At 44.5% G+C, this 71,656-nt stretch overlaps 1 protein-coding gene across 1 annotated transcript; it reads left to right on the forward strand.

The window, feature by feature from the left end:
- Positions 1-3,206: 3,206 nt before the first annotated feature.
- arhgef37 (Rho guanine nucleotide exchange factor (GEF) 37) lies at positions 3,207-52,074 on the forward strand. The gene is made up of 15 exons (XM_072440022.1): positions 3,207-3,224; positions 23,919-24,128; positions 24,957-25,145; positions 26,532-26,661; positions 28,159-28,306; positions 31,503-31,711; positions 32,555-32,685; positions 35,874-35,978; positions 38,002-38,115; positions 39,320-39,489; positions 43,840-43,987; positions 44,060-44,188; positions 45,192-45,387; positions 46,606-46,841; positions 50,273-52,074. The coding sequence occupies exons 2-15, from the start codon at positions 23,928-23,930 to the stop codon at positions 50,477-50,479; spliced, it is 2,313 nt and encodes a 770-aa protein (XP_072296123.1). The 5' UTR covers positions 3,207-3,224; positions 23,919-23,927; the 3' UTR covers positions 50,480-52,074.
- The last annotated feature ends 19,582 nt before the right edge of the window (positions 52,075-71,656 follow it).

A 71,656-nucleotide genomic window follows, 5' to 3' on the forward strand; every position in this document is an offset into this window, starting at 1 on the left:
TCCCTGTGAGGAGTCGTCCCTTTGAGGAGTCGTCCCTGTGAGGAGTCGTCCCTGTGAGGAGTCGTCCCTGTGAGGAGTCGTCCCTTTGAGGAGTCGTCCCTGTGAGGAGTCGTCCCTTTGAGGAGCCGTCTTACTTTTGACATTTGAAAAACTTGTACTTTTTGCAGAATTTTCAAAAGTATTAGTACTTTTTCCCCATTTAAATGAATTTAGGCATTATGAGAGTCTGAGGAATTCTTTAGACTTTATTCTTTAGACTTTATTCTTTAGGGTTTTGTGATGGAGCCAGTCGAGCGAGAGAGAGAGAGAGAGAGAGAGAGAGAGAGAGAGAGAGAGGGGGGGGGGGGGGGAGAGGGGGAGAGGGAGGGAGAGAGGGAGGAATGGAAAATATAATAATAATAATAAAAAAATTGTGACATCACTCACAATACAAGAACATAGTGTCTGCGTGACGTCATCACGCGCAGACACTATGTTCTTGTATTGTGGAGAGGGCGGGAGAGGGAGAGAGAGAGGGAGAGAGGTAGACTTTATGCTTTAGGCTTTATTCTTTAGAATTTTGGGACGGAGCCAGTCGAGCGAGAGAGAGGGGGGGAGAGGGAGGGAGGGAGAGAGGGAGAGGGAGAGACGCAGACACTCAAGCAATGGCTTCAGCCATTGCAGATTTTCTAGTTTTTAATTTTTGTGTTTTATTATAATTATTTTATTATTATTATTATTATTATTATTATTATAGTTTTATTTACATAGGTCAGTTTGTTTGATGTATGTTGTGTTGCTGTATGTTTTTTTAAAAGAGAAAAAAAGAAAAAAACGGGTTCAAATCAACATATTTTTATTTTATTTTATATTATTTTTTTCTCATGTTTTTATTATAATGTTTTTATTATTATCATATATTCTTTACACTGTCAGTTTGTTTTATATACGTTTTTGTTACTGTATGTACAAAAAAAGAAGAAAAAAAAAGAGCTCAAATCAAGTCTGCGTTGAGTCCAGTGTCCACAACAACAACAACAACAACAACAACAACAACAACAACAACAACAACAACAACAACAACAACAGAAGGACTCCCTCTGCTTCACAGGTCAGTGCGGTGAATCATGGACGTTTAGCGCAGGTAAACCACGCCTTTATTTGGACTTGGAACCTTGTTGTGGAGTCTGTGCTAAACCAACAGTTGTGACTGATCCTCGGATCGTTTAAAGTATTTGACCTGCGGTCACTTTGCCACGCCCGTTTCACTCTTGCCCGTCCACAAGACGGACTGGATTTGATTGTTCTTTTGATTGTGTCATTATGGGCCGCGTCGTGTGCTTGGAATTACACTATTAACACTAGTTAACATGATTTATCTGTCATTATCTAAAGAACAATAATAACACAAACCACTTGAAGGGCACTTTATAAGACTCTTTTATTTATTTTATTTTATTAATTTTATTTTATTTATTTTATTTATTTTATTTATTTTATTTATTTTATTTATTTTATTTATTTTATTTATTTTATTTATTTTGTTCTATTTACTTTAATTATTTATTTTATTTATTTTGTTTATTTTATTTATTTTTTTATTTTATTTTACGTTTTAATTGTTTCATTCTTTGCCTTTGGTCTGCATGATATTCACGTCACATTCACTTAACCTTAAAGTGCACATGGCAGGTGTTTATTATTTTCAAATTTTGACTTTATTTGGTGTATTTATATCTGTTGTACATATAAATGATAGTTTTACACCGATCGATCAGGTATTTGTGGAGAAAATGTTGAAAAATCTGTAGAAAATGACAGAAAGTGACATCACACCAGGGACACTCATTCCAGTCAAAGTTTATGCAGAATTTACACAAAAGAAACAACTTTTTCGACTCTAAACATTAATTCAACAAAATAAAGTCGCTCTCATATATTTTCTTTCATCAATTAAAACATATTTGACATTAGATGAATGCAGTGAATCATGGAAGTTTGGCGGTTATATTGTTTGTTGTAACTGTTTGTTGTTAATAAAGTTCTTGTAATTGTTCTTTTGACTGTTATATTGTATGTTATGACTGTTTGTTGTTAATAAAGTTCTTGTAAATGTTCCTTTGGCGGTTATATTGTTTGTTGTTAATAAAGTTCTTGTAAATGTTCCTTTGGCGGTTATATTGCTTGTTGTAACTGTTTGTTGTTAATAAAGTTCTTGTAAATGTTCCTTTGGCGGTTATATTGTTTGTTGTAACTGTTTGTTGTTAATAAAGTTCTTGTAAATGTTCCTTTGGCGGTTATATTGTTTGTTGTAACTGTTTGTTGTTAATAAAGTTCTTGTAAATGTTCCTTTGGCGGTTATATTGTTTGTTGTAACTGTTTGTTGTTAATAAAGTTCTTGTAAATGTTCCTTTGGCGGTTATATTGTTTTTTGTAACTGTTTGTTGTTAATAAAGTTCTTGTAAATGTTCCTTTGGCGGTTATATTATTTGTTTAACAGATTGTTGTTAATAAAGTTCTTGTAATTGTTCTTTTGACTGTTATATTGTTTGTTATGACTGTTTGTTGTTAATAAAGTTCTTGTAAATGTTCCTTTGGCGGTTATATTGCTTGTTGTAACTGTTTGTTGTTAATAAAGTTCTTGTAAATGTTCCTTTGGCCGTTATATTGTTTGTTATAACTGCTTGTTGTTAATAAAGTTCTTGATTTGAACGTTTCTATGGCGACAACATGTCGTAAAAAAATCCTCACGAGCCTCACGCGGGACTGTCCCTTTAACTGCCTCGTGATTGGCCCGCATTCCTCCCATACATCCGTGATTCCTCCGCACAACTCTCTTGTCCAATCAGCGCTGCGTCTTCCCGTTTCCTGTCGCGCGGCTGTTCCGGTCACTCCGCGGTCCAGCCTCGGCGCCCCCTCCTCCTCCTCCGCACCTCTTTTATCCCCCCCCCCTCTCAAAGACCCCTCCAAAAAAGCTCCTTCCCCTCCTCCCCCACCTCCGCCCCCTCTGGCCCTTCCCCCCAGTCTCCTCCCCCTTCTCCTCCTCCGCGGCGCACGCGTCTGGACCGCGACGAACCCCCGCTATGCGCGAGCACGGACAAACTTTTAACCGGGACGTGTGCGTGTGCGTGCGGGGCCGGTTCTGACGCAGGCCCACGCGCTCCCGCCACCCCGCCCCCTGCGACACACGTTCCTCTGCGGATGAAACCGGGAGACGCGCCGCACCGTTCCTCCGCCGCCGCGAGGTAAGCACGAGCCCCGGGGGGGAGGGAGCGCGCGCGCGGTGTCGGGGCTGATGTCGTGCGCACGTGTTAGTGGTCGAGTCGTTGTGTTGTTGTTGTTGTTGTTGTTTTGTGGTGAAACGGGACGTGCGTAAGTGCGTCGCGCGCCATCGTCAAAGATCGTGTTTGGTTTTTTCAAGGTAAAATGGTAAAATTGTAACTTTTCCCGACGGTTAAATGTTAGTTTTCTGTTAAATTCTGCACAAACAATGGAAATAACTCAATAAAAGTCCAAATAAATGCGAGAAATGTGTTTATTTGAAGCATTTTCAAAGTTAAAGTACGTGTAGAGCAGAAGAAGAGCGCGTTTTAAGTGTTTTTTAGCCTTTAAAAATGTTAAGTTGTACTTTGTTTGGTTTGTACGAGCTAAATAATGTGAAATACTTTGTACAAAACAGTTGTAGTTTGTAGTTTGGTACAAAAAGATAAATACGGTTATTTGTAGCGGAAGAAATGCTAGAAATGAGTTTTCTTCAACAAATATCAAACAAAACGAGATAAATATTCTGTACCGAGATGTGAATTGTGGTTTTGTTTTATTAAAATACAAGCAAACATTGGAAATTATGGGATAAATGTCCAAGTAAAGCAACTAATTCATTTATTTCAACAATCTTCAAGCTGAATAACATAATATTGAGTATTTGTGCATTATTTTTACACAATCTTGCCGGTTGTAGTTGTAATTCTAACGTCAAATATTGTAAACAACATAATATCGGCTGAACTACAGTCAAAGAAACATAAGATAAAGCAAGATATATGACTATTTAAGCTATTTTGCTGATATTTTTCATCACATTCTAAACTTTTCGTAGTATTTTCAGCTCGTAAATGACCTATGTATTTATGGTGCCGTTCTTTCATCTTTCAGTTTCACTTTTGTGTCGTGGACGTTTATCGTAGTTGGCGTACGACCGACGCCGTAAAAAATCTAAACGTACCAGAGCGAGAACGGTTCAAACTCGACTTAAATCCGTTTTAATTTGACTATTTTATCATTCGGAAAGTTTGATTTGGTGATTTTCTACGCAAAAAGTGAGTAAAACAACTGAACAACGTTTAAAACAACAGATTTAACCATTCATTTTGGCTCTTATGTGTCAATATTTTGAGTTAAAACTACAAAAATCCCTGTTTTTTAACGTATTTATTTATTTTAATGTATTTTCGAGCAATGCAAATGTGAATAAATGTGATAAAAACCGTAGCGTGGAACATTCTAAGCAAAGCAGTAGCGTCTTGATGGAGATGAGTATTAATTGTAATACGTTAATCAATAATCGTGTCTATAAATCAACACAATGCTTGAACTAAGAATGAAAGACTACCGTATTTTCTGGAGTATAAGTCGCGCCAGCCAAAAAGTGCATAAAAGAGAAGAAAAAAACATATATAAGTCGCACTGGAGGATGAAATGCTGTTGCAAGTGTGAAAATAACACATAATATCACATATAAGTCGCTCCGGAGTATAAGTATACAAGTATAAATATAAGTATAAGTCGCACCCCGGCCAAAACTATGAAAAAAGGTGCGACTTATAGTCCAAAAAATACAGTATTTTCTAGCAATGCAAACGTGAAATAAATGTGATAAAAACAGTAGCATGGAACGTTCTAAGCAAAGCAGTAGCGTCTTGATGGCGATAAAGCAGGTTACACAGAGCGCTGGAGTATTAATTATAATACGTTAATCAATAATCGTGTCTATAAATTAATACGATGCTGGAACTAAGAATGAAAAACTACCGTATTTTCCGGAGTATAAGTCGCAACAGTCAAAAAGAGAAGAAAAAAACATAAATAAGTCGCACTGGAGTATGAAATGCAGTTGCAAGTGTGAAAATAACACATAATATCACATATATGTCGCTTCAGAGTATAAGTATATAAGTATAAATATAAGTATAAGTCGCACCGCGGCCAAAACTATGAAAAAGATGCAACTTATAGTCCGATTTTACTCCCAAAAACGCCCAGTTGTGCTTTTAACCTGGCTGTTTTCTTTTATAATACAGTATTAATAAAACTATTTTTCTTACATTACTGCTGCTTATCTAAGTACTGATGGTAAATACACAGATATACAAATGATGGAAGTATTTGTACTCGTCGATAAATACTCAAGGGTTTATACCAAACACAGTGAACAGGTGGTTTTTAGGGTTAGTTTCTGTTTAAATCTGAATCACGTAGACTAAGAATGTCGAGATTATCGGATTAATCGATAATCGCGATTGATCGGGTCATTATGCGATCGTGAGGACAAAAAAATCATAATCGTGACAATTTGAGATGCAAAATTAAGCGTTTTTTTGTTCAATCCGTCATCCAAAAACGAGAGTTAAATGTAACATAGTAACATTTAGTTTTATTATATCTGTCAGAAAGTTCAGTTTTGTAAAGTCGCCCACAAACTCCTGGAATAATAATAATAAAGTTTTAGACAATGAAAGGAAATGAAAGATTTCGCTGTTGTTTGGTCACAGTCTCAACACTAATCGTGAATAATCGTTAAATCGTGATGTTTTTTCTCACAATAATCGTTACATTACAGGCGGTATGGACGATTTTTCGGCGATTTGAGAACGCAGGTGGAAGTGCGCATGCCCCTCCCCCGTGTGGACCGATACAACACACACGTGCGTTTGTTTATTAGCGCAACGGAGCGCATCGCATCTCTCGTCTCCCGTAGATTTCAGTCCACTTCTGCGTCAGCTCGAACTGTCTTTCTCCGTCTTCATTTTGCCCCGTACACTGAGGGAACTATATTATGATAGATCCATGCGCTTAGACACGCGAAACGTGGGGATGAGCCTGACGCGGCTGCAGGTGAGCGGTAGGTGCGTTTTATGATTGATACGTGGCAGGACAAATGATTTATCCACGCCACGAGGAAATGTGATAAAAAATTTGCTGAAAAAAATCGTCCATACCACCTTTAATGTAAGAAATCGTGAAATCAAACGCATTCTTTTGAACTCTAGACTTTTCATCTTCAATTTGTTTTATGAAATCATGTGTCAAGTAATTTCTCATTTAAAAACATAAAAAACAAGTGGATTCTGATGCAAAATGTGTGAAAAAAGTGTGGCTTTTGTCTGCGTTACACACTGGTCTTTGGTCCTGGTTTAGACTTGGATTTGCTCTGTTCTGGTTCTGTTTTGTCCCAGTTCTGGTTCTGTTATGGTTTTGGTTCTGTTTTGGCTCTGTTCTGGTTCTGTTTTGTCCCAGTTCTGGTTCTGTTTTGGCTCTGTTCTGGTTCTGTTTTGGCTCTGTTTTGGTTCTGTTTTGGCTCTGTTCTGGTTTCATTTTGGCTCTGTTTTGGTTCTGTTCTGGTTCTGTTTTGGCTCTGTTCTGGTTCCATTTTGGCTCTGTTTTGGCTCTGTTTTGGTTCTGTTTTGGTTCTGTTTTGGTTCTGTTCTGGTTCTGTTTTGGCTCTGTTCTGGTTCTGTTCTGGTTCCATTTTGGCTCTGTTTTGGTTCTGTTTTGGTTCTGTTTTGGTTCTGTTCTGGTTCTGTTTTGGCTCTGTTCTGGTTCCATTTTGGCTCTGTTTTGGTTCTGTTTCGGCTCTGTTTTGGTTCTGTTCTGGTTCTGTTTTGGCTCTGTTCTGGTTCTGTTTTGTCCCAGTTCTGGTTCTGTTTTGTCCCAATTCTGGCTCTGTTCTGGTTCCATTTTGGCTCTGTTTTGGTTCTGTTTTGGTCCTGTTTTGGTTCTGTTTTGGTTCTGTTTTGGCTCTGTTCTGGTTCTGTTCTGGTTCCATTTTGGCTCTGTTTTAGTTCTGTTTTGTCCCAGTTCTGGTTCTGTTTTGGCTCTGTTCTGGTTCTGTTCTGGTTCCATTTTGGCTCTGTTTTGGTTCTGTTTTGGTTCTGTTTTGGTTCTGTTTTGGTTCTGTTCTGGTTCTGTTTTGGCTCTGTTCTGGTTCCATTTTGGCTCTGTTTTGGTTCTGTTTCGGCTCTGTTTTGGTTCTGTTCTGGTTCTGTTTTGGCTCTGTTCTGGTTCTGTTTTGTCCCAGTTCTGGTTCTGTTTTGTCCCAATTCTGGCTCTGTTCTGGTTCCATTTTGGCTCTGTTTTGGTTCTGTTTTGGTCCTGTTTTGGTTCTGTTTTGGTTCTGTTTTGGCTCTGTTCTGGTTCTGTTCTGGTTCCATTTCGGCTCTGTTTTGGTTCTGTTCTGGTTCTGTTTTGGCTCTGTTCTGGTTCTGTTTTGTCCCAGTTCTGGTTCTGTTTTGTCCCAATTCTGGCTCTGTTCTGGTTCCATTTTGGCTCTGTTTTGGTTCTGTTTTGGTCCTGTTTTGGTTCTGTTTTGGTTCTGTTTTGGCTCTGTTCTGGTTCTGTTCTGGTTCCATTTTGGCTCTGTTTTAGTTCTGTTTTGTCCCAGTTCTGGTTCTGTTTTGGCTCTGTTCTGGTTCTGTTCTGGTTCCATTTTGGCTCTGTTTTGGTTCTGTTTTGGTTCTGTTTTGGTTCTGTTTTGGTTCTGTTCTGGTTCTGTTTTGGCTCTGTTCTGGTTCCATTTTGGCTCTGTTTTGGTTCTGTTTCGGCTCTGTTTTGGTTCTGTTCTGGTTCTGTTTTGGCTCTGTTCTGGTTCTGTTTTGTCCCAGTTCTGGTTCTGTTTTGTCCCAATTCTGGCTCTGTTCTGGTTCCATTTTGGCTCTGTTTTGGTTCTGTTTTGGTCCTGTTTTGGTTCTGTTTTGGTTCTGTTTTGGCTCTGTTCTGGTTCTGTTCTGGTTCCATTTCGGCTCTGTTTTGGTTCTGTTCTGGTTCTGTTTTGGCTCTGTTCTGGTTCTGTTTTGTCCCAGTTCTGGTTCTGTTTTGTCCCAATTCTGGCTCTGTTCTGGTTCCATTTTGGCTCTGTTTTGGTTCTGTTTTGGTCCTGTTTTGGTTCTGTTTTGGTTCTGTTTTGGCTCTGTTCTGGTTCTGTTCTGGTTCCATTTTGGCTCTGTTTTAGTTCTGTTTTGTCCCAGTTCTGGTTCTGTTTTGGCTCTGTTCTGGTTCTGTTCTGGTTCCATTTTGGCTCTGTTTTGGTTCTGTTTTGGTTCTGTTTTGGTTCTGTTTTGGTTCTGTTCTGGTTCTGTTTTGGCTCTGTTCTGGTTCCATTTTGGCTCTGTTTTGGTTCTGTTTCGGCTCTGTTTTGGTTCTGTTCTGGTTCTGTTTTGGCTCTGTTCTGGTTCTGTTTTGTCCCAGTTCTGGTTCTGTTTTGTCCCAATTCTGGCTCTGTTCTGGTTCCATTTTGGCTCTGTTTTGGTTCTGTTTTGGTCCTGTTTTGGTTCTGTTTTGGTTCTGTTTTGGCTCTGTTCTGGTTCTGTTCTGGTTCCATTTTGGCTCTGTTTTAGTTCTGTTTTGTCCCAGTTCTGGTTCTGTTTTGGCTCTGTTCTGGTTCTGTTCTGGTTCTGTTTTGGCTCTGTTCTGGCTCTGTTCTGGTTCTGTTTTGGCTCTGTTCTGGTTCTGTTCTGGTTCTGTTTTGTCCCAGTTCTGTTTCTGTTTTGGCTCTGTTCTGGTTCTGTTTTGTTCTGTTCTGGTTCCAGTTTTGATGTGAATGACGTGTGTACGTTTCCAACACTGAACGGGTATTTCCAGTGACTCATTACACGAAACCTTTTATGAATGTGATATTATTATACGATTGATTCATGCGTCTGTCACAAGCAAACCTGGACCTGGACATGGACCTGGACCTGGACCTGGACCTGGACCTGGACATGGACCTGGACCTGGACCTGGACATGGACCTGGACCTGGACCTGGACATGGACCTGGACCTGGACCTGGACATGGACCTGGACCTGGACCTGGACTAGACCTGGACATGGACTAGACCTGGACATGGACATGGACATGGACCTGGACTAGACCTGGACATGGACATGGACCTGGACTAGACCTGGACATGGACATGGACCTGGACTAGACCTGGACATGGACTAGACCTGGACCTGGACTAGACCTGGACATGGACATGGACTAGACCTGGATCTGGACTAGACCTGGACATGGACCTGGACCTGTACTCAAACTATGAAGCATCTGAAAGTACTGTCCAAAGACCTGCCCCTAAGACCTGCCCCTAAGACCTGCCCCTAAGACCTGCCCCTAAGACCTGCCCCTAAGACCTGCCCCTAAGACCTGCCCCAAAGACCCGCCCCTAAGACCTGCCCCTAAGACCTGCCCCTAAGACCTCAATAATTGTTTTTTCCTCATCCGTTAGAGGTGTTTGTTTGGTCGTCAGTTGGAGGTGTTTGTTTGGTCGTCAGTTGGAGGTGTTTGTTTGGTCGTCAGTTGGAGGTGTTTGTTTGGTCGTCAGTTGGAGGTGTTTGTTTGGTCGTCAGTTGAAGGTGTTTGTTTGGTCGTCAGTTGGAGGTGTTTGTTTGGTCGTCAGTTGGAGGTGTTTGTTTGGTCGTCAGTTGGAGGTGTTTGTTTGGTCGTCAGTTGGAGGTGTTTGTTTGGTCGTCAGTTGAAGGTGTTTGTTTGGTCGTCAGTTGGAGGTGTTTGTTTGGTCGTCAGTTGGAGGTGTTTGTTTGGTCGTCAGTTGGAGGTGTTTGTTTGGTCGTCAGTTGGAGGTGTTTGTTTGGTCGTCAGTTGGAGGTGTTTGTTTGGTCGTCAGTTGGAGGTGTTTGTTTGGTCGTCAGTTGGAGGTGTTTGTTTGATCGTCAGTTGGAGGTGTTTGTTTGGTCGTCAGTTGGAGGTGTTTGTTTGGTCGTCAGTTGGAGGTGTTTGTTTGGTCGTCAGTTGGAGGTGTTTGTTTGGTCGTCAGTTGGAGGTGTTTGTTTGGTCGTCAGTTGGAGGTGTTTGTTTGGTCGTCAGTTGGAGGTGTTTGTTTGGTCGTCAGTTGAAGGTGTTTGTTTGGTCGTCAGTTGGAGGTGTTTGTTTGGTCGTCAGTTGGAGGTGTTTGTTTGGTCGTCAGTTGGAGGTGTTTGTTTGGTCGTCAGTTGGAGGTGTTTGTTTGGTCGTCAGTTGGAGGTGTTTGTTTGGTCGTCAGTTGAAGGTGTTTGTTTGGTCGTCAGTTGGAGGTGTTTGTTTGGTCGTCAGTTGGAGGTGTTTGTTTGGTCGTCAGTTGGAGGTGTTTGTTTGGTCGTCAGTTGGAGGTGTTTGTTTGGTCGTCAGTTGGAGGTGTTTGTTTGGTCGTCAGTTGGAGGTGTTTGTTTGGTCGTCAGTTGGAGGTGTTTGTTTGGTCGTCAGTTGGAGGTGTTTGTTTGGTCGTCAGTTGGAGGTGTTTGTTTGGTCGTCAGTTGGAGGTGTTTGTTTGGTCGTCAGTTGGAGGTGTTTGTTTGGTCGTCAGTTGGAGGTGTTTGTTTGGTCGTCAGTTGGAGGTGTTTGTTTGATCGTCAGTTGGAGGTGTTTGTTTGGTCGTCAGTTGGAGGTGTTTGTTTGGTCGTCAGTTGGAGGTGTTTGTTTGGTCGTCAGTTGGAGGTGTTTGTTTGGTCGTCAGTTGGAGGTGTTTGTTTGGTCGTCAGTTGGAGGTGTTTGTTTGATCGTCAGTTGGAGGTGTTTGTTTGGTCGTCAGTTGGAGGTGTTTGTTTGGTCGTCAGTTGGAGGTGTTTGTTTGGTCGTCAGTTGGAGGTGTTTGTTTGGTCGTCAGTTGAAGGTGTTTGTTTGGTCGTCAGTTGGAGGTGTTTGTTTGGTCGTCAGTTGGAGGTGTTTGTTTGGTCGTCAGTTGGAGGTGTTTGTTTGGTCGTCAGTTGGAGGTGTTTGTTTGGTCGTCAGTTGAAGGTGTTTGTTTGGTCGTCAGTTGGAGGTGTTTGTTTGGTCGTCAGTTGGAGGTGTTTGTTTGGTCGTCACAGTTTGGTGTCGCGTTGTCGACTCTGGACGTGAAATACTCCGACTCTTGATTAGACTCTGCTGCACTCGGGAGAAGCGCTGACGTCGGCTCTTCTGGCTTTTCCGGGAAGAAGGTTACTGAGAGTTTAAAGCGCCCCCTACAGGTCGGACGACTCATTGAGCTGAAACGCAGTCAAGATAAATATATTTAGAATTTTGCTAAGAAATGATAAAAATGTCATCACGGAATAGCAAATTTTCCAGGTTTATAATTTCACTTCCTGTTTGTAATTGATGACATCACACTAGGAAATTACCCAGAAAACACTGGGCCAAAACTCATCTAATGTCACTATTTTTTTTATTTGACAAATACAAATATATGAGAGCGACTTTATTTTGTTGAATTAATGTTTAGAGTCAAAAAAGTTGTTTCTTTTGTTTAAATTCTGCATAAACTTTGACTGGAACGAGTGTCCCTGGTGTGATGTCACTTCCTGTTATTTTCTGAGTCAAATATATGATCAGAATAAACAAAATGCAAAGTAAAATGCTCCATAGTCTGTCTAATAGTCCATAAGTAGCTTATACAGACATGCTCCTCCTACTCATGTTGTTATTTTTTATTTTTTTAATAACAGAATAGAACAAAACATGACACTGAGAGCTAGCAGAAATGTAAGTAAAAATAAAGATAAATCCCTGAGTCACTAAGTCACTGATTGACCAAAATAAATGTCCTATTTTATCCGTAGATTGTTAATTTTGTCTATTTTCAAATTGAACCGAAAGTCATTTTTTTGAAATTTTCTCAAATTTAAAAAATGTCAGTTTTTATGTCAGTCCAGTCTTTAATGGTCGCTTCAGTTTGTGTCGTCCATTTTTTGTGATGGCTTGTTTTGCTGCGTTTAGAAGAATGTTCCAGACGTATCCATGCACTGTTTCTATGTCGAGGGTTTTAAGGCCCAAGAAGAAGAATCAAGTCTAAAGTCTAAGGCGTACAACTGCAGTAGGTGGCGGTAATGTAACTCTTAGATACCACCCGCCATAAAACTCCAAAGAAGAGGAAGAAGTCCAGTATTTCCGAGCTCCAGGACGGTCCCAGAAGACGCGGTCACGACGAGCCACACTTTCTCCCGCAGTTGGAATTTCCTTGTGAAGAATGGACACTGTGACATACAGACCGACTAGTCAACAAACCCGTGACTGAATTAATCTCTTCATGCCGACGTACGTCACATATTTAGAATAGAATGAAGCTGCGGCTAGTCAGAGACCTATTGTTTATACGTAGGGTGACCAGACGCCCCCTTGACCCGCGCCAGTCCCAGTTCTGAGCCCTGTGTTCCAGCAGTTTCTTCCGAGTTTTGAGCAAGACATGTCCCAGATGTCTCCGTTTTTGACCTGTCAACAGTAAAGAGTGGAATATTTTGTTTTTCTTTGGTGAAAAATTTCAAATTTTTTTGTTTAGAATAACCAGAACACCAAAAATGCACTGATATAAGTCTTGGATTATATTCTGACACATAAGTGAGACGTAAAAAAGGTGCGACCGAGTCGAGAATGGACAGAGTGCATAAAAATGTACATTTTTACACCAACTTTTTAGAATTTGATTAATAACAGACTTTTAACTGAGCACTAAAAGCTCAAAACGACATAAAAACATCATTCATAGGGACGCGTACCGGTACCCAGGACCGGATCCGGACTTGTAAAAACGTTTCGGTTCAGGTCCAAAAAAACCAAACCCCGGTGTTTCGGTTCTAGACTCATAAAAAATCTAGAGCTCACACACCATATCCTTTTCGTTCTAGAATCTAGACCTTCTGAAACCTCCCATAGATCGCGAAATTTGCGCTGGAAAAGAAGTAAACACTGACATCGCTGTCAATGGCGTTCCCGGAGCATCAGCGACGCACCTTGCGGCAGAAGTTGAAGCCGGCGCAATGAGTTTAAAGACGCGAGAGACCGAACACTGAAGCGGCAGCTGTAAGATCGCTGGCTTTATTTGAACCGTTTTAAGCCGCCGCTTGTGCGTCGCCGCTTGTGCGTCGCCGCTTGTGCGTCGCCGCATGCGAGTTAGTTTAAGACGCTTGTTAAAGGAGCGGGTTGTGCTTTGGTTTGGGTGTAAATATTGTAACTGTAGCTCAGGTTAGTAATGCTTGCATTAATGTGCAATATACATATTTATACAAATACTAAGTCAAAGTAATATTGTTTAATTGCTGGATTCATTAATTGGAGCTTATATTTTGTAATAGTATTTGTATTCTACAGTTGTTAAACATGGGCTGGTGTTTAATGCTGTTAATATGATGTATTGTGTAAAATATTTTCATATTCTATTTTTTGATCTTTGATTCCAATGGATCTGCAAAATTAAAGAGTGGAAATGTATCTAAAGCATTAAACTGCAGGTGTGGGAACAGCCCAGTCAAACCAGTAACACACTTACAAACACAGTATCAGCTGAAACCGCTGCCCCAATACCAATACTCAACATGCTCTTGTTCGGGAGTTGTTCCTCAAGTAAAACACATGAATGTGTGTAACTGTTAAGCTATAGATTAGCAGCTAGCTAGTAGCTTGAGATTTGTAAATTGTAACAGTGAATAAAAATAAAGTTGAGTTTTATTTCAATCTGCAGTTAATCCTTGTGTTTGATAGTTGTCCTTGTTCAAGTGTCTTCAACTTAATTTAGCGAAGTAGCTTGTGTTATGCTGTTATAACATCATTAACATTATGCAAATATGACATGGGTTCAGCTAGGGATGCGTACCGCTACGATGGACCGGATCTGGACTTGTAAAAACGTTTCGGTTCAGGTCCAAAAAAAACGAAACCCCGGTGATTCGGTTCTGGACTCATATAAAATATAGGGCTTGTAGAATCTAGACCATCTTAAACCTTCCATTGATCGCGAAATTCGCGCTGGAAAAGACATAAACACTGCCATGCGCCGCTGTCAATAGCGGACACGGACCCTAATTAGTGACGCACGCGTCTTCCGGGCTTAAGTTGAAGCCGGCGAAATACGTTTAAAGATGCGAGAGACAGGAGCGCCTCGTACGTGTGAGACGGGAGCGCCTCGTACGTGTGAGACAGGAGCGCCTCGTACGTGTGAGACGGGAGCGCCTCGTACGTGTGAGACAGGACGCCTCGTACGTGTGAGACAGGACGCCTCGTACGTGTGAGACGGGAGCGCCTCGTACGTGTGAGACAGGACGCCTCGTACGTGTGAGACAGGAGCGCCTCGTACGTGTGAGACAGGACGCCTCGTACGTGTGAGACGGGAGCGCCTCGTACGTGTGAGACAGGACGCCTCGTACGTGTGAGACGGGAGCGCCTCGTACGTGTGAGACGGGAGCGCCTCGTACGTGTGAGACAGGACGCCTCGTACGTGTGAGACAGGAGCGCCTCGTACGTGTGAGACAGGACGCCTCGTACGTGTGAGACGGGAGCGCCTCGTACGTGTGAGATGGAGCGCCTCGTACGTGTGAGACGGGAGCGCCTCGTACGTGTGAGACAGGAGCGCCTCGTACGTGTGAGATGGAGCGCCTCGTACGTGTGAGACGGGACGCCTCGTACGTGTGAGACGGGAGCGCCTCGTACGTGTGAGACGGGAGCGCCTCGTACGTGTGAGACGGGAGCGCCTCGTACGTGTGAGACGGGAGCGCCTCGTACGTGTGAGACGGGAGCGCCTCGTACGTGTGAGACGGACGCCTCGTACGTGTGAGACGGGACGCCTCGTACGTGTGAGACGGGACGCCTCGTACGTGTGAGACGGGAGCGCCTCGTACGTGTGAGACGGGAGCGCCTCGTACGTGTGAGACGGGAGCGCCTCGTACGTGTGAGACGGGAGCGCCTCGTACGTGTGAGACGGGAGCGCCTCGTACGTGTGAGACGGGAGCGCCTCGTACGTGTGAGACAGGACGCCTCGTACGTGTGAGACGGGAGCGCCTCGTACGTGTGAGACGGGAGCGCCTCGTACGTGTGAGACGGGACGCCTCGTACGTGTGAGACGGACGCCTCGTACGTGTGAGATGGAGCGCCTCGTACGTGTGAGACGGACGCCTCGTACGTGTGAGATGGAGCGCCTCGTACGTGTGAGACAGGACGCCTCGTACGTGTGAGACAGGACGCCTCGTACGTGTGAGACGGACGCCTCGTACGTGTGAGATGGAGCGCCTCGTACGTGTGAGACAGGAGCGCCTCGTACGTGTGAGACAGGAGCGCCTCGTACGTGTGAGACGGGACGCCTCGTACGTGTGAGACGGGAGCGCCTCGTACGTGTGAGACGGGAGCGCCTCGTACGTGTGAGACGGGAGCGCCTCGTACGTGTGAGACGGGAGCGCCTCGTACGTGTGAGACAGGACGCCTCGTACGTGTGAGACGGGAGCGCCTCGTACGTGTGAGACGGGAGCGCCTCGTACGTGTGAGACGGGACGCCTCGTACGTGTGAGACAGGACGCCTCGTACGTATAATGAACATTGAAGCGGCAGCCGGTAAGATCACTGGCTTTATTTGAACTGTTTTAAGCTGTGCGATGTTGTGGATTGCGTGCGTCGCCGTGTGTTAAAGGGGCGGGGTCAGCGTGTTAAAGGGGCTGGGTCAGCGTGTTAAAGGGGCGGGGTCAGCGTGGTCTGGGTGTAAATATGAATAAAATAACTTAGTGTTATGTTGTGGTGTGATGTATTTGGCATTAAGTAAATACAAAGTAAAGTCAAAGTAATATTGCTTAATTGCTGCATTCATTCATTGGAGTTTATATTTTGTATTTGTATTCTACAGTTGTTAAATATGGTCTGGTGTTTAATGCTGCTAATATGATGTATTATTTTGATGTGTTGTGTAAAATATTTTCATATTCTACTTTTGATACTGCTAAGTTGATGCTTTATAGTGATTCAAATTGACTTTTATGCTAGTTTTTGTAACTCTGTTATTTTACACTGACTTAATTATTTACACTGGTGTTTTGTCTGTTTGAAGGTTTTGACCTGACTTTTGATGCCAATGGATCTGAACATTAAAGATGGAAATGTGTCTAAAGATGAAACATTGTATCAGATGAAACAGCTGCTTTGACCCTTGACCCAGACTGACTGTCAACAACACTCAACATGCTCTTGTTGTTGAGTTGAGTCTTAGCTCGTAGCTTGTGATTTGTAAGTTGTAACTTCTGTTAATAAACAGTGAATAAAGCAGACAAGTTGAGTTTATTTCAGTCTGCAGTTAAGTCCTTGTGTTTGTAGTCGTCCTTGTTCATGTGTCTTCAACTTAATTTACCCAAGTAGCTTGTGTTACGCTGTTATAACATTATGTAAATATGACATGAGTTCAGCCGGACTCATTAGGTCCGGACCTGAACCTGAACCTCTGGATTCGAATCCGGACCTGAACCTGAACGTGGGTTTAGGTCTGCATCCCTAAACATTCACATTTAGTGCGGCACAAGTTAAGCTTTAGATTCTTTACAAGTCGTGTTTCCGTTGGTTTAAAGATGTGTTCGAGTCCGTTATGTTTGACTTTAACGCTAATCAGTCGCTAATCACTTTTCTTCGTTTGCGCATTAAAATGTCGTCGTCGGATGCGATTCGCCGCCGTCTAAATGTCAGAATCACGGCCTAAAGAGCCTAAAGAACCTAAAGAACCTAAAGATTACGACCGTCCAGATATTCGAGTTTAGGCCGTAATTCATGGAAAAAAGTTTGATTTAGCGACTCGCCCAAACAAAATTGAAACGGCGTCGAGATCGTGAACCGCGCATCGAGACGAGAACCGACCGAGTTCATCAGCGTCCGGAAACGGTTCTTTCTACAGTTTCTTTTTGGTCTGAAACGTCTCTTTACTTTCTCCCCCGTGGCTCTGCGTGCTTCCCCACTCTCCAGATGTGAAATGTCATACCCAGATGTTAATCACAGGGAGTTCCCGTCTGGTTCTGGAGGAGGAGGAGGAGGAAGAGGAGGAAGAGGAGGAGGAACCTGGTACAGTTCAGTGTAACGGGGTCTCTCTTTCTCTCTCTCTTACTCACTCTCTCTGTTTGTATTAAAAAAGCTGTAAACCGCAGAAGGGAGGGAGCGCTCTGAGTTTCCACATGGCACCGACCGGACTCCTCTAGCTGCACTTTTCCACTTTCAGTCGCACGAAAACTCCGCGAGTCGAGACGTTTTCAAGGGGATCGCGAAAATGAGGCCGACTTCTTTTTCCGTCAGGTAAAAACGCAACGTGAAGAAATAAGTTTTAGTTTTTTTCGCTGTGGGGGATTTTTCAAACTGTGGCGCGCGTCGTTTGCGGTTGTGGTTGGAGAGGTTCGTAGTAGATGCGAACGCGGTGGATGATGCTGGTTTATAAGCGGTTTTATGCTCAGATTGATGTTGATTTTTGACAGATTTTCTCTGATTTTGTGTCGGCTTTTCCCTCGATTGAATTCTCCATTGAAATCGATGGTGTAGATTTAAAGTTTTTGCTCGATTTTTCACAATAATGACCATATCGAGTTCAATAAATGCCAGTGTCTTTGCTCCGTTTGTTGGTTGTGGCTCACGTTTTATGCCAAAGGGAGAAAAAATCTGCGGCAAAAAGTGTTTTCAATGTTATCGTGATATTTTAGGATGTTTTTTCTGTGTGTAAATATAAGATTTGTTTCATTTGAGATTTTTTTATTTGCTTTTCGTGGCCAGTTACAAATCAGTTTCTTACAAGTGCAGTTTGTCTCCTTTTGTTGCACGGAAACGTAATAATATGTTCTTTTTTCGCTGGTGTGTTTGAAAGGGGAGCAATCGGTTCGAAATGGGGACGAAGAGCTGGGAGAAACATTCAGAAAATCCTTTTGTCAAGACGGAAAAAATGGACAGATTTACCTTTTTAAATGCTCTGAAAAGTGCTTTACTGGTTTACTACTTTTTAAGTAGTTTTCAGACACTTTTACTTGAGTGAAAGAGTGACCCAAAAAAGTTACATAAAAGTGATAAAAGAGTGACAAAAAGTGACAAAAAAGTGGCAAAAAGTGATTTCAAAAAGTGACAAAAAAGTGGCAACAAGTGATTTAAAACAGTGACACAAAGTGATAAAAGTGACAAAAAGTGACACAAAAGTTGCAAAAAAAGTGACAAAGTGGCAAAAAGTGACACAAAAGTTTTTTAAAAAGTTGCAAAAAAACAGTGACCAAACAGTGACAAAAGCTTTAATTTGATGTATTTCTTGCACCACTTCTTCATCAAACGTAGTTTTTCTCATTTGTTGCGTCCGTCCTTTGACAATATCAGATTCCCTTCCGCGCTCTTCACATCCACTTCAGATTACATCGAATAAACTTGAGATCCAGCCCTTATTCGACTGTTTACTGTTCCGCAGCGATAAAGTGTTTTGTCTGGAGCAGATTGTGGTCTGAACGCTGGTCCGTCCCGGCGGTCTGCGCGGGACAATGGAAAGGCCTTACTCCAGGGAAAACAAAAAAGCCTCTGTTCTGTGAGCGAAAGCTGCTGACCGTCGCTCTGACCGTCAAAACAAGGCTCGCGTTAGCAACAGCTGTTTTCACTCGCGGCCGAGCAGAGCCGTCGCTCGGCCGCTCGCCACGTTCACATCCGCACGTGATGCCACCGACTCTACAGTTACAGCGCTTCCACTTGTACAATACATGGAGTCGCAAGAAGGAGTCGAAATGTAAAGAAAAATGTGAAAACTTTCATGAAAACGTAAAATCTGATCGCCAATAGTTAGATATTTTTAACAAGAAGAGGAGGAAGAAGAAGAGGAAGAAGAAGAGGAAGAAGAAGAGGAAGAAGAAGAGGAAGAAGAAGAGGAAGAAGAAGAGGAAGAATCAAAACAACAAGTAGAGGAGGAAGAACAACAAGAAGAGGAAGAAGAGCAAGAAGAGGAAGAGGAAGAAGTACAAGAACGATAAGAATAGGAAGAAGAAGAAGAAGAAGAAGGGGAAGAAAAAAACAAGAAGAGGAGGAAGAGCAACAAGAAGAGCAAGAAGAAGAAGAGGAAGAAGAGGAGGAAGCAAAACAACAAGTAGAGAAGGAAGAACAACAAGAAGAGGAGGAAGAAGCAAAACAACAAGTAGAGGAGGAAGAACAACAAGAAGAGGAAGAAGAGCAAGAAAAAGAAGAGGAGGAAGAGGGGGAAGAAGAGGAAGATGAGGAAGCAAAACAGCAACAAGTAGAGGAGGAAGAACAACAAGAAGAGGAGGAAGAAGGGGAAGAAGCAAAACAACAAGTAGAGGAGGAAGAACAACAAGAAGAGGAAGAAGAGCAAGAAAAAGAAGAGGAGGAAGAAGAGGAGGAGGAAGAAGAAGAGGAGGAAGAAGAGGAAGAAGAAGAGGAAGAAGAAGAGGAGTTCAAGTGTTCAGATGATACAGTGTTGCAGACAGTCCATCACCAGCAGGGGGCGTGGTCATGGTTGTGGCACAAAGAAGAACGTTCTGGAGATAAACACAGCTCCAAATCCATATCTGCTGCTCCCATTATTATGACACAAACCGGGTGCTTCTGTCCTTCAGCGCCGTCGCCCTCGGCAGTGATTGCGTCGCCCGCGGTAACCTGCTGGTAGATAATAGTCGTGGAGGATTAACTCTGAGCCGGAAAAACGCCACGAGCCGGTGACGCTGCACTTTTGAGCGAAGTCGTCGTGCTTCATTCCAGACTCGAGCTGCTCCTTCACGCCACGACGACGTGTGAACGCGCCACATTTCTCTGTCCTGACGCAACAATGACACACAATCACAGCAGACAACACAAGACAGACCATTAATGTAGTTAAACCCGTTCCACTTTTACTGTCACACTTTTGTTTGTTCGTCTTGTTTCATTTTGACACAACTTTGGTTCTTTCTTTTTATATTTTAAAACCAATGTTGTTTTTCATCAACGTTCTTTCATGGGCTTCAGAGTCATGAAGAGATAACTCCGTTGTCATAGCGATTAAAAACAAAACATATCTTGTAATGGAAAAAAGTGATCTAATATTAACAGGACAGGAATATATAATACAAATATTTATTTTATTTATTTTATTTATTTTATTTATTTTATTTATTTTATTTATTTTATTTATTTTATTTTCAAGCGATTGGATTCATTTTAATTTGATTCACTTTTTTAAGCCATGTTAATCAGTTTAAAGTTCCACTGTGTAACCTTTCTGGTGTCTGGTCCGTCACCTGCTCGCCTCCTGTACCTTTGTCTGGAATGTTCCGCATTATCGCATTAAACATATCTATCGTGCATTTATTCATTTATTGCTGCCTTAATGTAAAAAATACACTGAAAAACGTGCATCCTCCTAACTGTGAGCGGGGTCGCCTCTCCGCAGATCCGACCCGTCACTTGACCTGGTGGTGATGTCTCTATAACGTTTCCATGGAGACGAGTAGGAGGCTAGAAAGACTGCGGCGCGAAACTTAAACATAAATACATAAAACAGGACATTGTTACTTTTTAGTCATAAGCTTAAAGGAACAAAACTAAATAAAGCGATCGTCATGACGACTCATAACCTGCTGATCATGTGGTCTGAAGTGACAGCTCATGATGGCGTCGCCCTCAAGTGGAAATGTGGAAACGCCGACGAGCTTCTGTAACTTCCTGTACGCAACAAGTCGGAATGACACGATTTCTGATTTTAGCGTAACGATTGTTGAGAGAATATGTAAAGATGTAAAGAGCGCCACCTAGTGAGACTGAACAGCCACTGCACAAGAGGCTTTATCTGCACAGAAGACACTGGAGTTCAGGACCACAGAGCGTCGTGCATCTCCGAGTCTAAGAGGAGTCCGAGAGGAGGAGTCCGAGAGGAGGAGTCCGAGAGGAGGAGTCCGAGAGGAGAGAGGAGTCCGAGAGGAGGAGTCCGAGAGGAGGAGTCCGAGAGGAGGAGTCCGAGAGGAGGAGTCCGAGAGGAGAGAGGAGTCCGAGAGGAGGAGGAGGAGTCCGAGAGGAGGAGGAGGAGTCCGAGAGGAGGAGGAGTCCATAACCCTAAAAGATATGCTATTCTGTGATAAAATTTTTTACAGTTTTTAGCAAAATTCAAAATCTATTTATCTTTTAGTTCAATGAGTCGTCCGGCCTGTAGGGGGCGCTTTAAGGCCACAATGTTTCATATAGAAGGAACTGTTGGTTTTGTTTTGAAAATATCAGTCTTAAATGGAAAAAAATGACATTCAGACTTCATTTGGAAATGGACAAATTTGACCGACTTTGGAATCCGTTGAGGTTCTTATTTCTGTTCTCAACTCTTATTTTATGGTAGTTTTAGCTCTCTGATCAATCACGCCCTGTTCTGTGTTTTATGTTTCGTTCCGGTCATATTTCATCTTTATTTTCTCGAAAGTCGTAAGTTCTTTCCTTTTGTCGGCGTGAACTGTGCATCAAAAAGAGGAACTTATTTGCCTTGAAGCACTCGGGCTTGTAACGGCCTCAAAGGCCTCGGCGGACGGGCTGTAATCGCATCTGTCAAAACATCGGCCCCGTGGAGGCGTGTCCGGGGGGGGGGCGAGGGCGCGTGGCACAGGAAACGGGCTCCGAGTCGGCCCCCGTCCCACTCAGAGACCCGCGGGGGGTTTCTAAGCTGCTTAAGGCGGTTCATGGGGTTCAAAACGGCACGATCGAGCTGCGTTTCGACGTCGCAGATCCGGGGAAATTGAAACGGAGTGTTTTTTGAGGGCTCAGTGTCTCCATAACCGCCATTGTTCAGGAAACTAAACTACTAAATCATAATTGCCACAAAAAGACGCACAATTAAGTGGTTTCATTGTGATCTATATCCCAAAAAAAGTAAAGCCTGTTGTTCTTTTTTGTGTCTCTTTTAAGTCGGATAAACTCGACTTTTCTGTAAGTTTCATTTTGTTTAGTGCGATTGTAGCTGCGACGATTGATGAATAAATGAATAAAATCGTTAACTGGACTGTACAGACTTTATATCACGTGTTTAAAGATCAAAGACGGCAACGTTATTACATCAAAATGTCAAAAAAAGAACAAATTATTGCTGATTTTTGTCAATAATACATTCCGTTCATGAGTATTCTCTATCTAGAAGCCTCAGTCAACATGAGTCAACCTTTATTTGGCTGATGATTCATTTAAAAAGCCTAAAAATAAAATGAAAATAACTAAGAAGTAAAAATAATATCATTCGTAAGCAGCAACACTGAGTCAGTTTAATCTGTGCTGCCGCATGGTAAACACAACGGTGAGTCTGTTTTAATCATTCATCGTTTTCTGGACAAACGCTAAAACCACATTTGATCACAAAGACATTGTCATTATTAGATCTACACGTCAAAGGAAGAATAAACTATTGTCATCTATAATACACTTATGAACGGGACAGGATCAAGGGAGAAGATACAATATGTTAAAGATAAGAAAAGGTCGACTGAGGTTTTTACAGACGACATCCACCTGCAGAACTAGGCCAGAACTAGGCCAGAACCAGACTAGAACTAGGCCAGAACTAGGCCAGAACCAGACTAGAACTAGATCAGAAAAAGACCAGAACTAGACCAAAACTAGACCAAAACTAGACCAAAACTAGACCAAAACTAGACCAAAACTAGACCAAAACTAGACCAAAACTAGACCAGAACTAGACCAGAACTAGACCAGAACTAGACCAGAACTAGGCCAGAACCAGACCAGAACCAGGCCAGAACTAGGCCAGAACCAGGCCAGAACCAGACTAGAACCAGACTAGAACTAGACCAGAACTAGACCAGAACTAGGCCAGAACAGGACCAAAAGCGTGTGTGAATCGTCTGTGTCGACTAGAACTAGACCAGAACTAGACCAGAACTAGACCAGAACTAGACCAGAACTAGGCCAAAACTAGGCCAAAACTAGGCCAAAACTAGGCCAAAACTAGGCCAAAACTAGGCCAAAACTAGGCCAAAACTAGGCCAAAACTAGGCCAAAACTAGACCAGAACCAGACTAGAACTAGACCAGAACTAGGCCAGAACCAGACCAGAACCAGACCAGAACCAGACCAGAACCAGGCCAGAACCAGACTAGAACCAGACTAGAACCAGACCAGAACTAGACCAGAACTAGACCAGAACTAGACCAGAACTAGACCAGAACTAGGCCAGAACAGGACCAAAAGCGCGTGTGAATCGTCCGTGTCGATGCCGGTGTCCGAGGCCGTGTGACGCTGCGGTGTGAAGCAGCAGGAGCAGAGCAAACACAGCTGTGTCCGAGCCGTAACCGCGACAACGACAGGACGAAGGCCGTGGGAGCTGTTCACCCCGTAGATTTGTGTTCACGCCGTATATATATATTTGTGCAAATGTAATGCAATGTATATACCGTATTTTCTGGAGTATAAGTCGCACCAGCCAAAAAATTCATAATAGAGAAGGAAAAAACATATATAAGTGGCACTGGAGTATGAAATGTGGTTGTAAGTGTGAAAATAACAAATAGAATCACATATAAGTCGTCCGGAGTATAAATATGTAAGTATAAATATAAGTACAAGTATAAGTCGCACCCCGGCTTCTGTATCTGCCTCTGTATCTACCTGCGTTGCACCAATGAAATTTCCCCATGTGGGACAATAAAGGAATATCTTATCTTATCTTATCTTAAAACTATGAAAAAAGGTGAGACTTATAGTTCGGAACATACGGTAATGCAAATTTTGGAAAATTAATCAAAGAGGAAAAAAAATTAATCAAAGAGAAAAAAAAAAAAAAAAAAAAAAAAATTAAAGAGAAAAAAATAAAGATGAAGATAAAGATAAAACGCACACAATTGTATACATATAGCTCTCTCAATGAGTCCTGGAAGTGCAATTTCACCTTTACTTGATCAATAAACACTTTCGTCTGTCTGTGAAATCCAGCACAAACTTTTTCGTTGTCTTTTTTCCTCACGTGTTTGGCTCTTTTCTCCCGGCAGTGACCCGTCATGGAGGTGCCCCCGCGGCCCCGCCCGCCCGCTCTGCTCCTGCCCCTGGACCGGACCATGATGCCGGACCTGAGCCAGGACCGCGACCAGTTCGAGGACCTGTTCAGCCCCGAAGACGACGACTTTTTCCAGGGATCGGACGAGAACTCGGACCTGCTGGACTGCAACGCCTCCGTGCTCAACATGAGTATCTGCTCGGAGGTAACCGCGGCGACGGGACAAACTTTAAGAGCTGAGGTTATAGCGTTGGAGGGAGTTTAATTGACGCGCCGTATTTTCCGGACTATAAGTTGCACCTTTTTTCATAGTTTTGGCCGGGTGCGACTTATACTTATATTTATACTTATATTCCAGAGCGACTTATATGTGATATTATTTGTTATTTTCACACTTACAACCGCATTTCATACTCCAGTTTAACTTATATGTGTTTTTTTCTTCTCAATTATGCATTTTTTGACTGGTGCGACTTATACTCCAGAAATTACAGTAGTTGATTTTACAATAAAACGGGATATTTTTCTCGATTTTTAATCATTCTCAAGTTTCGATTCAGTTTTCTTCCATCTTATTGAGAACATAGACTGGTGGACTTAAGGGATTGTTGTTGTTGTTGTTGTTGTTGTTGTTTGGACCAATCATCGAGATGAGAGAAATAAATTTTTAAAGTTTAAGTACAATATTAGACCTACCATATTTTACGTACTATAAGTCGCACCTTTTTTCATAGTTTTGGCGACTTATACTCCAGAGCACTTATATGTAAATATTATCCGTTATCTTCACACTGACAACCACTAGAGGGCGCTCTAGGCTCTAAGCGACGCAGAAGAAGAATCTGCACTTCCTCTTCCTCTGGAGTTTGTGGAGTTGTTTAGAAGTGACACAGAGGAAGAAGAATTCAATGGATTTAGTGATTTGGGGTAAAACTGATGCTTTGGTAAACTTGTTAGCATGTTCTTTATGCTATAGTTAATATGTTACGTTAACATACCAGACACGTAACATTTCCTCTTTTTCTTCCCTCAGGACAGTTTTATCGAGCTGAAGGAGGCGAGCGATGAGGCCCAGAGGAAGAGCGAGGAGGAGAAATCGCAGGAGATCAAAGCTCAGCGGCAGAAGCTGGCCGTCCAGGAGCTGCTCGAGTCCGAACGGAACTACCTCAGGATGTTACAGCTGAGCGCCGGCGCCATCCGGGAGAACCTGCTCAAGATACAGGTGAGAGCGCCGTGCGTGTGGAGGGTTCCGATGTTTGATTTACACAAGAATTCTGTTGCACCAACTGTTTGTTTAACCACGATATCTCGGCTCACTTTGCACACTTCATCCAGGTTTAACTCTTTCCCAATAACGAACCAGTGTTACTCATTCGACACCATCTCACAGACAACAGGGATAAATACAAGTTGTAAAGCAAAATAAACCAAACCAAAAGTCTCTGCTGTTTCTATTTTCATTAAAAAATACTGTATTATCCGGACTATAAGTGGCACCGAAGTATAAATCGGCAAAAAATCCTTAATAGAGAAGAAAAAAACGCATATAAGTTAAACTGGAGTATGAAATGCGGTTGTAAGTGTGAAAATAACAAATAATATCACATATAAGTCACTCCTGAGTATAAGTATATAAGTATAAAGAGAAATATAAGTCGCACCCCGGGTAAACGTCTTTTTTAAAGCGCCACCTACAGGTCAGACGACTCATTGAACTGAAACGCTGTTAAGATAAATATATTTTGAATTTAGCTAAAAATGATAAAAATGTTATCACAGAATGGCACATTTTTTAGTTTTTTTTATTTCACTTCCTGTTTGTAATTGATGACATCACAGTAGGAAATTACCCAGCAAACACTGGGCCAAAACTCATCTAATGTCACAGCTTTTTTTTATTTGTCAAATAAAAATATATGATTAGGACTTTATTTTGTTGAATTAATGTTTAGAGTCAAAAAATGTGTTGGGTTTTTTGACTGGAATGAGTGTCCCTGGTGTGATGTCACTTCCTGTCCCTGGTGTGATGTCACTTCCTGTTATGTTCTACAGACTTTTCAACATTTTCTCCTCAAATACCTGCTCGATCGGTGTAAAACTATCATTTATATGTACGACAGGTATAAACACACCAAATAAAGTCAAGATTAGACAATCGTTTAAACCCGTCATACGTCACTTTAATCTTCAACCTGACAAAAGACGCCAATTTTCTCCTTTTATGATGCACAGATCACACGCGGCGCTGCATGCTCGAAGACATAAACTAGCTCTACTTTTGTACGTCTTTAGGCCTCCTCCTCTTCCCCAAACTTTGATCCGGTATCAGAATGTTCCTCGTTTAAACATGCTCTAAAGCTCGCTCCACAATTATCGTTTAAGCGCGAGACATTCTGGCTGAAATCGACTCTTTCCTTCTCCGATCCGTCAGCCGTTTGCGATCCGATCGGATGAATTAACCTTCTCTTTCAAGGCCGTTCCGATGCATTTGAGGTGTCCAAAAAGTATCACAGAAAGCCTCGTAGTTCTCAGGTTTTGGTCGTTCCTTCACACTTTTCTGGGTCTCAATGCTCCTCAGAACAAATGTCTAACGCTTGTCTTCCTCCAGCCTCCTCTTGCAAACCTGGACTCCATGTTCGAGCAGATCCCCGACGTCATCTCTGTGACCAGTCGACTCCTGGACTCTGTGGACCAGGACCAGCTCCAGCCCGGAGACCCGGACCTCCTCCAGACCTTCTGTAAGAACTCTGTACATTCAGCTAATGGTGTTTAGCATCTCCAGACCAGTGGTGTTCAGTCTGTGGAACACTGCCTTGTTCTAGACCTGGTTTAGCCCTGGTTTAGCCCTGGTTTAGCCCTGGCTTAGCCCTGGTTTAGCCCTGGTTTAGCCCTGGTTTCTCTAGGTTTAGTCCACATTCAGAGCTGGTCTAGTTCTTCATCTCTTCTAGACCTGGTTTAGACCTGGTTTCTCTAGGTTTAGTCCACATTTAGAGCTGGTCTAGTTCTTCATCTCTTCTAGACCTGGTTTAGCCCTGGTTTCTCTTGGTTTAGTCCACATTTAGAGCTGGTCTATTCCTTCATCTCTTCTAGACCTGGTTTAGTTCTGGTTCAGTCCTCACAGAGGCCAGAGTTTGTCCAGATTCCGTCTAGAATACAATACGATATAGTTCTAAATACTGTATGTTAAAAACTACAACTAAAGTACTAAGACACTGCAAACATTTGCAGTGTCTTAGTACTTAAGTTGTACTCTGCTACATAAAAACACCGGCTCATAGAAGATCTTTTTGTCCTCGTGTTCTTTCAGGAAGTGGGTTTGCTCTCACATTTATCTTGTTTCGATCAACCGCGAACACGGGAAGTAAACTTACAGAGACTTGAAAGTATTTTTGTTGAAGGTTTGAACGAGAATCGGGCAACAATAGTTTGAGAGAAGCAAATATGTGAGAAAAGGTTTATGATCTAGAGCCCATTGTTTACTCGACTTGCACAAATGCTTATCTTAAATCTACAATTTCAAAACTTCACCAAAAGTCTTGTTTATTCAAATGGTAATATTTAAATTTTGTGTTTATGTGTTAGAATTTGTCGATGATATAGTTTCAGATCAAGGGCAGTGGCCTGTAACTCGTGGGAGAAATATACATGTTATTGAGAGAAATATTCATGTATTTGAGAGAAATATTCATGTATTTGAGAGAAATATTCATGTATTTGAGAAAAATATCCATGCTATTGAGAGAAATATCCATGTTATTGAGAGAAATATCCATGTTATTGAGAGAAATATCCATCTTTTTTGGATTAAAAGACGCTTTTTTTTTGAGAGATATCCACCATCCACCTTTCTGGAAGAAACAGACATCTTTTTGGGGGAAAGAGTCATCTTTTTGGGGGGAAAGAGTCATCTTTTTGGGGGGAAACAGCCATCTTTTTGGGGGGAAAGAGTCTTCTTTTTGGGGGGAAGTAGCCATGTTTTTGGGGAGTGGATACCTTTTGAACCTTGTCATTATTTGTTTGAGATTGGCTCCACAAACCTGCCTTTTCAACTCACAAAAATCAAGTGTTTGCATCAAGTGTTTGAACTTTATGCCAGTGTTTGTTTCATGTGTACAGCGCCTTGTAATCACAGAGATATTATCCAAAAACCTGACACTTACCATCACATTTAACCACTGAACCTGTCCTCCAGCTCAATCTTATAAACTGTGGACATCTGTCCCGTGTTCCCGCAGGTAACGCCTTCCTCAGCCTCTCGTCAGACATCGAAGCGGCTTACAAAGAGTACCTGTCCGACTACAGCCAGGTGACGGCGTGGGAGATCAGCTCCAAACAGAAGGAGGCGCTGTGGGACCAGATCGTCAAAGTCCTCAAGAGCTCCGCGTAAGTCAACACGCTCGCGCAACAAAAGCAAACCATCGCTAAATGATTCGTTGCGGAGTCAGTAATTCGGGATCAGGATCAGGAAAGCGATGTCCTCCTCTTCTTTTCTGAAAACCCATCCGTTTCAAAAGTGTCTTGGCACAAACTCTCGTAACGCTGGCCAAAAACCGTGACCGCAAAATCAAAAGTGACCAAATACGATGCGTCTGGACAAGAAGCACTCTGGGACATTTAAAATTCCGCCTTAAGAAGAGGCGTGTAGTCGTTGGAGAGCTGTCTGTAAGAGGTGTTTAAATTTGTAGTCTGATTGCTGATGAGGTGCTCCCTCTGCTGGTGGTTGGTGTGATTGCCTGCACACTGTTAAACTGCTGGACTGTGCACTGTATTTATTGTGCAATGTCCCTGTCAAATCAACAATAACAACAATTAAATTAAAATACAATAAAATATAAAAATAAAAAATTTATAAAAAATAATAATAAAATATGTAACCAATAAAATCTCTAATCTGACATTCAAGATACATATAACAGTACATTTCACTATAACGTAATAGTGAACATGATTCAATTTAAGATTTTACTCCCCAGTTTGAGATGGATAATTCCACAAATGTTACCTAGCAACCGTATAGTAAACTGCTACCAAGCAACCATATCATAAACAAGTGCCTAAATCCATATGAATTACACAAATTATGACAAATGATCATACGTAAAACACATTGAATTTGGTTTGTTTCGCATAATTTGTCTTCATTTTTGATAGAACGTCGCTTATTGATGACATCACAGAGGGATTCTGCTGTAGAACTCGCCTCTACTTCCTGTCACTTTTGCTTTTCAACCTTTCGTCTCAAACTGCCACTTGATTGATGTAAAACTGTGACAGATATATCACACCGAACAAAGTCATAATCATAAAAACATGAGAAACTTCATAAGCACTTTAAGTATTTGTTTCCTCTGTATTTTACTTTTGTGTTCTTGTGTGATATTAATAGTGCTTTAGTCATGCAACCATGCGGTTTGTTTAATTTGTATGGTTTACATGTAACTTTTTTATAAATATGGCCTTACCAGGTCGTTACAGGTCAGATCTGTGGAGGGGCGACCCCGCTCACAGTAAGAAAGAGTGCATTTCAAGGTGTTTTTGAGCATTAAAACATAAAATAAATACTAGTTGTACATGTTTAATCCCTCTCTTCAAAATTGCAGCAAAAATAACTGATTTGAGAAAGAAAATGTAATAAAAATGAGGGAATATGGTTAAATTTCTGCACATTAGTGAGTGTTTCTACAGCCGTTTCATATTCGACTGATCCTCAAATGTAAAACTAAATTTAACTACATATTGCTCAAACAACACTCCTGCACTGCTCCTACCGCGTTTGCCACACCAGAGGATTACATCTACGTTTTACTCTTAAGCAAACACCTTTGCGTACGTCTCCGGAGTTGAACTTTGAGACTTGAACTCTGCGCATGCAAAAACTCCTACGTCATTTACCGTAAAGTTTATTGCTGTTCCCGCATCCATGCAGCGTTTCTTTTTGTTCCGACTTGGCCAGACCAGTTCGACCACATTCTCAAAGTCTCATTAGTGAACTTGTTTGTAATTCTATTCATAAAACAATGCAGACGACTCTGATGTGTTGAATATACAGTATCTGAATTTAGTTTGATTTCAACAGCAAAAATCAGTGCAGTTCTTATTGAAAGTATGGCATGAATGTGTTTTATATTTGGCTACTTTCCATCTTTTGTCCAAATGACTCAAGTCCATATTGGGTTTGGTTACGTTTGTTGCTTAATAATGACACGTTAGTCATCAACTGAACAATGTTTCTTCTGCATCTTTAAAGACAGTGTTCAGGTGAAAGTTATCACTGTATTTACAACATTTAAACATTGAATGCGTTCATATTTCAATTATCGGAGTACTTTTACGACAATTTCTTGATAAAATTTTAAAAAAGCCCTTTGTACCCTTTAAAGTGACGTATGACAGGTTTTTATAATATTCTAATTTCGACTTTATTTGATGTGTTTATACCTGTTGTACGTATAAATGATAGTTTTACACCAATCGAGCAGGTATTTGAGGAGAAAACGTTGAAAAATCTGTAGAAAATGACAGGAAGTGACATCACAGCAGGGATACTCATTCCAGTTAAAAGTTTATGCAGGATTTATACAAAATAAACAACTTTTTTGACTCTCTAAACATTAATTCAACAAAAAATATGTTTTTATTGAATATATATTATATATATCATATTTTTATTTGTCAAATAAAAAAATTGTGACATTAGATAAGTTTTGGCCCAGTGTTTGCTGGGTAATTTTCCACACACTCCAAAAAATGTGCTATTCTGTGATAACATTTTAAAAATGTTTAGCAAAATTCCAAATATATTGATCTTAGCTGCATTTTAGTTCCATGACTCGTCCGACCTGTAGGGGGCGCTATAAGATTTTTTTTTTTAATAAGTTGGTGTTGGCGTTTGTACAGTTTTTAAGCTCTTCTCACAAATATTCCAACAAAAGCTTCTCCTGGGTTTTAAACTGCACGTGTCCCGTTAGTTTACAGCCCTCCACTCTTTCAAATATCACTCTGTAAAACATTGTCCTGATGGAGATGTTGTTGCTTTGCCCGGAACATTCCGCAGTTGCATCAAACTTGTCCGTCTTGCATTTATTTACTTAGTAACATTTATTTATAGTGTTTTTATTGCTCAAAAATACCTAGAAAAAGCTAGCATACATTACACAATTTCAGAACGATGCACTTGGGCCTCAAAACTCCTGCTATGGACACAAATGAATGATATGAATATGAATATGAAACCATGGCAACGGCGAAGGCCATCGCAAAGAAATGGACGACGCAAAATGGACTGACTTTATTTTGAAAAGGGATCAATTTGACCGACTTTGGGCAAAAATTTACGTTTATTTTGTCCTTTCTGATCGTTGTGTCTTTATGTTCTGTTCTTCGGTTGACTCTCCACAGATCTAACCTGTAACTTTGCTGGACGTTCAGTTTTTGCTGCGTGAAATCTAATCTCAGCAGCTCGTTTAAAGCACTCGGAATGTACTCGGAACTTGGGTGGTTTTTTTGCGCAGTTTCTTGTGTCGTTTTTTTGTCTATCGCCCGTTTTCTTTATCGCTGATCTCTTACACTCCGCTTCCAGTCCGGAGCTGAAGGCGTCGTCGCTGAGCTTCTTCCTGGTGACGCCGGTGCAGAGGATCGCGCGCTACCCGCTGCTCTTCCAGACCATCCGGAAGCACACGGAGCCGTCGCACCCGGCGTACGAGCTCCTGGACAGGACGGCGCTCACGTCCGTGGCCCTCAACTGTCGCATCAACGAGTACAAGAGGATCAGGGAGTTCCGGGAAGTCGGTGAGTCGCAATATCGTATTTTCCGGATTATAAATCGCACCCTTTTTACCGTATTTTCCGGACAGTTCGTTGTCTGTGCGTCATGTAGCTGAAGGTGTTGTGTTAGCGTACATAACACCTTCAGCTACATGACGTGAGTATAAGTTGAATTTTTTGGGGGAAATGTATTTAATAAAATCCAAGACCAAGAACAGACATTTAATCTTGAAATGCAGTTTAAAATAATAACAGATGAGAGAACATGGTGAATAGGTGTACGTATGCTAACGCTAACACCTTCAGCTACATGACGTATGCTAACGCTAACACCTTCAGCTACATGACGTATGCTAACGCTGACACCTTCAGCTACATGAGGCACAGACAGAACTGTGGTAAGTGTCTGGTATGTTAACGTAACATATGAACAGTTATTCAGATAACTATAGCATAAAGAACATGCTAACAAGTTTAGCAAAGCATCAGTTTTACCCCAAATCACTAAATCCACTGAATTCTTCTTCCTCTGTGTCACTTCTAAACAACTCCACAAACTCCAGAGGAAGAGGAAGTGCAGATTCTTCTTCTGCGTTGCTTAGAGCCTAGAGCGCCCTCTTGTGGTTGTCAGTTTGAAAATCACAAAGAATATCACATATAAGTCGCTCTGGAGTATAAATCGCACCCCGGCCAAAACTATGAAAAAAGGTGCGATTTATAGTCCGGAAAATACGGTATATACAGTTTGAGTATCAGTACTACTTAATCCTGTCTCGTCGTGGACTAGACCGCTCGAGTATTGTCTTCCTCTTGTCTTTTCCCGGCACGTCTCTTATAGTTTTAAAGTCTTTATTTTGTCCGTCACAGCCGATAAATACAAGAAGACTGAAACCCTGAGCATTAAAGACATGATCAACCGACTGAACACCCACAGCATCTTCAAGAAGACGGCGCGCCTCAGCCAGCAGATCAAACACGAGACTGGAATAACTCCCAAGGTTTGGGCCCTTTCTACCATCGTTTTATCTGCACAACAAAGAGCGTGTCAACGACGTCTGTTTAACGAGCACAAAAATAATGTCTTTGTTTCTACAGTCCTGGATATGGGCTCAATACGATGTATTTGAGAGTGTTTTTACAGTGGTTACTTGTACATATATATGATGTGAGTAACAACTAGATTATGATGTGAGTAACAACTAGATTATGATGTGAGTAACAACTCGATTATGATGTGAGCAACAACTAGATTATGATGTGAGTAACAACTCGATTATGATGTAACAACTAGATTATGATGTGAGTAACAACTAGATTATGATGTGAGTAACAACTCGATTATGATGTAACAACTAGATTATGATGTGAGTAACAACTAGATTATGATGTGAGTAACAACTAGATTATGATGTGAGTAACAACTAGATTATGATGTGAGTAACAACTAGATTATGATGTGAGTAACAACTCGATTATGATGTGAGTAACCACTCGATTATGATGTGAGTAACAACTAGATTATGATATGAGTAACCACTCGATTATGATGTGAGTAACAACTCGATTATGATGTGAGTAACAACTAGATTATGATGTGAGTAACAACTCGATTATGATGTGAGTAACAACTAGATTATGATGTGAGCAACAACTAGATTATGATGTGAGTAACAACTAGATTATGATGTGAGTAACAACTAGATTATGCTGTGAGTAACAACTAGATTATGATGTGAGTAACAACTCGATTATGATGTGAGTAACAACTCGATTATGATGTGAGTAACAACTCGATTATGATGTGAGTAACAACTAGATTATGATGTGAGTAACAACTAGATTATGATGTGAGTAACAACTCGATTATGATGTAACAACTAGATTATGATGTGAGTAACAACTAGATTATGATGTGAGTAACAACTAGATTATGATGTGAGTAACAACTAGATTATGATGTGAGTAACAACTAGATTATGATGTGAGTAACAACTCGATTATGATGTGAGTAACAACTCGATTATGATATGAGTAACCACTCGATTATGATGTGAGTAACAACTCGATTATGATGTGAGTAACAACTAGATTATGATGTGAGTAACAACTCGATTATGATGTGAGTAACAACTAGATTATGATGTGAGCAACAACTAGATTATGATGTGAGTAACAACTAGATTATGATGTGAGTAACAACTAGATTATGCTGTGAGTAACAACTAGATTATGATGTGAGTAACAACTCGATTATGATGTGAGTAACAACTCGATTATGATGTGAGTAACAACTCGATTATGATGTAACAACTAGATTATGATGTGAGTAACAACTAGATTATGATGTGAGTAACAACTAGATTATGATGTGAGTAACAACTAGATTATGATGTAACAACTAGATTATGATGTGAGTAACAACTCGATTATGATGTGAGTAACAACTCGATTATGATGTGAGTAACAACTAGATTATGATGTGAGTAACAACTAGATTGCGCCGGCTTCAACTTCTGCCGCGCAGAAGACGCGTGCGTCGCTGATGCTCCGGGCGCGCCATTGACAGCGATGTCAGTGTTTACGTCTTTTCTTGCGCGAATTACCACCGCTCCTCCACTGCGTGTCCCGCAGTACCACCGCTCCTCCACCGCGTGTCCCGCAGTACCACCGCTCCTCCACCGCTCCTCCACCGCGTGTCCCGCAGTACCACCACGTGTCCCGCAGTACCACCGCTCCACCACCGCGTGTCCCGCAGTACCACCGCTCCTCCACCGCGTGTCCCGCAGTACCACCGCTCCTCCACCGCGTGTCCCGCAGTACCAACGCTCCGCCACCGCGTGTTCCGCAGTACCACCGCTCCACCACCGCGTGTCCCCCAGTACCACCGCTCCTCCACCGCGTGTCCCGCAGTACCACCGCTCCGCCACCGCGTGTCCCGCAGTACCACCGCTCCGCCACCGCGTCTCCCGCAGTACCACCGCTCTGCCACCACCCGCAGTACCACCGCTCCGCCACCGCGTCTCCCGCAGTACCACCGCTCTGCCACCACCCGCAGTACCACCGCTCCGCCACCGCGTGTCCCGCAGTACCACCGCTCCGCCACCGCGTGTCCCGCAGTACCACCGCTCCGCCACCGCGTGTCCCGCAGTACCACCGCTCCGCCACCTCGTGTCCCGCAGTACCACCGCTCCGCCACCGTGTGTCCCGCAGTACCACCGCTCCGCCACCGTGTGTCCCGCAGTACCACCGCTCCGCCACCGCGTGTCCCGCAGTACCACCGCTCCGCCACCGCGTGTCCCGCAGTACCACCGCTCCTCCACCGCGTGTCCCGTAGTACCACCGCGTGTCCCGCAATACCACCGCTCCGCCACCGCGTGTCCCGCAGTTCCACCGCTCCGCCACCTCGTGTCCCGCAATACCACCGCTCCGCCACCGCGTGTCCCGCAGTTCCACCGCTCCGCCACCTCGTGTCCCGCAGTACCACCGCTCCTCCACCGCGTGTCCTGTAGTACCACCGCGTGTCCCGCAATACCACCGCTCCGCCACCGCGTGTTCCGCAGTACCACCGCTCCGCCACCGCGTGTCCCGCAGTACCACCGCTCCGCCACCGCGTTTCCCGCAGTTCCACCGCTCCGCCACCTCGTGTCCCGCAGTACCACCGCTCCTCCACCGCGTGTCCCGTAGTACCACCGCGTGTCCCGCAATACCACCGCTCCGCCACCGCGTGTTCCGCAGTACCACCGCTCCGCCACCGCGTGTCCCGCAGTACCACCGCTCCGCCACCGCGTTTCCCGCAGTACCACCGCTCCGCCACCTCGTGTCCCGCAGTCCCACCGCTCTGCCACCTCGTGTCCCGCAGTACCACCGCTCCTCCACCGCGTGTCCCGTAGTACCACCGCTCCGCCACCGCGTGTCCCGCAGTACCACCGCTCTACCACCTCGTGTCCCGCAGTACCACCGCTCCGCCACCGCGTGTCCCGCAGTACCACCGCTCCGCCACCGCGTGTCCCGCAGTACCACCGCTCTACCACCTCGTGTCCCGCAGTACCACCGCTCCTCCACCGCGTGTCCCGCAGTACCACCGCTCCTCCACCGCGTGCCCCGCAGTACCACCGCTCCTCCACCGCGTGTGCCACATGAGTGTGTGACCGATGAGACGTTTCACCGTTACTCGTTTTGTCCGCAGTTGGTGGACGAGGAGTTCGACGCCCTAGAGGGATTCTTCTACCTGCTGGAGAAGTGCATCCTGGAGCTTCTGGAGAACGTGGAGACTTACCTCGCCCACCTGCATGTAACACCACCCACCCACCCAATCACACACCCACCCAATCACACACCCACCCAATCACACACCCACCCAATCACACACCCACCCACCCACACACCCAATCACACACCGACCCACACAATCACCCACCCACACATCCACCGACCAAAAATTTGTTGTGTGATATTTTGTGTAAATATTTCTGCATAAACTTTGACTGGAATGAGTGTCCCTGGTGTGATGTCACTTCCTGTCATTTACTAAAGGTTTTTTCAACGTTTTCGATTGGATTAAAACTATACTTTATATGTACAACAGGTGCAAATACACCAAATAAAGTCAAAATGTGAAAATTGTCACACGGCACTTTAAATAGTACTTTCTCAGACTTTGTACTGTAGTATAACTCTTCTTATTTGAGAACAATAATCTTCTCTAATAGATATTGGATGAGAAAAATTGGCCAAAAAGTTAGATATAGCTGCACATGTGGCATTTACACGACTGGAAAACTTTAAAACGCACATGGGAAAGTATGCTAATGGTTTTCCACTGCAGCAGAGGCTCGAAACGCACCTTTTTTCATGAATGTACTTTTTTGTTTCTTTTTTTCCTCCTGTAAATCGAGTCACGAGCGCAAACTTCCTGAGTCCAACACATGATTCTCTGTGAGCGCTTTCCACTCTAAATTTAACCTGTGGAAACATTTACTCGGGACCACGGAACCACCAGGCAACGTTTAGTTTAGTTTATACAATCGAACAATACGCGCGATTCATACGGAAACGGTTGTATTGTGTGATATATTTAAGTTTTTGTGTTGCGTTGTCGTATGTGGCACTTTAATTTATCTTTGAAATGTCTTTTTAATTGTGGATGCTACTGATTTATTGTATTGTATTATTATATTTAGCGTGCGTGCACCGATTGTCTAAGCACATTTCACCTTTGTACAGACAAATAGCAGTAAAACTATTAAATATAAGTATACATAAAACTACTACTTCTGATTCTCGCCCAAGGACACAAGGAGAACGTGCAAATGACACAAACAGGATGCAAAAGGCTTTCCATTTTCCGTTACATTAGCTGCCATGTTGTTATTAAAATATAAATATAGCTCACTCATTAGCTAACACTGGCTAACGCTATCGAACTAGCTAACGCTATCAAACTAGGTAACGCAAGCTAACACAGCTAGCTAACTAACTAAAGAAAAAAACGCTAAAATGTAATACTGGGCAAAATAAAATAAGAAAAAAAGCACAAGACGTCCACTTTAATGTTGTAAAAGAGCTTAAGGTCAATACTGATAAAAATAAATATCTTTAATGTTTTTCAATAACAATATTTGGACAAATACGACAGTAAAAATGTGCTAAGAAAGTGCTAAAAAGTGTCTGTAAATGTCGCACGAGCAAAAATAGATCGTACATTTAACCACAAAAATGTAGAAATATCACTTTTACTCTTGTTTAGAAGATTGCACTAGATGTTTCTGCCAATTTTATCTTTAATCTGGCTAACAAGCTAACACTATCGAACTAGCTAACATAAGCTAACACAGCTAGCTAACTAACTAAAGAAAACCGCTAAAATGCGATAGTGGCCAAAATGAAATAATATGTCCACTTTAATGTTGCAAACGAGCTTACTGTCAGTATTGATAAAAATGAATATCTTTATTATTTTTCAATAACAAAATCTGGACAAATATGAAGAAAGCGCTAAAACGTGTCTGTAAATGTCGCACAAACATAAATAGACTGTACATTTAACCAAAACAATGTAGAAATATCTGATCTCTTGTTTGGAAGATTGCTTTAATCTGCTCTTTTTGCCGTAATTCGTATTAGTTTTAAGTATAAACTAATACAATATACTTGATATTCAATATTTGCAAATCTCCACAACAACAATTGCAATATTTTCCTTTTTTCTTTTTTTAATACAGCTTCCACATCCCTTTTTCCACCAACATTTTGAATTTACGCCAAATTACTGTCTTTCGTGTGAAATATGTGTCCTTTGTGCTCGTTTGTCGCAGTCCTTCCTGTCGGTCAAGCCGGAGGAGTTCGACCTGTACATGGACGCCCAGAGGGAACCGGTCTGTTACAAAGAGATCACCACGGCGCTCCGACAGTGGATCCTGCCCACGTTCGTAAGTCACGTTTAGTCTGCGCTCGTGTTTACGCCATGTTCAGTGTGTGCGTTTGTGTGAGGGCGTGTCGTCTCGCCGCGTCGTCGTCGTGTCCTGCTCTGGCCGCGGAACGGAACAAACGCTCGCTGGTTTGAGCGTTTGTTCGATACCAATGCCGTTATGAAGTGGAGGTTATACAGATGACATCAAAACATTGACAAAGAGTGGCTAAAAACGACTCTAAACGTCTGCAATTGTGCTGAATACCGTATTTTCCGGAGTATAAGTCGCACCAGCCCAAAAAAAAAAAGCATAATGGAGAAGAAAAATACATATATAAGTCACACTGGAGTATGAAATGCGGTTGCAAGTGTGAAAATAACAAATAATATCACAAGTCGCTCCGGAGTATAAGTATATAAGTATAAATATAAGTATAAGTCGCACCCCGTCCAAAACTATGAAAAAAGGTGCAACTTATAGTCCGAAAAATACGGTATTTGGTTTGAAGAAAAGTCTGGTTTTGACGCTATATTTTTTATTTTGGCAATGTTTTTTAGATGGTAAAAGCTGCTGATGTTATTGATTTGATGTGTCTTTTAAAGTTCAAGTCTGAGTCCATTATTACCCCCAGATTTCTAACTCTGTTTGTAGGTTTTAGAGCGAGACTCTGGAGGTGACGCTAACACTTTCTCTTTGTTTCTGTGGGACAAAGACGATTATTTCAGTCTCAGTTGTTTTGTATCCACACACTGATCTGTTGGATGTAGTGACAGAGTGAATCTACTGGTCCATTTTCACCTGCCGACAGTGAAACATAGATCTGACTCGTCTGCATCATTATGATAGAACACATTTTCACTGCGTATCAACTGACCTAACGGCAACATGTAGAGGGTGAACAGAAGGGGACCCAGGACTGACCCTTGGGGCACTCCATAGGTCAGGGTCATGTGGTCTGAGACACAAAGTACTTCCTGTCTTCCAGATAGGACCTTAACCAGTTTAGGGCAGTGCCAGTGATGCCCACCCAGCCCTCTAGTCGTTGAGTTGTTTATTAAGAGGAAATCTGTGAGCTGTTGGTAAATGACCTTTTCGAGGACTTTGCCCCAAAATGACAGATTAGAGTTTAGCCTTGATTTAGCTCTTCCTCCGTCCGATCTCATCTCTCGTTTCCTGTTTCCTCTCCGTCCCCCGTGTTTGACCCGCGCCTCGGCCTGCTCAGGAAAAGCGTCTGCGGGCGCTCATCCACAAGCCGCTCTGCTCGCTCCGGGACCTGCTCGTCGGGCCCCGGAACCTGATCCGCAAGCGCCTGGACAAACTGCTGGACTACGAGCTCATCGAGGCCAAGTCCATCCTGAGCTATGAGGAGCAGGCGGCGGCCAACACCTACAAGTAAGTGCTAACCTGCTGTCACCTTTCAATGTTAGATTATTGTGTTGATGTCGTTTCACTTTGGAAACTGCTGTGTTGAAATCTTTATTAATGGAATAATAGAGGATTTTTCGCCGATTTGAGAACTCAAGCGACTGTTAGTCCCTTTTTAAAAATGTGGATGCACACACTTACCACACTCACCGCTCACCCTCCTGTTGTTTCCAAGAGGCCGCCTCCCATCAAAGCCCCGCTGCTACTCGTGCGTTTGTTTATCAGCGCGAGGATCACATCATCTCGTCTCTGCAGATTTTCTGTCTCTTCTGAGCTTGATCACAGTCTTTCTCTGTCATGTTTGTACTTTACACTGAAGGAACTCACTAAACACACACCGACATATCAACCACGCATGCTCAGCCAGGGAAACGTGCTGCTATGGGAACGAGGCTGCAGGTGTGCAGTATCACACAAGGAATGATTGACATGTGGGAGAACTACTCGGCTGTCCACGCCACCAGGAAATGAGACTCAGATTACACGCCAAATCCTCTATTATTCCTTTAAGGCAGTGGTGGGCAATTATTTTCCTCTGAGAGCCATATTTGAATCCAGGCAAGTAGCAGAGGGCCACAAATTAAATATCAAATAAAAAAATCACTTTTCTGTCAAATATAGGCTATTGAATCTATTATTTAATTCATTTCACATCATATTTATTAAGGATACAAGTGCAGACAGATGCCTGAAGGCTAAAAAGAAAAAAATATTTACGTTTTTTTTTAATATATATATTCTTTTTTTTTTTATTTAAAAAAAATCTTTCTATATTACTTGGCATGTTTGGCGGGCCGGATTATAAAGACAAATGGACCACATGTGACATATAAATCTGAACTTTTTTTTTTCTTTTTCAATTTAATAAAAACACAGATCAATCAAAACGTATGTATGAATAAATATACAATAGCAACAACAGAAACATTTTATACATGCATAAAGGACAGTGGCTCTACTAGAGACGTTACAATGAAATGGGGAAAAAGAGGGTGATTTTGTTTTGACGGACGAGGAATGGGAAAATATGTGTATCGTTTCAAAGTTGCTTATTATCATGTGTTTTGGGGCCGTCCTGTTGCACATTAATATTGGGCAGAAGTTGACACGGCGCTGCAGACTGAACGATGACGGTGGAAAAAGAAACGCACTCGGACTAAACTTAGAAATGGACAAGTTTAACAGAAACTGGACTGAATGGAACACCTATCTTGGCCCTCATGTGCCTTAACCTTTTTTATTGATTCCCCCCCCCACTAAATTATTATATTCAATTCTAAAAAATAAAAAAGATCTTCAGTTTTTTTTTTTTTTTTTTTTTTCAAATAAATGTGGGAAAAAGGGGAAAAACTGCTGTGTTTGTTTAATTTACCATAGCAATAAATTGATGATAATAGATTTTAGATGGCAACAAGTGACCAAACCTTTGCACACAAAAAATAAAAAAAACAGCCTGAGCCCCGTAGAAATAAATAATCAAAATAAGCAATTAGTCAAATGTGTGTTGCTGCTGAACGAGATGTGCATATTTAACATGAATAACACATTTAAAAACATGAATCGACCGTTTCTCAGGTCTGTTTTCACAACAATAGACTCCATAATGGCTGAAATGCAGGCTAATATTTTTCATTCCTAAAACGCAACCCGTAACGTTCCAAAAACAGACGCCCAAAGTCGCTCTAGAGACGCAGACTCTGTGGAACAGCAGCGTCTGAGGATAAACCAGCTTCACTGTTATTATAAAGCCACAGAGCTGTTTTTAACCTCCTGCACACGCACATGTATGTAAGCGTGTTATCATCTGTAATGTGGGTTTGCAGTCCAGGGCCAACTGTGGTAAAGTCGTGTCTGTGACTTTACCACAGTTGTGGCAAAGCTGTGACTCAGCACTATTTAATTATAGTTTGTGTTAATGTAACTTAGTGTAAAACGCTTAAAGTGACGTATGACAGGTTTTTACTATTTTAAAACTTGGACTTTATTTGGTGTATTTGTACCTGTTGTACGTATAAATCATAGTTTTAGACCAATCGAGCAGGTATTTGTGGAGAAAACGTTGAAAAATCAGTAGAAAATGACAGGAAGTGATATCACACCAAGGACAGGAAGTGACATCACACCAGGGACACTCATTCCAGTCAAATTTTATGCAGAATTTACACAAAGACGACAAAAAAACAACTTTTTTGACTCTCTAAACATGGCCCAGCGTTTTCTGGGTAATTTCCTACTGTGATGTCATCAATTACAAACAGGAAGTGACGTTAAAAAAAAAGACTTAAAATGTGCTATTCTGTAATAATATTTGTATAATTTTTTTTGCAAAATTCTAAATATATATATATATATATATATTTATCGTAACTGCATTTTAGTTCAATGAGTTGTCCGACCTGCAGGGGGCGCTTTAAGAATGACCTGCCGCTTTCGTGTGTCGTCGAGTTGCGGTTTGTGACGGAAGTTTGATGAATAAAAGTTGAAAATGACAGGAAGTGGTGTCGAGTTGAACCGCCACAGTTCGTAATGACAACAGATGCCCACATGTTGCAACCGTGACAACCAAACCTGCGACCGGTGCAGCCAGAAGGTTTTCATTTATTTGCGAGGAAATTGCGCAAAATTGTAAAATATTGAAAATTGTTTGTTTTTCCTGAGCGAATTGTTTTAATATTTTGCGATTTAAAGTACTGATTGGCTGCTACCTCCTGGTTGAATAAGAAAATAGAAAAATAAATGCTCCAGCTCTGTGATGTCATCAAAAAGCGCCATTCCATCAAAAATGCTGATAAAATGTGGACGCAACTGACACCTTTTTATGACAGTTTAAACAGTCATTTAACACAATAAAGGCGTCGACAGTTGTAATTATTTGTTTAATCATAACTATTGTATGATTTAAATGGATGGACTTTGCTCTTGTTTACTATCTGGTTGCTAAGTAACAGTTGCGGAATTGCCTCTACCTCTGTCATATTTGCTGGACACGTCAAACCAGGAAGTGACATCATAAACGTCACAAAAACGGTCAAATTGGAAAGAAACAAAGGCTAAATGTGTTTGTAAAATCATAAATATAATCATAGTCCTTTTGTTTGGGTGAAAAGTGCAGTTCAATGTGTCGTATGGGCTCGAGCGTTAGCCTGTAGTGCCATCTGGTGGTGCAAAGAAGAACTTTTTAACATTATTATTGTTCTAATTTGGTGATATTTAATGGCTGTTTGCAATTCTTCAAATCTGCCTTTATTACAACAGTGTTTGAACAATAGTTAATGGCAAATATTCAAATAGTTGTCATTTTTTACAGCTTTTTTTTACAAAGACTGCAGCTACAATTGTATTTACTATTTTATTTATTGCTTTTTACTCGTCATTGATACGTTTTTCATTTAGTGCACTAGTCAAACGATTATTTCCATATTTTTGTATTAATTGTAACCAAATAAAAGTTTAACTATAGCGAGTGAAGGCTTTTTTAGAGTATTTACAAAGGACAATCTGAATTATTTTGTATTCATTTTTGCCGCCGTCTTTGTAATAAACCATATTTCCGTTTGTGTTTTTGAGTCGGTACAGGTCTGATAACGCAGCGCATTCATTTGAATACTTCAGTCGTTTCCCGTGTTTCTTGTTGCAGCGTCAGAGCTCAGATGTGACCACCAGGGGGAAGCGCAGTATTGAACATAACCTCTTTACTCTTTATACAGCGAACCAGAGATGCACAGAAACGTGTACTTTGTAATACACCAGATGTTCTTTTATACTGCATGTGTGTGTATATAATGTATGTGTATGTAATGTATGTGATAATGTATGTGATATAGTACTTGGCCTGTACTGTAACTTCAACATATCACAGCACGTTTCTGCACTTTATGATGTGATAGGAGTATGTTACACTGAAAAAGAAGAGGAAATTAGCTATAATTCATATCTTTAATCTGATCCATGTGTCTTTCCCCTCGGGCGTTATGTGACTGTACTCGGTCCTGTGAAGTAAACAAATACAAAGTACTCGGCCCTTTGAAACACTTTATTTTATTGTTTATTCATGGATTTGCTTTCTGCCCTCCTCCCTTTCTCCGCCCTCTCCCTGCTGCTCCTCCCGTTCCTCCTGCTCCGCCCTCTCCCTGCTGCTCCTCCCTCTCTCTCCTGCTCCTCCCATGCTCCTCTTGCTCCTCTTACTCCTCCTGTTCCATCCCGCTCCTCTTGCTCTTCCCGCTCCTCTTGCTCCTCCCATGCTCCTCCCGCACCTCCTGCTCCTCCCTTTCTCTCCTGCTCCTCCCTCTCCTCCCGTTCCTCTTGCTCCTCCCACAGGACGATGAACACGCTCCTCTTGACGGAGCTGCCTCGCTTCAACACCGTGTCCCTGCAGCTGATCTGGAGACTGCTGGGGACTTTCAGCTGTTTACACCGGGACCTTTCGTCCGACATGACCCAGCTCTTCCAGACCTTTGCCACGCAGGTTGTTGTTGTCTTGTTGTTTCCTCTGTTGTTGTTGTTGTCCCCTGTGGTCTCATTGCTCTCTCCTGTGCAGCTGCCTCACAGTGCGATGAGCCCCAGTGCATTCTGGGAGTGGGCGGAGGCCGCGGTGATGGAGGGCATGAGGAAGCTGCAGGATCTGTGTCAGACGGTGGAGGAGGCTCTGAGCGCCCCTGTGGTCATGGTCGGTATTACACTGTTAACTCTTTGGAAAAACTCTTGAAAATTGCCCTAAAATATAATTTTTTTTGCCTAATTCTTTTTACTCAAAACTTTAATAAATCAGGCTGATAATTAGGTATGGACAAAAATCTTTAGGTACGTTCAGTCAAAATCTTGCTGAATTAAAGAATGTAAAGTTTGGAATGTGTAGGAGCTACTTTCAGTCCAGTCCTTTATTGTCGGTGCCGTTTGTGTCATCCATTTTTCATTCATGCGACGGCCGCCACAGTACGTTTTTATGGCGCCGTTTACTTCCTGCATTGATTGGCAAAAGGGCCGAACCAGAAAAAATGCAGACACCGCGCACCGTGAGAGACACCGCGCACCGTGAGAGACACCGCGCACCGTGAGAGACACCGCGCACCGTGAGAGACACCGCGCACCGTGAGAGACACCGCGCACCGTGAGAGACACCGCGCACCGTGAGAGACACCGCGCACCGTGAGAGACACCGCGCACCGTGAGAGACACCGCGCACCGTGAGAGACACCGCGCACCGTGAGAGACACCGCGCACCGTGAGAGACAACACGCACCGTGAGAGACGGGACAGTGCGCCGAGAGAGACAGGACAGGGCGCCGAGAGAGACAGGACAGTGCGCCGAGAGAGACAGGACAGGGCGCCGAGAGAGACAGGACAGGGCGACAGGACAGGGCGCCGAGAGCGACAGGACAGGGCGCCGAGAGAGACAGGACAGTGCGCCGAGAGAGACAGGACAGTGCGCCGAGAGAGACAGGACAGGGCGCCGAGAGAGACAGGACAGGGCGCCGAAAGAGACAGCGTGCAGAGAGACATCGCGCCAAGAGAGACACCGCACCAAAGTCCGACCAAAACGCCATATTTTAGAGAAGCGTCCCGTCCCTTATACCTGTTCTGACCGTGGTGTGCCATGTAATGTTTGATAACCGTCTCACATCATTCCTCACCCTGCGTGTCCCCCCTCTCTCTCTCCCCCGTCTCTCCAGCCGGTGAACCCGTGCTGGGCGCTTCGGTACCGGCAGCTCTGTCAGAAGCACCCACGGGAGCGCATCTTCGAGGCGACGGCCGGCGCGGTGGGCAGCAGGGACCTGGACCTGAGCCTGATCAAGGGCGAGCTGGTGGCCGTGGTCAGCGAGCGCGACAGCCGAGGGGACCGCCGGCGCTGGCTGGTGGACGCCGGGGGTGAGCGAGCCGACCAATGTTCAAATCCGAGCAAGAGTTTGTTTTTGGTCGTGCTGTGGTGGCGACGGGCGACTTTTGTGCCCGTTTTTGTTAATAATTACAGCGATATTAACCATTACTTATGAACCGTTCTGATCCGAGACTCCAGTCAGCCATTTTGAGAACAAACACTTATCCACTTCAACACGGCAAATATTGACTTTGTTTTCTACGTTTATAGCTCAGAGTTTATTTTACGATTTTAAGATTAACTGTTGTAAAGTCTGGTTTAGTCCTGGTTTTGTCCTTGTTTAGTCCTGGTTTAGTCCTGGTTTAGCCCTGGTTTAGCCCTGGTTTAGCCCTGGTTTAGCCCTGGTTTAGCCCTGGTTTAGTCCTGGTTTAGACCTGGTTTAGTCCTGTTTAGACCTGCTTTAGTCCTGATTCAGTCCTGGTTTTGTCCTGGTTTAGCCCTGGTTTAGCCCTGGTTTAGCCCTGGTTTAGTCCTGGTTTAGTCCTTGTTTAGACCTGCTTCAGTCCTGGTTCAGTCCTAGTTTTGTCCTGGTTTAGTCCTGGTTCTGTCCTGGTTTTGTCCTTGTTTGATCCTGGTTTAGTCCTGGTTCAGTCCTGGTTTTGTCCTTGTTTGATCCTGGTTTAGTCCTGTTTTAGTCCTGGTTTAGCCCTGGTTTAGTCCTGGTTCAGTCCTGGTTTTGTCCTTGTTTGATCCTGGTTTAGTCCTGTTTTTGTCCTGGTTTAGCCCTGGTTTAGCCCTGGTTTAGTCCTGGATTTGTCCTGTTTTTTCTGCGTTTATAGCTCAGAGTTTATTTTACGGTTTTAAGATTAGCTGTTGTAAAGAAACTAGACAAAGGTTAAATAAATAAAAATGATTAGCATAGTATAAAGTCGTTATCGTTGAGCGTAAACCAGGGCAAAACGTGAGTTAAACAGTGGTTCACCGTGACAGACGTTTAGGCTCGTGAACTCGGTTTGTGAACACGACCTGACAGACTGGGACAGACTTTATCGTTCAGATGCAACACGTGGACATCGTCGCTCAGACACGCCCGTCTTCATCTGTGACACCTGCAGCTCAGAGCTCACAAAACGATGATGCGACGCGTAATATTTCTGAACTTAACGTGGCATTTTATGATTCAGATGTTTCACCTGAAAGTGTTTGTCCAAAGAGAAAAGTTAAAGGGCGCTCAAAGCTGAATCCCTTTTCAACTCTTGTGTCGTCAGGGAAACGAGGTTACGCTCCCGCCTCCAAACTGAGACAGTACCAGGCTCCACCAGCAGAGGGCCCCCCGCCTCCCTCTCCGCTGCCCGCCAGAGAGGACTCCAGGCTCGAGGGGAGGAAACTGTCCAAGAGCCTGGACCTGCGCCCGTCGCACCTGGCTCCAGGAAGCCCCGTGACCCCCCTGACCCCGCTGGCTCCTCCCCCGGCCCCTCCCCTGTCTCCTGGGCCCGTGTTTCAGGTCAGAAACGTGTCCACTGTTGGAGCTGATCAGTTATGTCAGTGACGAGGCAAATGTTCTCTATCATAATCTGAACGTTTGCTATAACTTTATACTATATTTGGTAAATCACATCTAAAACATTAACAGAAAATATCGCATCAACGTCATATTGTTTCTATGAATTGTGCCAAAGTATTGATCAGAAAGTCATCATTATGCCTCAGGGGTGAATACATAATAGTGTTGTAATAATATGACACATTATTTATGAGTTCATGACTCAATACTGATTTCTGTACTGCCCCGTTTAGACCTGGTTTAGTCCTTGTTTAGTCCTGGTTTAATCCTGGTTTTGCCCTGGTTTAGACTTTGTTTCAGTCTTGGTTTAGACTTGGTTTAGACTTGGTTTAGTCCTGGTTTTGCCCTGGTTTAGACTTTGTTTCAGTCTTGGTTTAGACTTGGTTTAGTCCTGGTTTAGTCCTGGTTTAGACCTGGTATAGTCCTGGTTTAGACTTGGTTTCAGTCCTGGTTTTGCCCTGGGTTAGTCCTGGTTTAGTCCTGGTTTAGACTTGGTTTCAGTCCTGGTTTAGCCCTGGGTTAGCCCTGGTTTAGCTCTGGGTTAGCCCTGGTTTAGCCCTGGTTTAGCCCTGGTTTAGTCCTTGTTTAGTAACAAGGAAACAAGTAGTTTATAAAGTGCAAACTGAGCCTCAAACGTCTCACAGAAGCTCCAGTTGTTTCCTCTCGGCCTCAGACTGTGACATGTGGAGCTTGTGAAAGTTGCGGTGCAGACTCCGGTCCACAGGTGGCGCTGTCACGGCGTCGTTGATAAATGAGCTGCTGTTGTGGCTCTGGAGACGTCTCTCAGACTGAACTGGATTACGCCAAAAACACCAGCGATAACCACCACTTTTGATCTGCTACTTACTCTTTCACTGCATGAACCATAAACCTCCTCTTCAATCCTAAAGACTTATTATAAGACTTATTATTTCATATATGATAGAAAGTACCATCATCTGTAGAGCCCAGTATTTATTATAATTTATACATTTTCTTTGGATTTGTGCAGCACTTTAAAAACAAAGAAAAAAGATTTAAAAATTAACTTTTTTTTTTTTAACTTAATGCCAAAATAATGCCGTAATTTTATTTTTTGGATGTCTCATATTTCCTTATTTTATTTATTTATTTAAAACACGGAACCACAAAAACAGGAAACAAGACCTGAGAGAACAAAATAAATAAAGTCATAAAGTGTTTCTTTGGCCGATTTATATATTAAATACAGTTTGTTGTCATGAGGAACATCAGCCGTATCTTTGTACCGTATTTTCCGGACTATAAGTGGCACCTTTTTTCATAGTTTTGGCCAGGGTGTGACTTATACTTATATTTATACTTATATACTTATACTCCGAGCGACTTATATGTGATATTATTTGTTATTTTCACACTTGCAACCGCATTTCATCCTCCAGTGCGACTATGTTTTTTTCTTCTCTATTATGCATCTTTTGGCTGGTGCCACTTATACTCCGGAAAATACGGTACATTTTATGCTGCAGTTTCAAGACAAAAAACCCGCTTGTAATTTTCCATAAGTATCGATTCGTTTAGCGCAGTATCGATACCGTTTATCAGAAAAGTATCGTATAGACTCGATCTGCGCAGTCCTACAAAACCACCTCATACTTATCAGTGTCTTACGCCCGTCTGGAGCTAAATGCTAATGAGATGCTAATGGCAGCAGTTAGCGGGTGGCCCCGTTGTCGTTTCTGCGAGCGAAGGAGGCGACGGCGAAGTCTCTGGCGACGCCCGCCCCCGCGCCGGACTAAAGCGACACGTTAGCGCCGTCATGCTAACGCGGCGCTCATTAGACACAACCGGCGCTTTAACCTTTTCCCCTCGGCGCCGCAGTCATTTGTACTCATCACCCGAACATCATTAGAGTCTGTGGGGTTTTTAGTGGAATGTGACTCTTTTCCTGTTTGGGAAGTCGTATCCTTTGAAGCTTCAGGTTCGGAGTAAATTCACGCCTTTTTACCCATTGACATTTCTCTAAAACGTCTCAAGAGATGATTAAATGAGTTTTATCGACCGTAACGCAATTAAATTCAGGGACAAAACGGTGTAAAATTGATTTTTATGCGCTTTAAACCGTATTTTAATGCTGTTCTCTCATCATTAGCTTACACAGAGTTGTACGTATAAGTTCTGTTCTTACCTACCCCTTATCTCCGCCCACAGTTCTGCAGTTTCAAACAGGAAGTTAATGAACACGTTTCAAATATTAGGCTTTTTCAGATCAATATCGCTGTTTACAATATCTATATTCAGTATGTTATAGTTTTTAGTGTTCAAGTGCTGCTCGGTGGTGGAGTGGTTAAGGCACAGCACACGTATGCCAGGCAATTTACTGCATGTCCACCCCTTCCTCTCGACCCTCATTTCACCCTGGTCTTTCCTGTCTAATAAAGCCTACGGGCCACAAAATCTTTTAAAAATTAAATAAAAGTCCTGCAAAAAGCATTTGTCATCTTGAACTAAAGTTTTTCTTGAGAAATTAAATGTAAATTCTACTTCAGGGCAAGAATTTGTCCCTTTTTTAAAAATTATTGGTGGCAATTTTATCCAAAAGTAAACACAGTATCAATATTGATCTCAAACTGAATAGCTTTTGAACAGACTTTTGTATGTAAAGACTAATATTGCAGATATGTACTGGTCAAAGGAACTATTTATGGAAAGTTTTTTGCTTTAGTAAACGTGTGTGCTCCACCAGGGGGCGATATCACCTTCTATACAGATATAACGGACCTGACTGTAAACCACTCTGAGGGAACCCTGATCTGTGGTGGCGAGTGGAATCTTCATGTTCAACCCACATTAGACGTATTCAATTCAAATCCACCTCTATTCCAGAAAAGACTAATTAAAGACTTAATTTTTAAATAAGACGGATCTAAAATCACGGAGACAGAAATGGGCACAATAGACTCAAGTGATCATGCTCCTGTCGACATGAATGTGGACCTGAAGGGAAGGATGAAAAACACACAATTCCTGTCTGCTTAGTGACCCTTTGCTTAAGGAAAGAAAAGGTAGAACTTCCCCACACATGATTTGGGATCCTGCTAAAGCAGTTTTGGGAGGAAAAAATATAGCCATTGCCTCTGCAAAAAAGAAACAAAGGGAGATAAAGCTAGAAAAACAGGCCAAGAAGGGGAGTCCTCACATACTACAGTAAATTAATAAGATAAGAGAAATTAATGTTCTGACCTCACACGAAATAGTTAAGAAAATGCCTGTTCTAATTGTTCATTTTGTTCTGCATAAAAAAATCTAAATAAAACCAAAATACCCATTATTTGTTTATACAGTCTTTTGTCTTTTGTTTAATGTCACTATAGTCTCTTTAAATCTCTGTTTGTTGCTCTCGCTTCCTCCAGGTGGTGGCAGCGTACGCCTTCATGGCCCGCGGCCCTCGAGAGGTGTCGCTCGCGGCGGGAGAACCGGTCCGAATCCTGGAGCCCCACGACAAGAAGGGGAACCCCGAGTGGAGCCTGGTCCGGACCGGAGCGGGGCAGAGCGGCTACGTGCCCTCCAACTACCTCACCATGACGCCCCGGATGAGCGGCGTGCGGCCCTACCCCTGAGAGACACGCCCACGTCGAGGACCAGACCAGCTCTGTGCGGCCCTACCCCCGAGACACGCCGACAAGGACTTTAAGAGCTCTGTGCGGCCCTACCCCTGAGACACGCCAACAAGGACTATAAGAGCTCTGTGCGGCCCTACCCCTGAGACACGCCAACAAGGACTTTAAGAGCTCTGTGCGGCCCTACCCCTGAGAGACACGCCGACAAGGACTTGACCAGCTGCGTTTGGCCCTACCCCTGAGAGACACGCCAACAAGGACCTGACCAGCTGTGTTTGGCCCTACCCCCTGAGACACGCCGACAAGGACTTTAAGAGCTCTGTGCGGCCCTACCCCCTGAGACACGCCGACAAGGACTTTAAGAGCTCTGTGCGGCCCTACCCCTGAAAGACGCCAACAAGGACTATAAGAGCTCTGTGCGGCCCTACCCCTGAGAGACACATCAACAAGGACTTTAAGAGCTCTGTGCGGCCCTACCCCTGAGAGACGCCAACAAGGACTATAAGAGCTCTGTGCGGCCCTACCCCTGAGAGACACATCAACAAGGACTTTAAGAGCTCTGTGCGGCCCTACCCCTGAGACACGCCAACAAGGACTATAAGAGCTCTGTGCGGCCCTACCCCTGAGAGACGCCAACAAGGACTATAAGAGCTCTGTGCGGCCCTACCCCTGAGAGACGCCAACAAGGACCTGACCAGCTCTGTTTGGCCCTACCCCTGAGAGACACATCAACAAGGACTATAAGAGCTCTGTGCGGCCCTACCCCTGAGACACGCCAACAAGGACTAGATGAGCCCCGTTTGGCCCTACCCCTGTGAGACACGCCCGACCAGGACCCGCGCTCGTGTCGCTTTGCACATTTTCATGAAGACTATCAGTGTTGAACAATCGGATCGTTTATTGCTATTTTTCCCGGTGTCCTTTTGAGCGATCGCAGCAAAAAAGTTATCTCCTCGAGCAGTGGTTCTCAAACGTTTGACGAAGCAGGATACGAACATGCAGCGTAGAAAAAAGGACAATAGTTACTTTGGTTTTCTTTTGTTCCCGTACCGGCTTCACGGAATTGCAACGTGTCGGTGTTTGCGTAGCCTAAATCCAGGTTCACGTTTGGTGAAGCCGCTGCAGTTTAGCTACAGTAAACACAAACACGCTACTTCCTGTGTCGTCTAGTGCAACTTCCTGTGCAAAACAATAATAATTCTGATCCACATTCGACCAAATAATGAAATCGTTTACGCTCGGATCGTTTTGAGCACAGATTCTAGTCAAATGTAAAGTCTTCTCCTCGTGTACGCGGTCCGCCATTTTCATATCGCGTTTAAAGTGCCTATGACAGATTTTTATGGTATTAACATTCTGACTTTATTTGGTGTATTTATACCTGCTGTACATATAAATGATAGTTTTACACCGATCGAGGACGTATTTAGAAGAAAACATTGGAAAATCTGTTGAAAGTGACAGGAAGTGACATCACACCAGGGACACTCATACAGGAAGTGACATCACACCATGGACACTCATACAGGAAGTGACATCACACCAGGGACACTCATACAGGAAGTGACATCACACCAGGGACACTCGTACAGGAAGTGACGTCACACCAGGGACACTCGTACAGGAAGTGACATCACACCAGGGACACTCATACAGGAAGTGACATCACACCATGGACACTCATACAGGAAGTGACATCACACCAGGGACACTCATACAGGAAGTGACATCACACCAGGGACACTCGTACAGGAAGTGACATCACACCAGGGACACTCGTACAGGAAGTGACATCACACCAGGGACACTCGTACAGGAAGTGACATCACACCAGGGACACTCATACAGGAAGTGACATCACACCAGGGACACTCGTACAGGAAGTGACATCACACCAGGGACACTCATACAGGAAGTGACATCACACCAGGGACACTCGTACAGGAAGTGACATCACACCAGGGACACTCATACAGGAAGTGACATCACACCAGGGACACTCGTACAGGAAGTGACATCACACCAGGGACACTCGTACAGGAAGTGACATCACACCAGGGACACTCATACAGGAAGTGACATCACACCAGGGACACTCGTACAGGAAGTGACATCACACCAGGGACACTCATACAGGAAGTGACATCACACCAGGGACACTCATACAGGAAGTGACATCACACCAGGGACACTCATAGAGGAAGTGACATCACACCAGGGACACTCATACAGGAAGTGACATCACACCAGGGACACTCATACCAAAGTTTATGCAGAATTTACACAAAGAAACAACTTTTTTGACTCTAAACATTAATTCAACAAAATAAAGTCGCTCTCACATATTTTTATCAAAACATTTAAAACATTTGTGACATTAGATGAGTTCTGGCCCAGTGGTTGCTGGGTAATTTCCTCTTGTGATGTCATCAGTCACAACCAGGAAGTGAAATTATAAAGCTAAACATTAAAAAAATAAAATGCTATTATGGGATAAAATCTGTCTACGTTTAAGCTGAATTTAAATATATATGCGTCTATTTATTTATATTTAACTGCATTTTGGTTCAACCTGTCATAGGCACTTTAAAACTTGAAAATCCTGTAGCTTTAGAAATCCCGGGGAGTTCCAGGTCTAGAACAGGATCATAACCGAGGACTAAGCATCATCAGAACTGTTCCAGCAGAAGCAGCCGCACGCGGTCCACAGTTTGAGAAGCGCCGTTCTAGATTATAAGAAATAACTTGTCATTTTGAAGTCGTTTATACATTTAATTTACTGCGAGAATGTGATTTTTATTCATTTTAAGACTCTTCAAACTGACTAACAACAAAAAGCGTTTTAAAAATGTCTTGATTTGGATTTTGTTTCAGTATTTTTTCCGTCTTATCTCAATTACTTTGTTCAAACCACTAAAAGTCGGCTGAAATTTGTCCCAAAAAGTACAGATAAAGTACGATAAACCTTCGTAATTCAAGTCGTTTTGAGTAAATCCACGGATATAACTTTATTGCTGTTCTTGTTCTTGTTTACTAAACCGTTCTTTACTGAGAAAATGTTCTAACTTCTTTTGTATTTAAAAGTCGGTTGTTTTGATTCGTCGAATGCAGTTTTATGAAGGGAAAGTTCTTTTGTCACTTGATCCGGATCGTTCTTGTACATTTGTAAAAAGTGTTGTAAAAATGCAAGTATTTATTTATAAAAAGTGCCGATTTTCGTGACCAAAATATATGGAAGAAGCTTGACAAAAGCGATGTGACTCACGTGTGGTTTATTCTGAATTTAAATGAACGTAACGGGCGGGAATAACGGTGTGGAAATGTCACTTAATGTGCTTTAAAATGACACACTGGAGTTAGTTTTGATTTATTTTTTATTAACATTTTTGCAGCTTATGATCAGTTATTTTAAGACATTTTTCACTATTATAATTTTCTTCTTTTGCGGATCTCAAACTACAATGGCAATATTATAATTTATTTTAAAATTTTGTTTCACTATCATAATTTTTTCTTTTGCGGATCTCCAAAACGACAATGGCAATACTATCATTTATTTTTTATTTTTCAATTCAATTCAATTCAGTTTTTGCAGCTAATGACCAGTTATTTTAGACATTTTTCACTATTATAATTTTCTTCTTTTGTGCGTCTCCAAAACAACAATGGCAATAATATCATTTATTTTTGCAATATTTCCCACATCTGCATGAATATTTTAAAATATTTTAGGTCTGGTCAATTTTGGTTAAAAAAATAAAATCGATCAAAATTCCAATTGAAAACAAACTGTTAAACTAATGCAAAGACGGAATATTTTTTAACCTGCGGCAGAGAACTTTCTTTTTTCACTTTTTGCTCATTTACGGTCGATTTCTCAAATTGGAAACGGGTAAAACCGCTTGTTTCCACGACATCGTTCCAATCTTTTGCCTTCAAAGTCACAATTCGCACAATTCGTCCACAAAATCATTGAAAGTGCTTTTACAGGACAAGAAATCGCATCACAAACTACCGTATTTTCCCGACTATACATTTTTTACGCACTTCTACATAGTTTTGCCGGGGTGCGACTTATACTCCAGAGAGACTGATTTCTGATATGTTTCGTTATTTTCACACTGGCAACCGCATTTCACACGCCGACCACAAGATCAAATCAAATCAAATCAATTTATTTTTGTAAGGCCCAAAATCACAACAACAGTTGCCTCTGAGGGCCACAGGGAGAAATGAATCAACAATGTCTGTGGTGGCGAGGGACGATGTCCCAGGGTCCTCTGTCCTTAGACTCTCCTTCTCGGCCAGGAAAAACTACAAAAAAAAACCTCTTTGGGAAAAAAACGTAGAAACCTGGAGGAGTTCCAGTGAAGGAGAGATCCGACTCTCACAGACGGACAGACGGACACGAGGAGACTGGAGCTGGACCCACTCTTCAGGCAGAAGAGGGACCGACTGAGGTGAACTGGACCCACTCTTCAGGCAGATGAGGGACCGTCGGAGTCGAGCAGGACCCACTCTTCAGGCAGATGAGGGACCGTCGGAGGCGAACTGGACCCACTCCTCAGGCAGATGAGGGACCGTGGGAGGCGAGCTGGACCCACTCTTCAGGCAGAAGAGGGACCGACTGAGGCGAGCTGGACCCACTCTTCAGGCAGATGAGGGACCGTCCACACAGGGCAGGGACCACTTCACCAGGGGAGGGGCATCTGGGTCCACAGGTCCTCAGGAGTGAGAGAAAGAAAAGAAGGCGGTGAACAGTTTGCAAGTGGAATCAAAAAATAAATATTGTTTGATAGCATAAGTAGTCAGAAGAAGAAGAGGATAGTGCTCAAGCTGTCATACTTCCCCCAGCATAGTTACTCCTAGGGCAGCGTAGCTGAAGCTGTGGGTTTATCTTTCTGTTCCTAACTACTCTGACCATAAGCGATTTCGAAGAGGAACGTTTTAAGCCTGGACTTAAATGAAGAGACTGTGTCAGCATATTTAACATGGGTCGGGAGCTGATTCCATAACACAGGAGCTTGGTAGCTAAACGCTCTACCTCCTACAGTACTTTTAGAGACTCTTGGCACCACCAGAAGGCCAGCATTCTGAGAGCGAAGAGCTCTGTTTGGATGATATGGTTCTATAGCATCTTTGAGGTAGGATGGGGCCATGTCATTTATGGCTTTGTAGGTCAAGAGTAGAATTTTAAATTTGATTCTAGACTCGACGGGGAGCCAGTGAAGAGACTCCAGCACTGGCGTAATGTGCTCTCTTCTTTTTGTTCCTGTTAGTAATCTTGCTGCTGCATTTTGAACCAGTTGAAAGCTTTTTATGGAGCTTTTAGGACACGCTGCAAGCAGGGAGTTACAGTAGTCTAATCTAGTCGTTACAAATGCATGGATAAGTTTTTCGGCATCACTTTTAGGCAGGATTCTTCTGATTTTGGCGATGTTGCGCAAATGGAAATAGGCTGTTTTACAAGCTTGATTTATATGAGCGTTAAATGAGAGCTCCTGGTCAAATAAGACTCCAAGGTTTCTTACAGTAGAACTGGAGGCTACACTGACATTGTCCAGTGTGACTATCTGCTCAGATAGAGCGTCTCGTAGATGCTTAGGGCCAAGCACAATGACCTCGGTTTTTTCAGGGTTAAGAAGCAGGTAGTTTAGTGTCATCCAGGTTTTTATCTCCTTCACACAAGCACTAAGTCTGTCTACTTGATCGCTCTGATCAGGTTTCATTGATAAATACAGCTGAGTGTCATCTGCATAGCAGTGGAAGTTAATGCCATGCTTTCTAATAATGTTGCCTAATGGTAGCATATAAAGAGTAAACAGAATTGGACCGAGTACCGAACCCTGTGGCACACCGTAAATTACTTTAGAGCATGGTGAGGAGCTCTGGTTTACATTAACAAATTGGAACCTATCAGATAGATAGGATTTAAACCAGCTGAGGGCTGTTCCTCCAACACCGACATCACATTCTAACCTCTGCAGTAGAATGTTGTGGTCGATGGTGTCAAACGCTGCGCTGAGGTCCAACAGAACCAGGACTGAGACCAGTCCATCGTCAGCGGCTAATAACAAATCATTTGTGACTTTAACTAGTGCAGTTTCAGTGCTGTGGTGGGCTCTGAACCCTGACTGGAAAACTTCAAATAAGTTATTGTCCTGCAGGTGGCGACAAAGCTGTTTTACTACAACTTTTTCAAGGATTCTAGAAACGAAGGGAAGATTTGAAATAGGTCTGTAGTTTACCAATAGGTCGGGATCTAGATTAGGCTTTTTCAGAAGAGGTTTAATGACTGCATGTTTGAAGGACTGTGGAACATAGCCACTTTGGAGTGAAGTATTTATTATATTAAGAATAGGGTCTATAATTAGGGGAAGAATGTCTTTGAGGAGTCTGCTTGGAATGGGGTCTAGGACACAAGTTGAGCTTTTAGAGGACATAATGGCTGAAGTTATCTCTGCTTGATCAGCAGCTGTGAACCTTTCTAGGTTTACAGGTGGATTTATATGGGACGTTAGATTTACAGCTTGGGCTAGTTCAGGGCTAATAGCGGGGGTAATTTCATCTAATTTATCTCTGATTGTTTTTATTTTATTATTAAAAAATAGGAGGAAATCATCAGAGCTAAGTGTAGCTGGGATTGAGGGCTCTACTGCACTGTGACAGTTTGTTAGCCTAGCTACAGTGCTGAAAAGGAATTTAGTGTTACTTTTGTTGACTTCTATTAGATTTGAATAATATCTGGTTTGGGCCTTACGCAGAGCCTGCTTATAGGACAGCAGGCAACTTTTCCATGCTTTTAGAGATTCTTCGGTGTGAGAGCGACGAAATAATCCCTCTAACTTTCTAACTTTTTGTTTATGTGAACGCAGTTCTTGGTTGTACCATGGTGAGGCGCGCTTTGGCCTAATGACCTTCTGTTTTAACGGCGCGACAACGTCAAGAGCAGACTTCAGAGAATTCATGGTCAAGTCGACACATTGATCACTTAAACTGGGACTAAAACTGTTCTCAGCAGGATCACATGACATGTCACTGAATATTGGCTCTATTATTTCTTTGAATTTTGAGATAGATTTTTCAGATATTGTCCTTTTCATTATAACTTTATTTTGTGGGACTGGATGATCTTTAAGAATAAACTGAAAGGTAATTAGGAAATGATCTGACAATATAGGGTTTTGAGGGAGGACAATGAGGTCACTAATCTCTGTTCCATACGTTAGGACAAGATCCAGAGTGTTCTTGTGAGTGTGAGTCGGTTTATTTACATTCTGAGTGAAACCAATGCTGTCTAACAAGGCGCTGAAGGCATTACTGAGAGCCTCATGTTCACGTGGATATTAAAGTCTCCAACTATAACTATTTTATCCCAGGCTAACACTAAGTTTGATATAAAGTCAGAAAACTCTGTTAAAAACTCTGAATAGGGACCAGGAGGTCGGTAGATAACTATGAACAAAACTCCTTTTTGGTTTTTCATATTTGGACATGTGATTGACAGCATAAGGCTTTCAAATGAGTGAAATGCATTGTTAGTTTTAGGGCTCATGAGTAGGCTTGAGTGTGAGATCACTGCCACACCACCACCTCGGCCTGTGCTCCTGGCAGTCTGAAAGTTAACATGGCTGGGTGGGGTGGACTCATTTAGTCTGACGTAGTCGTCTTGTTGAAGCCACGTTTCAGTTAGAGCTAGAAGATCTATGTTATAGTCACTAATTAATTCATTAACTAAGAGCGATTTGGAGGAAATTGCTCTAATGTTTAGCAGTCCACATTTTACGTGTTTATTCATTTGTGTATTTGTGTCATTTGTGATTGTTATTTTCCTTAAGTTATTTGGTCTGACGCCTGAAATATTTTTTCTGAGATGTGACTTTTTGGCATTATTTGTACGAGGGACACGAGGGACACACACAGTCTCTATCTGTCTTGAATCTGAACACTTCACAGGTAACAGAACGGGCGAGAGTTCAGCGACAGAGGAGCGTCTTGAACTGCTGCTCTGCACCTGGGGCTCATCCCTAGATGGTCACTTAACAAGAGGGCTCTAAAGCGCCTCTTCCTGTGGAGTTCTGGGAGTTGTTGTTCATATTTGTATTGTAACACATGACAAGGTTGTGAGAAAATTGTAACACGCACAATAATGTACCGGAACTACACAAAACAAGGTTGAGGCTGCGCTCACACTTTCGCAAACACTGCATCAAAATTGGAACTAAACCTGGACTAGAACTGGACCAAACCGAAGTCTTCAACAAGGACGATGTCTGAGGAACGCAACTTCCTCTTCAGCGCACACTGGCCACTTCCTCTTCCTCTGGAGTTTGTGGAGTTGTTTAGAAGTGACACAGAGGAAGAAGAATTCAGTGGATTTAGTGATTTGGGGTAAAACTGATGCTTTGCTAAACTTGTTAGCATGTTCTTTATGCTATAGTTATCTGAATAACTGTTCATATGTTACGTTAACATACCAGACACTTACCACAGTTCGTTGTCTGTGCCTCATGTAGCTGAATGTTACGTTAGCATGTTAGCATACACCTATTCACCGTGTTGTTGTGCTCCAGTATTGATGGTTCATGCTTTGTGTAACTCTTATCTCGTCGATGGTTCCGACTGAGTGTGAATCCGGTCCGGTGTGGGTCATGTGCCACCGTTACCGTCTGTGCGTCATGTAGCTGAAGGTGTTAGCGTTAGCATAGGTGTACCATGCTGTTTGTTCTCGTTCTCCTTCGTTTTGTTCTCCGTTATTATCTTAAATTGCATTTCATCCCAAACATGCGACTTATACTCCAGTGCGACTTATATATGTTTTTTTTTCTCTATTATGCATTTTTTAGCTGGTGCGACTTATACTCCAGAAAATACGGTAATAGAGACGTGACAAATTGTGCGAAAAATGAGTTTTCAGAGTGAATTCCAGCTCGTTAAAATGGCCGTAACGCTGAAAAATGCACAAATAAATGTGAACGAAAGTGTTTTTAAGTGAAGGAAGGTGGACGATGAAAAGGTCGTGGGGTAAATCCTTACGTTACAGTTACTCTCACGCTCTGGAGTAAAAGTACAACTCTCCCTCGCTCTCTCTCTCTCCTCTGTCCTCACACCGGGAGTGACATTTTAATCATGTTCCGGTCGGTCTGAGCTGTCGTTACCGCGGGAACTGCTCCTGTCCCATTTGTGAAGACAGAGAGGATGAACGAGAGGACGAATGAGAGGGAAGACGGAGAGGAAGACGGAGAGGAAGACGGAGAGGAAGAAGGAGAGGAAGAAGGAGAGGACGAATGAGAGGGAAGACGTGGAGGAAGACGGAGAGGAAGAAGGAGAGGAAGACGGAGAGGAAGACGGAGAGGAAGACGGAGAGGAAGAAGGAGAGGAAGAAGGAGAGGAAGAAGGAGAGGACGAATGAGAGGGAAGACGTGGAGGAAGACGGAGAGGAAGAAGGAGAGGAAGACGGAGAGGAAGACGGAGAGGAAGACGGAGAGGAAGAAGGAGAGGAAGACGGAGAGGAAGACGGAGAGGAAGAAGGAGAGGAAGACGGTGAGGAAGACGGAGAGGAAGAAGGAGAGGAAGACGGAGAGGAAGACGGAGAGGAAGAAGGAGAGGAAGACGGTGAGGAAGAATGAGAGGAAGACTGAGAGGAAGAAGGAGAGGAAGAAGGAGAGGAAGACGGAGAGGAAGACGGAGAGGAAGACGGAGAGGAAGAAGGAGAGGAAGACGGAGAGGAAGACGGAGAGGAAGAAGGAGAGGAAGACGGTGAGGAAGAATGAGAGGAAGACTGAGAGGAAGAAGGAGAGGAAGAAGGAGAGGAAGACTGAGAGGAAGAAGGAGAGGAAGAAGGAGAGGAAGACGGAGAGGAAGACGGAGAGGAAGAAGGAGAGGAAGAAGGAGAGGAAGAATGAGAGGAAGACTGAGAGGAAGAAGGAGAGGAAGAAGGAGAGGAAGACTGAGAGGAAGAAGGAGAGGAAGAAGGAGAGGAAGAAGGAAAGGAAGACGGAGAGGAAGAAGGAGAGGAAGACTGAGAGGAAGAATGAGAGGAAGACTGAGAGGAAGAAGGAGAGGAAGAAGGAGAGGAAGACTGAGAGGAAGAAGGAGAGGAAGAAGGAGAGGAAGAAGGAAAGGAAGACGGAGAGGAAGAAGGAGAGGAAGAAGGAGAGGAAGACTGAGAGGAAGAAGGAGAGGAAGACTGAGAGGAAGAAGGAGAGGAAGACGGAGAGGAAGAAGGAGAGGAAGACTGAGAGGAAGACTGAGAGGAAGAAGGAGAGGAAGAAGGAGAGGAAGACTGAGAGGAAGACGGAGAGGAAGACGGAGAGGAAGAAGGAGAGGAAGAAGGAGAGGAAGAAGGAGAGGAAGAATGAGAGGAAGACAGAGAGGAAGACAGAGAGGAAGACTGAGAGGGAAGTCGTGGAGGAAGACGGAGAGGACGAAGGAGAGGAAGACTGAGAGGAAGAAGGAGAGGAAGAAGGAGAGGAAGACTGAGAGGAAGAAGGAGAGGAAGAAGGACAGGAAGACGGAGAGGAAGAAGGAGAGGAAGAAGGAGAGGAAGACTGAGAGGAAGAAGGAGAGGAAGACTGAGAGGAAGAAGGAGAGGAAGACTGAGAGGAAGACTGAGAGGAAGAAGGAGAGGAAGAAGGAGAGGAAGACTGAGAGGAAGACGGAGAGGAAGACGGAGTGGAAGACGGAGTGGAAGACGGAGAGGAAGAAGGAGAGGAAGAAGGAGAGGAAGACAGAGAGGAAGACAGAGAGGAAGACAGAGAGGAAGACAGAGCGGAAGAAGGAGAGGAAGTAGGAGAGGAAGTAGGAGAGGAAGAAGGAGAGGAAGACTGAGAGGAAGAAGGAGAGGAAGACAGAGAGGAAGACAGAGAGGAAGACTGAGAGGAAGAAGGAGAGGAAGTAGGAGAGGAAGAAGGAGAGGAAGACTGAGAGGAAGAAGGAGAGGAAGACAGAGAGGAAGACAGAGAGGAAGACAGAGAGGAAGACAGAGAGGAAGTAGGAGAGGAAGTAGGAGAGGAAGTAGGAGAGGAAGAAGGAGAGGAAGAAGGAGAGGAAGAAGGAGAGGAAGACTGAGAGGAAGAAGGAGAGGAAGACAGAGAGGAAGACAGAGAGGAAGACAGAGAGGAAGACTGAGAGGAAGAAGGAGAGGACGTAGGAGAGGAAGAAGGAGAGGAAGAATGAGAGGAAGACAGAGAGGAAGACAGAGAGGAAGGCAGAGAGGAAGACAGAGAGGAAGAAGGAGAGGAAGTGGGAGAGGAAGTAGGAGAGGAAGAAGGAGAGGAAGAAGGAGAGGAAGAATGAGAGGAAGACAGAGAGGAAGACAGAGAGGAAGGCAGAGAGGAAGACAGAGAGGAAGACTGAGAGGAAGTAGGAGAGGAAGACTGAGAGGAAGAAGGAGAGGAAGACAGAGAGGAAGACAGAGAGGAAGACAGAGAGGAAGACTGCGGTGTGCAGAGGGGGAGAGAGAGGGATGAAAAGGAGGGAAGAGTGGAAGAGAAGCTGGTCTGAAGCTGCAGGTTCTCTAACCTCGGACTATGGCCCAAAACATAAATATTAAATATTAAATGGAAAACACGCCACATAAATACGAGCTTCACTTTGTAACTCTAAGATTCCATCGGCCGAGTCTTAAATCTGAACGTTCTCGAGGTCGCGCCGTGTTTTAGCATCAACCTGACGTGAACGAATGTGAGAGCACAAATGTGTGGTATTGAAATATTGAAAACTCTTTCCTTTGGGCCGTTGTGATGGTAACAACATGAGCCTGGTGTTTCCCCCTCGGCCACCAGAGGGAGCACAAGTCTGTGGAAGTCTTTGAGTTTTGCCTCCGTCAGCGCAGATAATGACCCAGGACCCCACTTAATGTATTTATGTGTGTATTTATTATTAATGTTCCACAGTGCGGCATTATTCAACTACATTTGTGTTTTATAGTTTAAACAGAAAGCAGTGTTTAAAAGTGTCAGTTTGTTTTTTCCTGTCCTGACCTCAGTTTGCCTCGTATCCCTGACGATGCAGCCGAACGGGAGCCTTTAAAACACAATGGGGAGCGCATTAAAGATGCATGTGTTCCCCCTGAAGACGCTTCACACCCTTTAATGGAGTGAGCTGCTGCACACAGCGCCCCCATGTGGAGCTGCTGCACACAGCGCCCCCATGTGGAGCTGCTGCACACAGCGCCCCCATGTGGAGCGCGGCGGCGCCATTCTCACATGAGAATACAACTGAATGTCACTTTGTATCGACTTCACATTCAGAGAGAGAGAGAGAGAGAGATGCTGTAGGTGGTCCGTGAGTGATGCTGTAGGTGGTCCGTGAGTGATGCTGTAGGTGGTCCGTGAGTGATGCTGTAGGTGGTCCGTGAGTGATGCTGTAGGTGGTCCGTGTGTGATGCTGTAGGTGGTCCGTGAGTGATGCTGTAGGTGGTCCGTGAGTGATGCTGTTGGTGGTCCGTGTGTGATGCTGTAGGTGGTCCGTGAGTGATGCTGTAGGTGGTCCGTGTGTGATGCTGTAGGTGGTCCGTGTGTGATGCTGTAGGTGGTCCGTGTGTGATGCTGTAGGTGGTCCGTGAGTGTGATGCTGTAGGTGGTCCGTGTGTGTGATGCTGTAGGTGGTCCGTGAGTGATGCTGTAGGTGGTCCGTGAGTGATGCTGTAGGTGGTCCGTGTGTGATGCTGTAGGTGGTCCGTGTGTGTGATGCTGTAGGTGGTCCGTGTGTGATGCTGTAGGTGGTCCGTGAGTGATGCTGTAGGTGGTCCGTGAGTGATGCTGTAGGTGGTCCGTGTGTGATGCTGTAGGTGGTCCGTGAGTGATGCTGTAGGTGGTCCGTGTGTGATGCTGTAGGTGGTCCGTGTGTGATGCTGTAGGTGGTCCGTGTGTGATGCTGTAGGTGGTCCGTGAGTGTGATGCTGTAGGTGGTCCGTGTGTGATGCTGTAGGTGGTCCGTGAGTGATGCTGTAGGTGGTCCGTGAGTGATGCTGTAGGTGGTCCGTGTGTGATGCTGTAGGTGGTCAGTGTGTGATGCTGTAGGTGGTCCGTGTGTGTGATGCTGTAGGTGGTCCGTGTGTGTGTGATGCTGTAGGTGGTCCGTGTGTGTAATGCTGTAGGTGGTCCGTGTGTGATGCTGTAGGTGGTCCGTGAGTGTGATGCTGTAGGTGGTCCGTGTGTGATGCTGTAGGTGGTCCGTGTGTGATGCTGTAGGTGGTCCGTGTGTGATGCTGTAGGTGGTCCGTGTGTGATGCTGTAGGTGGTCCGTGAGTGTGATGCTGTAGGTGGTCCGTGTGTGATACTGTAGGTGGTTCGTGTGTGTGTGATGCTGTAGGTGGTCCGTGTGTGTGTGATGCTGTAGGTGGTCCGTGAGTGATGCTGTAGGTGGTCCGTGTGTGATGCTGTAGGTGGTCCGTGTGTGATGCTGTAGGTGGTCCGTGTGTGATGCTGTAGGTGGTCCGTGAGTGTGATGCTGTAGGTGGTCCGTGTGTGATGCTGTAGGTGGTCCGTGAGTGATGCTGTAGGTGGTCCGTGAGTGATGCTGTAGGTGGTCCGTGTGTGATGCTGTAGGTGGTCAGTGTGTGATGCTGTAGGTGGTCCGTGTGTGTGATGCTGTAGGTGGTCCGTGTGTGTGTGATGCTGTAGGTGGTCCGTGTGTGTAATGCTGTAGGTGGTCCGTGTGTGATGCTGTAGGTGGTCCGTGAGTGTGATGCTGTAGGTGGTCCGTGTGTGATGCTGTAGGTGGTCCGTGTGTGATGCTGTAGGTGGTCCGTGTGTGATGCTGTAGGTGGTCCGTGTGTGATGCTGTAGGTGGTCCGTGAGTGTGATGCTGTAGGTGGTCCGTGTGTGATACTGTAGGTGGTTCGTGTGTGTGTGATGCTGTAGGTGGTCCGTGTGTGTGTGATGCTGTAGGTGGTCCGTGTGTGTAATGCTGTAGGTGGTCCGTGTGTGTGATGCTGTAGGTGGTCCGTGTGTGTAATGCTGTAGGTGGTCCGTGTGTGTAATGCTGTAGGTGGTCCGTGTGTGTGATGCTGTAGGTGGTCCGTGTGTGTAATGCTGTAGGTGGTCCGTGTGTGTGATGCTGTAGGTGGTCCGTGTGTGTGATGCTGTAGGTGGTCCGTGTGTGATGCTGTAGGTGGTCCGTGAGTGTGATGCTGTAGGTGGTCCGTGTGTGATGCTGTAGGTGGTCCGTGTGTGATGCTGTAGGTGGTCCGTGTGTGATGCTGTAGGTGGTCCGTGAGTGTGATGCTGTAGGTGGTCCGTGTGTGATACTGTAGGTGGTTCGTGTGTGTGTGATGCTGTAGGTGGTCCGTGTGTGTGTGATGCTGTAGGTGGTCCGTGTGTGTAATGCTGTAGGTGGTCCGTGTGTGTGATGCTGTAGGTGGTCCGTGTGTGTAATGCTGTAGGTGGTCCGTGTGTGTAATGCTGTAGGTGGTCCGTGTGTGTGATGCTGTAGGTGGTCCGTGTGTGTAATGCTGTAGGTGGTCCGTGTGTGTGATGCTGTAGGTGGTCCGTGTGTGTGATGCTGTAGGTGGTCCGTGTGTGATGCTGTAGGTGGTCCGTGTGTGTGATGCTGTAGGTGGTCCGTGTGTGATGCTGTAGGTGGTCTGTGTGTGTGATGCTGTAGGTGGTCCGTGTGTGATGCTGTAGGTGGTCCGTGTGTGATGCTGTAGGTGGTCCGTGTGTGATGCTGTAGGTGGTCCGTGTGTGATGCTGTAGGTGGTCCGTGTGTGTGATGCTGTAGGTGGTCCGTGTGTGACGCTGTAGGTGGTCCGTGTGTGTGATGCTGTAGGTGGTCCGTGCGTGTGATGCTGTAGGTGGTCTGTGTGTGTGTGATGCTGTAGGTGGTCCGTGCGTGTGATGCTGTAGGTGGTCCGTGCGTGTGATGCTGTAGGTGGTCCGTGCGTGTGATGCTGTAGGTGGTCCGTGTGTGATGCTGTAGGTGGTCCGTGTGTGATGCTGTAGGTGGTCCGTGCGTGTGATGCTGTAGGTGGTCCGGGTGTGACGCTGTAGGTGGTCCGTGTGTGTGATGCTGTAGGTGGTCCGTGTGTGATGCTGTAGGTGGTCCATGCGTGTAATGCTGTAGGTGGTCCGTGTGTGATGCTGTAGGTGGTCCGTGCGTGTAATGCTGTAGGTGGTCCGTGCGTGTGATGCTGTAGGTGGTCCGTGCGTGTGATGCTGTAGGTGGTCCGTGCGTGTGATGCTGTACGTGGTCCGTGTGTGATGCTGTAGGTGGTCCGTGTGTGATGCTGTAGGTGGTCCGTGAGTGTGATGCTGTAGGTGGTCCGTGTGTGATGCTGTAGGTGGTCCGTGTGTGATGCTGTAGGTGGTCCGTGAGTGTGATGCTGTAGGTGGTCCGTGTGTGATGCTGTAGGTGGTCCGTGAGTGATGCTGTAGGTGGTCCGTGTGTGATGCTGTAGGTGGTCAGTGTGTGATGCTGTAGGTGGTCCGTGTGTGTGATGCTGTAGGTGGTCCGTGCGTGTGATGCTGTAGGTGGTCCGGGTGTGACGCTGTAGGTGGTCCGTGTGTGTGATGCTGTAGGTGGTCCGTGTGTGATGCTGTAGGTGGTCCGTGTGTGTGATGCTGTAGGTGGTCCGTGTGTGATGCTGTAGGTGGTCCGTGCGTGTAATGCTGTAGGTGGTCCGTGCGTGTGATGCTGTAGGTGGTCCGTGCGTGTGATGCTGTAGGTGGTCCGTGCGTGTGATGCTGTAGGTGGTCCGTGCGTGTGATGCTGTACGTGGTCCGTGTGTGATGCTGTAGGTGGTCCGTGTGTGATGCTGTAGGTGGTCCGTGAGTGTGATGCTGTAGGTGGTCCGTGTGTGATGCTGTAGGTGGTCCGTGTGTGATGCTGTAGGTGGTCCGTGAGTGTGATGCTGTAGGTGGTCCGTGTGTGATGCTGTAGGTGGTCCGTGTGTGATGCTGTAGGTGGTCCGTGTGTGATGCTGTAGGTGGTCCGTGAGTGTGATGCTGTAGGTGGTCCGTGTGTGATGCTGTAGGTGGTCCGTGTGTGTGTGATGCTGTAGGTGGTCCGTGTGTGTGTGATGCTGTAGGTGGTCCGTGTGTGTAATGCTGTAGGTGGTCCGTGTGTGTGATGCTGTAGGTGGTCCGTGTGTGTGATGCTGTAGGTGGTCCGTGTGTGATGCTGTAGGTGGTCCGTGTGTGATGCTGTAGGTGGTCCGTGTGTGTGATGCTGTAGGTGGTCCGTGTGTGACGCTGTAGGTGGTCCGTGTGTGATGCTGTAGGTGGTCCGTGTGTGTGTGATGCTGTAGGTGGTCCGTGTGTGTGTGATGCTGTAGGTGGTCCGTGTGTGATGCTGTAGGTGGTCCGTGTGTGATGCTGTAGGTGGTCCGTGTGTGTGATGCTGTAGGTGGTCCGTGTGTGACGCTGTAGGTGGTCCGTGTGTGTGATGCTGTAGGTGGTCCGTGCGTGTGATGCTGTAGGTGGTCTGTGTGTGTGTGATGCTGTAGGTGGTCCGTGCGTGTGATGCTGTAGGTGGTCCGTGTGTGTGATGCTGTAGATGGTCCGTGTGTGATGCTGTAGGTGGTCCGTGTGTGATGCTGTAGGTGGTCCGTGCGTGTGATGCTGTAGGTGGTCCGGGTGTGACGCTGTAGGTGGTCCGTGTGTGTGATGCTGTAGGTGGTCCGTGTGTCATGCTGTAGGTGGTCCATGCGTGTAATGCTGTAGGTGGTCCGTGTGTGATGCTGTAGGTGGTCCGTGCGTGTGATGCTGTAGGTGGTCCGTGCGTGTGATGCTGTAGGTGGTCCGTGCGTGTGATGCTGTAGGTGGTCCGTGCGTGTGATGCTGTAGGTGGTCCGTGCGTGTGATGCTGTACGTGGTCCGTGTGTGATGCTGTAGGTGGTCCGTGCGTGTGATGCTGTAAGTGGTCCGTGTGTGTGATGCTGTACGTGGTCCGTGTGTGATGCTGTAGGTGGTCCGTGCTTGTGTGATGCTGTAGGTGGTCCGTGCGTGTAATGCTGTAGGTGGTCCGTGCGTGTGATGCTGTAGGTGGTCCGTGCGTGTAATGCTGTAGGTGGTCCGTGCGTGTAATGCTGTAGGTGGTCCGTGCGTGTGATGCTGTACGTGGTCCGTGTGTGATGCTGTAGGTGGTCCGTGCGTGTGATGCTGTAAGTGGTCCGTGTGTGATGCTGTAGGTGGTCCGTGTGTGTGATGCTGTAAGTGGTCCGTGTGTGTGATGCTGTACGTGGTCCGTGTGTGATGCTGTAGGTGGTCCGTGCGTGTGATGCTGTAAGTGGTCCGTGTGTGATGCTGTAGGTGGTCCGTGTGTGTGATGCTGTACGTGGTCCGTGTGTGATGCTGTAGGAGGTCCGTGCGTGTGATGCTGTAGGTGGTCCGTGCGTGTAATGCTGTAGGTGGTCCGTGCGTGTGATGCTGTAGGTTGTCCGTGCGTGTGATGCTGTACGTGGTCCGTGTGTGATGCTGTAGGTGGTCCGTGTGTGTGTGATGCTGTAGGTTGTCCGTGCGTGTGATGCTGTACGTGGTCCGTGTGTGATGCTGTAGGTGGTCCGTGTGTGTGTGATGCTGTAGGTTGTCCGTGCGTGTGATGCTGTAGGTGGTCCGTGTGTGTGATGCTGTAAGTGGTCCGTGTGTGTGATGCTGTACGTGGTCCGTGTGTGATGCTGTAGGTGGTCCGTGTGTTTGTGATGCTGTAGGTTGTCCGTGCGTGTGATGCTGTAGGTGGTCCGTGCGTGTGATGCTGTACGTGGTCCGTGTGTGATGCTGTAGGTGGTCCGTGTGTGTGTGATGCTGTAGGTTGTCCGTGCGTGTGATGCTGTAGGTGGTCCGTGTGTGTGATGCTGTAAGTGGTCCGTGCGTGTGATGCTGTACGTGGTCCGTGTCCGTGCGTGTGATGCTGTACGTGGTCCGTGTGTGATGCTGTAGGTGGTCCGTGTGTGTGATGCTGTAGGTGGTCCGTGTGTGTGATGCTGTAAGTGGTCCGTGTGTGATGCTGTAGGTGGTCCGTGCGTGTAATGCTGTAGGTGGTCCGTGTGTGTGATGCTGTAGGTGGTCCGTGTGTGTGTGATGCTGTAGGTTGTCCGTGTGTGTGATGCTGTAAGTGGTCCGTGTGTGATGCTGTAGGTGGTCCGTGCGTGTGATGCTGTAGGTGGTCCGTGCGTGTAATGCTGTAGGTGGTCCGTGTGTGTGTGATGCTGTAGGTTGTCCGTGTGTGTGATGCTGTAAGTGGTCCGTGTGTGATGCTGTAGGTGGTCCGTGCGTGTGATGCTGTAGGTGGTCCGTGCGTGTGATGCTGTAGGTGGTCCGTGCGTGTAATGCTGTAGGTGGTCCGTGCGTGTAATGCTTTAGGTGGTCCGTGTGTGTGTGATGCTGTAAGTGGTCCGTGCGTGTAATGCTGTAGGTGGTCCGTGCGTGTAATGCTTTAGGTGGTCCGTGTGTGTGTAATGCTGTAGGTGGTCCGTGCGTGTAATGCTTTAGGTGGTCCGTGTGTGTGTGATGCTGTAGGTTGTCCGTGTGTGTGATGCTGTAAGTGGTCCGTGTGTGTGATGCTGTAAGTGGTCCGTGTGTGTGATGCTGTAAGTGGTCCGTGTGTGTGATGCTGTAAGTGGTCCGTGTGTGTGATGCTGTAAGTGGTCCGTGCGTGTGATGCTGTAGCTTTACATCAGACGCAGACCTGCCGCGTGTGATTCGCGTTCCCTCTGAGTGTGTGATGCTGTGGTGGTGATGCCGCGTCAGCCGGAGGGCACAGGAGAACTCTGGGTGACCGTGGCACTGATGCATGCTGGGATAATGAGTTCCTGGAGAGGGCGGGACGGGGGGAGGCGTCATATCACATAGAATAAAGACAGCGCAGCTTAAGGGGGAAAGAAGAGAACTGCTGACGCATTCGAACAACAAATGAGTCGTATTGAAGTATTTTTAGTCTTTTCAGTTCATGCAGTGGAAAGTAATCCAGACTAAATGTGCGTTCAGATGCAGTAAATGTTCAAAACAAATCTACAAGTCAAGTTTAATCGTGAATCGTTCAGTGCGAGAACATGTTGGACAGCGAGATGTTTTGGTTGATCCATAAATATTCAGGTCACAAAATGAGAGAACTAAAAAGTAATAGTTGTGTCCAGTTTGGGGCCCTGAAGGTCTCATCTCTGCTGTTTGAAGACGATGTTGTCCTAAACCTGGACCTCCATCATCATCTGGGACGTTTGAGTTGAGCGTGAAGCGTCTGGGATGAAGAGCAGCACCTCTGAAACCGAGGCCCTGGTTCTCCACCGGGAGGGGGCGTCTTGGCAGTGGAATGAGCCTCCTCCGCAGGGCGGCAGGGTGGCAGGGCGGCAGGGTGGCAGGGCGCTCCCCTTAGAGAGAGGGGGAGGAGTCACACGGGGGGAGCTCGGAGTAGAGCCGCTGGCATCGGCTCCGGAGCCTCGTGGACGCCTGGCGTGTCCCAACATCAAGGCCCAGGACGCGCTGGAGGGACGATGTCTCTCTGTGGCCTGGGAACGCCTCGGGATCCCCCCTGGAGGAAGTGTCTGGGGAGGGAGAAGTCTGGGAGTCCCTGCTGAGATGGATGTTTAGGTAATATGTAGGGCTGGGTATCATGGCCAGTTTCCTAAATCGATTCGATTTAGATTCATAACGTCCTGAATCGATTAATCGCGATTCGATTCAATTCAATTCAATTCAATTCAATTCAATTCAATTCAATCTGCTCTTAAATAATGAAAATGGCTCAATTGTGTTTCAAAATACAAATGTACTTTATTTTTTCTTTTCACCATAAACTGGTTTTAAGTGCAGACTTGAAAATTGGACAGTTTAAACTTCAGCTGTAACAAAACTGTCTCAAGTCTCAAAAGTGCAATTTTGAAACATAAAGTAGTTTTTAGACCTGCTTGTGAGGCTCATTCAGTGTGTCCTGCATCTGCTGCATCTCCACTGCACCAACCATTATTTGTAGCGTTGTCCGTCACGACTGCCGGGTCTCTGCTGGTCAGCCCCCCACCCCTGTATGGCCCCCCACCCCTGTATGGCCCCCCACTCCTGTGGCCCCCCACTCCTGTATGGCCCCCCACCCCTGTATGGCCCCCCACTCCTGTGGCCCCCGTCAACATATTAGCTATATTATTAGGGAGTGTCTACAAAGCCGCGGCGCGCGACAGAAACTGCCATGTTATTTTGTGCCGCGGCTCCTGAAACTTTTGCTATTTGACCGCGCCGTTTTAAACCGCGTCGAGTTAAGGTTATGGTTAGGGTTAGGGTCAGGGTCAGGGTCAGGGTCAGGGTTAGAGTTAAGGTTAAGGTTAAGGTTAAGGTTAAGGTTAGGGTCAGGGATAGGGATAGGGATAGGGTTAGGGTTAGGGTTAAGGTTAAGGTTAGGGTTAGGGTTAGGGATAGGGTTAGGGTTAGGGTTAGGGTTAGGGTTAAGGTTAGGGTTAGCCATGAGGCTATATGGCAGTGCCGGGGTTCCTGAAACTGCTGGGCCATTTGACCGCGCCGCGGCTCTGCAGCCACGGCCTTATTATTAGCGGTGTGGCTCGTCAGGAGTACGGGTGTAAATCTTTGCAGGTTGCGACGGCTTCTGTTATCTTTATGACCCGCGGAGAATCGGCTGGTAATGTTAGTGATTCCCTCAGTTTCATTTTGTTTGGCCCCAGACGGCTTGTTGTCGGAACCTAACGTTAGCGTAGTGTGATACCTGGTCAAGTGGTTTCTGAGGTTTGTAGTATTTCCACAATAACTGACCTTCCCCTCTTTGTTTTAAATCCAAAATGGTTCCAGACGTCAGACTTGGGACGGCTCGCTGAGGCGAGTTTTACCTGCGTCTTGCAGCTTGACAATCGGACGTAAACGCGCCACTGCTGCGCCTGCACAAGACTTCATGGGGAAAAATCGATCTCATGCCGTATGAATCGATATTGCAAAATTTTAATTACATCGATCCAAAATCGATAAAATCGATTTTCTTTACCCAGGCCTAGTAATATGTCATATGTATGTGAGGTTATGTCAGATACTTGGCATTTCTGATGAAGTCAAAAAACAGATTTTGTTTTTGTTTTATTGATCAAAAACTCACAGAAAAGTTTAGATCACAATCGTTTTATTTAAATTTTATTTATTCCATTTTATTCCTTTATACTTTTTGTGATGCTCGATACAATTTTGAGCCTTTTATTCTCAAACCTGATCCGAGTCAAACGGCTCCGTTCAGGATCCTGATCAC

The sequence above is a fragment of the Eucyclogobius newberryi genome, unplaced genomic scaffold, assembly GCF_026437365.1.
Source record: "Eucyclogobius newberryi isolate DKJ021-1_F unplaced genomic scaffold, fEucNew1.0.hap1 SCAF_11, whole genome shotgun sequence".
Lineage (NCBI taxonomy): Eukaryota > Metazoa > Chordata > Actinopteri > Gobiiformes > Gobiidae > Eucyclogobius > Eucyclogobius newberryi.

Excerpts from the sequence above, each read along its gene's own strand:
- arhgef37 (XM_072440022.1), top strand. The coding sequence starts at position 23,928 with ATGGAGGTGCCCCCGCGGCCCCGCCCGCCCGCTCTGCTCCTGCCCCTG. Across the intron at positions 44,189-45,191 it reads TGAGCGCCCCTGTGGTCATG|CCGGTGAACCCGTGCTGGGC; the intron begins GTCGGTATTACA and ends CCGTCTCTCCAG. Across the intron at positions 45,388-46,605 it reads CTGGCTGGTGGACGCCGGGG|GGAAACGAGGTTACGCTCCC; the intron begins GTGAGCGAGCCG and ends TTGTGTCGTCAG.